The sequence below is a fragment of the Rhinichthys klamathensis genome, unplaced genomic scaffold (genome assembly GCF_029890125.1).
Source record: "Rhinichthys klamathensis goyatoka isolate OS25496 unplaced genomic scaffold, OSU_Roscu_1.1 h1tg000050l_1, whole genome shotgun sequence".
Taxonomy (NCBI): Eukaryota; Metazoa; Chordata; class Actinopteri; order Cypriniformes; family Leuciscidae; genus Rhinichthys; species Rhinichthys klamathensis.
This window is the reverse complement of record NW_026606596.1, coordinates 2,048,884-2,104,976: the sequence shown is the minus strand read 5'-3', so window position 1 is coordinate 2,104,976 and position 56,093 is coordinate 2,048,884. Positions and strand designations below refer to the sequence as shown.

Genomic DNA, 56,093 nt, shown 5'->3' with positions numbered 1-56,093 from the left:
CCTTTGAAGTTTAAAATAAGGATTAGAGATTGGGACCCATTGGGACCAATCAGGTAGCAGCCTCCACTGAATTAACCAATCACAAGCAGGGGAGTCAAATTTTCACAGCGAAGTAAGATTTCAGCACAACACCAAACCTGAAGCCTTTTCATTTGTCGTTATAATCTGCTAAACATCTCAAGTGTTTTTTCTTCTTTTTTTCCATTTTCTTTTATTTAACAAGACAAGCCACTGTGTTTAAAAACCACACCAAACTTTATTTAAAACACCGCAAATGGGTGCCGTGTTGACAAAAGAACTGACCACATACAAAGTTATTTGGATAAAACTACAAATATAAATTAGGAAAATTTATTTTAGGATAATTATTTCCACAGTATGAACATACAGTCTCAAAAAGGCAGAGGGTAAAAGCAAGGAGTTTTTACACTTTTGTCTTAAATAGTCAATTTCATTCAAAAGGGATCCATGGAGGTGCAGTGATTGCATTTCACGTGGAAGGGCATCTCATCATGTGTTTAAAACACGTGGGTGTTCATCTGTGTCATTGTACAAAATACCATAAAAGACTCAAACTCTTTCAAATCTCATTCTCACCAAGTATGAACAGGACAAATCTGCTACATTTAACAGTTTTGTAGGGGTGCTTCAAATTATAATGCCATCTAAATGCCTGGCTGTTGAATTTACAAGCACACCAAAGCCCATAGAGGGAGGACTATGGGTAGTTTGATTTCATAACCGAAAAACTAATTATATTATTGCGGTTCTTACTTCAATATTCAAGTAGAAGAACATTTCTCTGCATGTTCGGTGAACAGTGATCTTTAATACTGGGTTGCTGGTGACCTATAAATAAAAGGGAACAAAGACAGCAAGCGAGGAACTGTTGGGTTTGTAACAGGAACGGCATTCAACAGCTAGTCGAAACTGTTGTGACACTTCCAGGGTATATTGCCACGCTCTACAAAATCACCTGCGTATAGCCATACAAAGAACTAGCGAGGTTATACGAACCATTACATCACAAACCCCTGAATAAAAAATAAAAAAAGAGGATACGAAGCACAACTGAACAGATCGACCACGATCTTGCGTTTAATAAAAAACAACAACAAAAATAAAAGATCAACTAAAAGAACATGTAGCTGCCTGTTGTATGTCAGTATGAAGCCTCTATAAATACATTGGCTGTACAGTTGGCATCTTTGAATGTTACTTGTGATGTCTGGATTCAAATGGCAGGAAGCCTGCGTTAAGGGTGGAGTGGTTTGAAGCATCAAGAAGTTTTTCAGTTCTGGCTATTCAGTAGGATTGTCAGTGCATCGTGTCTATAAGGCTTGGACTCAGCAGGTATCTGCCTTATTCTTGCACAAGTTCACAGTTTGCATACTCTCTCTCCGCTCAGAAGATGTCACTGTTGCAGCTGTTTTTAAAATCGTCCCTGCGAACCCAAATAACCTCACAGTCCCTCTCGGAAGCGACGCCCTCCACTGCGCACTGCTTTCTCAGGAGGGTCAACTTTGGGGGGGCTTGGGATTTTGGAGATTTGTCCTCAGAGAGTCCGTTAGGATCCTTGACTTCATCTCCTTCCACCGAAAGGGCCTCGAAGGATTCCTCCAGGCTCGGATCAGAGGAAGGGGCCCGGACGGACTGGCAGTACTCGTCGTCATCGCTGAGGATGTCCGTCTCCTTTACGTCATTCTGGTTTTCGTAGTGCTGCAGGTCAAACTGGTCCTCCACCCAGCGGTCTGTGTCCTGGATGGGCTGCTGGAGTTTCTGGAGTGAAGACGACAGCGGGAACTCTGTCGGGGTGATGGGTGACAGGTCCTGGGACGAGCCGTCGTCAAAAATCACACCTGTGTCTATGGTGAAACGATTACGGATCAGCTTCCGGCGGCCGAGGGTTCGAGATGGGTCTGAAACTGCAGATAAACAGTAAAGAGAGAGTGAATGCCAACTAGGTTTTTTATTCAGTAGACCTTTTTTTTTTTTCAAATAAAGAAAGAAAAACGGCAATATCATCTGGTGGTCACTAGGATTTAAATTTGTTATGTAATAATCTCACCCTAAAGCCTGAGACAAAAACTGCGGCTTTAATCATGTTAGCGAGAGAAAGACAGAGCGATATTGTGGGAGAGTTAGCAGGATATAGGAAGAAGAGCAGAGAGAAGGAAAGTGTTGCAGAGAAAAGTAATCAATGTTCAGTTTGCGTCAGACATCCCAAACCTACCCGCTCTGTTTATGGCGGGTCGTGAACCCTTTAGTGCACAAAGCCGTTTCCCTCCAAAGGGAATATACTGCTGATTTGGAGGTAAACTCTCTGTCTTCATTAACTGACGTCGTTGTTTTTCCCTCAGGATGGAATGAACTGTCTTTAGGAAGTCTTTTTTACTCTCTGGAGAGCTAAACAAACAACAACAAATTCAGATATTTTACTGAGGAATGGAAATATACAGTTTTAAACAATTTACAGTGGCCCCAAAAGTATGAAAATAAAGTATAATTAATAGTTCACCCGAACAGTTGATGGACCCCACTGACTTACATAGTATGGAGAAAAAAAATATTCCATACTATGGAAGTCAATTGAGTCCATCAACTGTTTGTTACCAACATTCTTCTAAATATCATCTTTTGTATTCAGCAGAAGACAAACTCGTACAGGTTTGGAACAACATGAGGGTGAGAAAAGGATGACAATTTTCAATTTTGGGTGAACTATCCCTCTAAGCTACACTTAAATTTATGAATGCTATTTTGCAAACAGCGATTATTTTTATTTAAAGACAGATAGTACACACATTTTTCAAATCAAAAATTTCTCAAAAACAAGTTTGAGACACTTTTCAAAATGAAATGTCTCAAAAAAGCTCCAGCAACCTTTATCATCAGATGCCACTTGTTTGGATATTTTTTGTTGTCTAATCAATGCAATGATATTCAAACATTTTTAAGAGTGTCCAAATGCTTTTTGGGGCCATTATAGTTCTTTTTTTTTATTGGCCTGTAGGTCCTATTTTTACACAAAGATTACACATCATCTCTCTTAGAAATACCTTTTAGTTGAAGGACTAGAGCCATGAGATCATTATTAAGGGGATAGTACCAAAAGAAATCTCATCATTTACTCACCCTTATGTCATTCCAAACCTGTAAGACTTCAGATCATCTTTAAAACACAAATTAATATATTTTTAATGAATGTTTCTCCTTTGAAAATCCACTAACCCAAAACTTTGCTTCAAAAAGAACAAATGAAGTTTATTCTTGTGTTACACAAGCATGTTTGAGCTTCTATGTACCATATCTGCCTTCGTGTCATTGCCTATTCGTGAATAAAACCCTAAATTAAAATGTTCATCATACAAAGCAATCTTACTTTTTCAATTTCAATCTTCTATATGAACTTTTCTCAAAGTATTGCGTGCGTGGACTTTCAATAGATAGATTTCTGTTCCTCTCTTAGATTTCAATAAAAATATCTTCATTTGTGTTTCAAAGATGAATGAAAGTCTTCAGGTTTGGAACAACATGAGTAATTGATGACAGAATTTTCATTTTTGGGTGAACTAAGTTCCTTGTGCGTTAGTTTTTCTTTGCTTTAGTTTGAAGTCTATCTGTCAGTTTTCAGGGCTTAGGTGTGCATGGCGTTCTGGACTTCATCTCACCTGCAGCAGATGTGGAAGGTCCTCTCAGGTCTACCTTCAGATTCTGACCTCATGTGAACAACCTCACACAATGCAGATCCCTCGGAATCTGAGATGAAAGAAACATCAGGTTAACTGTATGCTGGTAAAAGGACTGTGGGAAAGCCCATAAAAACCTCTTCAATGGTAGTACAATGAAAAACATTCAAAAACCCATGAGATCAGGACAGGGTTAATGAACCTCATGGAAGACACAGACCCTGGGACAATGAACAAGAGTGCAGACCCCAAGTTCCTGTAGGATGACCTTTGACCATCCACCATCAATAGGGAATAGCAACATTCTGGCCTGAGCCCATAAAAGTTCCACTGAGCCAAAAGCAGACTTTACTAAGCTAATCAGGGTTCATGGGATGAAAAATGCATTGCTCGCACTGTACAAGTGAATCTACAGCTTGAAGCTAATAAACCACACAATTCTCAATAGGTCCGTGGGAAAAGAATAAGACTAGTAGACCAAAACTTACTTGGGAGGTTGCGAACTTGGAGAGCATCTGTAGAGATCATGTGTCTAAAACGAAACGGGTCTCGTTCATCAAGGACTGACGCTCTGTGAGATCCACCCTGAGACAAAACAACACCAAAAATATGTGAGCACACTTAAAATACATCATTATGCCGTCAACCACCTGACACACTGAAAACAAGTTAGGGAAGTGATATATTCTCCAAACCACATTATAGTTTTATAATATTACAAACAAGTGAAAGGTTGATGATAGTCCATGATCCGAGTCCATGGTCACAGAGTGAGCCATGTGAAATAAGCCGAAGAGACAGCAGAAATTAATCAATTACAAGATAAGGGCATCCCTGTTTCACACTCAACAATGTGCCCTTCAATAAAACAAAAACTACACCTCTTAAAAGCGCTAGTCCGGGAGCACTTAAACTTAGCTCTGCAAGCCTATGTCACATCTCCATTAATGAATAATGAAGAAATGGAAAAAGCACTTACAATTTTTTTCTTGTGCTTGGAGCAGTCTTTATACACAAAAACAACTGCCGTTTTGAAAACTGAAGGAGAAAAAAAAAATGAAATAAAACATTAATACAAGACACACAAAACCATACAAACATTCACAATAGAGAAGCTTGGGGCTCTTTTCAGAATAGTCACAGTAAAAACGTGACCGGGTGAAACTGCTAACTTCAATGGCAAAATGACCCATTTTTAAAGAATCTGAAGGGTTTCTTCTTCTAAAATGTCTCAGCCAGAGGAAAAAAAAAGACTGAATGTGTATAAATGCAACTTTAATGCCTTAAGAGTCGCAGGACAAGGTGGTTCCTCTAATGCCATTGTGCCCAAAGACACAGCTGGCCTTTACTGATGTAGGAAACCATTACTGTAGAGAACAGACTAATGAATAAGAGAACAGTATTCTATTTCAGGAAAAAGCGCTTCACGAGCACTCACCGAACGCAGCCAGCTCTGTGTCTCTCTTCCCCTTCATGAGAGAAGAGGGTGGGTTGATCCAGACCACAGTGTCGTGCAGCAAGAGGTCACCCATTGACAGATCAGCAACCTAGGATGCAAGTAAACAGCTGTAAAGCCAAATCTACTCACTTTTAGCGAGTTAGGTGACGTCAGTGTGCATATCATGACATTTGGTGGTGGCATTAAACTAATTGTTGATGCTTCCTAAGGGAGACTCTATTGTACCTCTTTCTTCTCAGAGCTCTGCTCACTGATGAGTTGGTCAAACACCGCTCCATACTCCTCGTGAATCTTCTGCATCTCATTTATGTGACTGGCCACTTTGTTCATGGCTTTCATAGCAACTACGAAAAGAAAAGAGACTCAGTAAACTGCAACTAAAGTCAATTATACAGAGAGTTACAAGCTACAACCCCTAGTTGGGACTGGATTCAATCTGAATCTGTAGCCACATTTAAAACTTTGCTTTACAGTTGGTAAAGGTTCAGGACCATTTTCAATTTAGAATTACACTGGCTTTTTTGTTTCTGTAGCTTTAAGAATATATACAAATTACCTCTATTCTGATTGGCAGGGCTGCAAGATTTTGGGGGGATAAATCTTGTGATTTTTCTGATAAAAATTGCAATTTAAAATGTGATTTAAAAAAGGTATAAGAATTAAAATGTGATTTAAAAAAGGTATAAGAATGCAAAATTGATATGTCAGAACGACTATGAATAATAATAATTATTATTATTAGTAGTAGTACAAGTAGTAGTAGTAGTAGTAGTACCAGTAGCATAAGAATAAGAAATATTAAAATAGTGAATATTTCACTGTAATAAAGTAAACTGTACAACTGTAAAATTACAATACTAATTTTTATAGGGATCCCTCAAAGCTTCCCTTTTGTTGACAACAGCCGGTTTATAAGTGCTTATCATTACAAGTTTGGGAAGACGGTTGGTGCATGTTGCTTTCCCAAATGCAAGATATGGTTTTATTATTTCAATTAAATCACGCAGCTCTACTGATTGGCTAATATTTTACACATAGAAGCTAGTATAGTTTGCACTTGCTATGCATTGTTACTGGGAAGAGCAAGCACATTTCAAAAGAGCTAGCAAAATCCTGTTTTTTGTGATCTTTTTTAAAAACCTGCTCATCATATTACTCTATAGTTCCATTCGTGGTCTAACATTAGTTAGTATCTGATTCTTCATATTTACCATCCAGGTGGTAGTGTTCCTCGCTGTCTGGGTCGGTGAGAGAGTGAAGCTCCCTCAGGAGTAGTGGGTATTTTAGGACTCTCTGAATGGGTTTGATCAGGTAGGACTCCAGCGTGGAGGAATGCTGCTGCCTGGGGTTCCTCTCAGCCAGGAACGCCTTGAACACCGGGTCTGTTTTAGCTGCAACAAAAGATTGGAGAAATAATAGGATGGCACAAGAACTACATATCAGTGGTATCCTCAAACTAGACTTTAATTTGGACAGGGTCTTATGTCAATATACTCAGCCCATGGTGTTCAAGACAAGAACTACACATTCAAGTAATTCTTAGTTTTCTCAACTGCCAGAATGTTAGCCTCACATTTTATACTCAAACACATTTAACCATACAAATATTAGTCAGTCTCTCATTGTCTTTAAAACTTGAGCCACTTTTCCCACAGGAACCATCTACATTCACATACATCAGTGAAAAAGCTTTGGTGCCTTAGGGAATTGATTTTTTTTTTTACAGTAGACCCTTAAAAGGGGTCATCATTCTTCAGAAAAAAAAAACCTTTGGGGTACATCATTACCATGTGAGAGAGTAAAAAACACCCTCTAGCTTTGAATACATTCTGAAAACTGGCCTTTGGCAGGGGGTTGGGGTTTGGGGTTTGAAAAAAAGAACTAAGAAAAGTGGCAAACGTAGAAAGCGAGCAAGCACTTAAACTATCCAGTCATTGAACATGACACTGAAATGACAAGATACCTCAAAGATCTAAAGGCGTTCTTGTCCTTTAAATCAGTGCTAAATGTGCTAATGCTAGTAAACCAGTCTCTGAGAGTGCAGTGGTGTTACCTTTGGTAAGGACCTTGGGGACCTTTGTGTGGCTGGCACAAAATGCACTGTAGATTTTAAAACGGTCCGCATAGTACAGGAAGGATCCGCCAAGAGAAAACAGAACTTTCTGGAAGTTCGAAGAGAATGAATTAGAAAACAAAGAAAGTTTCATAGAATGTACAATTAGTAGATAGTGAGCTTGTTTTGGTGCGAAATCATATTAAGCATCTACTCAGACTAGTATCTAATCTGACTAATATAACTGCACCTTGAACTGATCCACTCTCTCCAGTTTGTCTAAATCTGGAACTAATCTGGTTCCATCTTCCAGAGTTTTCAGAAACTCCACTTGGAATTCCACCATCTCCGCCAAGTTTCCAAAAAGCACATCCAGCTAGGAATGTAAAGAGAATAAGAGAATCTTAAAGCCAATACCAATAACATTTTCAGAAGATGATAATATTGATCAAGAATTTTTAAAATATTAATAATAATAATAATAATAATAAACACTAATGAAATATCTCACCTCATCCTGAGAAAGGAAGCTCTGCTTCTGCAGGGGGTTCAGGTAGCGCTCTATCAAAATGTTTAGGTCCTGTAGAGAGACAGACTTTTTCATGATTTGGTTCAGTGTAGCTTTTACCAATCAGGAGTGATTTTCATGTTTATTCTGTGTGGACATTCAGGACCGTTTCTATTTTAAAATAGAAACACACCATGCTTTGAAAACACAGCAGAAGATACTGACCTTAACATAGGTCCTCTCAGTGTCCACCAGCTCACTGATGACTTTACGGAGTTTATAAGCATCGGAGAGCTGGCGGGGGGTGAAGAGAACAGGCATGGGTGTGATGGGGCTGGGCACACATGATGAAGAGGAGGAAGATGTGGAGGAAGACGAGGAACAGAAAACGGGACCCTCGGTGGAATTCATGTCATGAAGGTTGCGGCAAAAAGCAGTCACCTGCTCCGTACTCTGTGGAGGGAAACGATTTCAATTTAAACACCAGAAACAGCTAAAATGTCAGTACAAAATAGCATTTAAAAAAAAAAGCCATGCAGGAGTGGAAAATCGACATATCTATTGATAAATCCTGTTCAAATTTCCTTTCATCATCCTCAACTTGTCCATTTAAATTAGGTAAAGCAAATAGCAAAACATTGTTTTAAAAGACTCATTTTAAGAGAATTAAAAAATACTTAAATGTAAGAGAAGCATATGAGGGTTATCCTCAGAGTGAAAAAAATGGAAATAAATAAATACATAAGATTATATACAAATACAATTACTACAAATATTATAATATATTATTTAGCACAAAACGTATATAACCACATAAACACAATGCAAGAAATGCTACAATGACAATTAACAAATTCTTTAAATTGAAAGTCTTGATCATGCAAAAAAAAAAAAAAAAACGCTCTAAAATGTTCACCAGCAACAGGAACACACTCAGTTATTCAGAGCATTTAAGAGTCAGAAAGAAGCATTTCCAGTTCCAAACAAACACATTCAGCGAGTTTCTGGCTTTACTCCAAAGACAAGGCGCATCATGCCTTATGAACGCTAGGGTAAAGTGTAATTAGACCCTTTTAAAGTTATTTACTGCACAGACACTTCTGTGTCAGATCTCTGAAAGGACAGATCTGTAATTTAGTACTGAACAGTTCGTCTCTTTGGGAAATCTGGCAGTGGATAGATTTTCCATCAAAGAACATGTCAACAAAGAGAAGGCTACACGCTGCCCTTAGCCAAGATTATTTCAACTTCCCACCATTCAACTCACTCCCTCACTCAACTCTTTCACTCTCTCATTCAACTCACTCACTCCTTCCCCTTGTACTACAGAGCTATCACAGAGAAACATTACACAATAGATATTAATACACATCATCAAGCTTCCAAATACCTGAAATAAAACTATTAACATCCACCTAAACGACACAAACCTGTCCAAAAAGACAGATTTCGTTCCAAAAGATCTTCAACCAGTGTCACATCTCGTATGTCACAGGATGAAGTTTAAAGCCAGCACAACTGCAAGAGCTCATGCTCAGGGTGATGTTCAGGAAGAGGTGGAACAGATTCACGAAGACAGGAGGAACGGAGGACAGATGGGGCTTCCAGCTGAATGAATTCCTCTCTGATAAACACACAGTGACGGACTGACAAAAAGCCTGCACACCCCAGCATGCCTTAACCAGCCTGGACAGCCAGGAGAGAGGTGGAGCGATGTAGGGAGATATGAGTAAGGAGCTCTGTCGTTTTTCCGGGTTAAATAAAACTTAAGCTTTATTTACAAGATCTGTGGTATGCTGTCGGTTAACAGAAAATGGACTCTATCCTTGTTCTGTGAATACAACATCAAAAAACATGTACAGTAGTGCACCTACAATTAAAGTCTTTAGGGCAAGCATTCAGGTGTACAATAAGTGTGAATCCAATTTTTCCTAAGCATGAATTAAGTAAAAAACAAACAGCTACGTGAGCTGAAAGGTCCGATCATACTAGTGACATTTCTGTGAAATTCTACAAGCACAAAAAGATCCATTGTCATTAGTGTAGTAATGAAGTACCGCTCGCATACAATTATATTTTAAACCAAGCAGATTTCTGTTGGTCAATGCTGCAAACCCGTTGGGAAATCTGCGCGAGGAACTTTTCGCCCCATTGCAAAATTAGTAAAAACAGAAATTTGCCAAACAACAGTAAATGTGACCGCACCTTAATGCACTTGCAATAGAAGTCTATGGGTCGTTCCAGCAGGTTTAAAGGAGAAATTTTAGGCCTGGTTTCACAGGCAGGGTTAAGATTAAGCCAGAATTAAGACTATTTATTTAAGATAAATAGAAAATTTAAGTAGCTTTTATGAACATGCCTTAAAAAAAACATTAATGGTGTGTATCTTGAGACAAAACAATGGCACTGACATATTTAATATATGTCAGTGCAAGTTAAAACTGCTGAAATTTATATATTTCTCTAAAGCACTCATGATTTTTTTTGTACAAAAGCATGCTATATGAGCTGTAAATTTTTTTTTTTTAAATTACTCTTTTAAAGAGGGACTCGTTTTCTAGGTGGATGAACTTGTTTATGCTCTACAGTTACAACTCCTATGGTTAGAATATGTTCCATGTAAACAGTGCTTTATAGGTAGTTAGTTACCTCATGTCTTTTCACACAAAAACCAAGTGAGAGCAATTGGAAATTCCTTTTCAGCTAGTCATGACATGATTTGAAAGATTAGATATAACTTTGCAAAGACTGGCTTGGTAAAAATCACACCCGCCCCTGCGCCCAATGCTAAAACATGTAAATGCTACAATTATACTATCAAAACACTGTGACAGTTGTTAGTGCTGCTACAGTACAAATCTATTATTTTATAAGGTAATTGGCTGTATTATAGAACTTAAGTTGTATTTAGCCCAGAACATCCCAGTTTAAATGCTCAAATTGTCCTATATGCAACACTAAGCCGCTAAATCTAACATAATACACAGGGTGTTCGAAAATGGAGCCCATGAACTGTTATGTAATGCTGAGTAAGTATCACACACACAAAATCAAACACACTCAGGCTCACCAATTGCAGCATGTCATAGATGGACTCTGAAGAACGTTTGGAGTTCTTGTATCTCCACAGCACAGACATTCTGCCCCTCAAAGTTCACAGAAGTCACAGCAGGGCGACCCATAATAAACACACAGGAAGCGCCTCAACCTCCAGCTTATCTTTGCGTGCAAAACGTGTCACTACCAGACCATGAGAGCGAGGACGGAGCTTCTCCGACCAGAAACAGATAAAGCAAATGAGTCTTTTCCACTACCAACTCTACAAGCCACGATAGCTTCCCTGTCCAACACAGCCTCCTCCCTCCTTTCCTAGAATTTCTCCCTACGTCTCTGCTTGTCTGAGCTGGTTTCTAGCCGGATGGATGGAATGGGGATCTGACAGCTGTGGTGGTACAGTAAACACACAGAGAGAGGGAGAGAACGAGAGAGAGAGAGAGAAAATAATAATAATCTTGTCGGCAACAGGATGAAGATGACAGAAGGGGAGGGGGACACAACAAGCATCACATCATAACACAGCTGGGAAAAACACAGCTTTCTCAGGTGAAAATGTCAACATGCCGAGAATAAAGAGGACAGGTGTGGCACAATGTTTGTCTTTATGGTGAAAGTATAGAAAAGAACAACCATAGGCAGAGATGGGTTTGCCAGAACTGTGGCGCAGTAGTTAGTGAACAGGTTCTTGATATGTTGATCTCAGATGTTCAGGCAAGTGATACAGGTTCAAACTGGCTTGAAACATGTTCTACTCTAAACTCCTCCCCTTTTTCCTTAAACGTTTCCTGTCATTCTCTACTGTGTGTGTGTATATAATATATATATATATATATATATATATATATATATATATATATATATATATATATATATATATATATATATACATACATACACACACACACACACACTACAGGGCTGTTGAATGCTTTAATCTGATTGGGTAACGAACGTACTAAGGTGTGAAAATTCTTTTGGGAAACGCACGGCAGTAGTTCCAGGCAGGTCTAGACCGCATTACAGTTCCATATCACCTCGCCAAATGATTTTAATTAATTTATCTTACAGCCTACAACAGAAAAAGTGACGAAACCCACAACGACACTGACCAAGCAAATACATATAGTTTCCATGTTTTTTGCCACTAAATTATGTTTTATTATGTACGGAAAGCATTCTGTCTTTCTCCCGCTCTCTCTCCCACTCAAACACACATACATACAGTACGAACACACACTGTTGTCAGTGCTGCTCTAATGATTTTATGAGTAAAATAGTTAAACAACTTAAAAGCTACATGAATTTCTCACAAGTGAGGTAATAATGGCCCTGATCTTGGAGCAGATAAACTTAGTTTTGCTATTAGTAGAGACGCTGCTGCCGAACACTGCTGAGAGACGCACTCCGATAATTCACATACGCTTAATCTCCCTCTTTTTCTCTCTCTAATAACTGCATAAATCTACTTTCAATGGCTTAAGTCTCCGTTACTAGCTCTAAATTTACGTTTTGGAATTGGCAACGGAGGCTTGGGGTTAGATGCGTAAGAAGTTTAGTCCTACACCACGAGTGTTTTAAGGACAAAAACCTGAAAAACGTTTTGAAATACTTAATCTGAACAATCTTTTAAGGTATAGGAACCGTAGTACTAGCAGAATAATTGACTTTGGGCCATTGAATTATACCATATATAATACACAAATTAAAAAAAAAAAAAAAAATCTAAATCATAACCGGAGCTAAAACAAAAGTGTCATATATAAGGCTCGAAAAATGTTACAACAAAGACAACAAAACCCATATTGGAAAACGTGGGTATTGTTAAATGCTAATCAAACCTCCACCCATTCAGCCAGTGCTCCATCACGAGTTCCAACCTGCTTGCTTTATTAGAAGAGCTAATGACTAACTCTCAGGGAAAGTTAGCAGACCCACAGTCACACACACTTGTCAGGAGTGTTTATTTGCTTGTTAACTCATCTTATCAATGCATAGACTCATAGAAGTCAGGAAGAGGAATGTTTCCTTCTCTGGAAAGCAGAGACATGCCCTTATCAGGCTCTGAAAGAGACTTCTCAACTGCACAAATTAAATGTTCTATGTCTTGAAGGAGCTTTCACATTCAAAACTGTGTGTGGAATTATATCCATGGTTATCTAAACATCACTGCATTTTAATTGTAACCTTTAAATGTAAAAGCAAACATTTCAGACTTGTTTAGCATGCATGCTACCAAAGCTCAAATATGAAATATGAAAGTACAGCTCTGCTTTAATGGCAGAACAGCATTGGTTTGCATGCCCAAGTCTAGAAACACCTCTGCTTATCCAATTTCTCTCTCTTTCTCTCATAACTCACCTTACACACAAGCTTAACGGCTTTGCAGCACCTCAGAGCATTTATGACTGGCAAAACATGCAAATCCATAAATTTCTCAGGAGATTTCATGGGATGCAGGTTGTAACAAGCATAAAGCTCCACATCATGTACATCCTCAAACCAATCACGATTAAAAGAATCCTTCAGTACAAACCTCCTCTCCTTCTCTCACACACATACACACACACACGCTGATGTGAAAAGTCAATATTTAGACAGTTAACAGCCCAAATCCATGAACTTGCATTCGTATTTCTCTCCAGAGTGATAACTCGAGGGCAAAGCTGCTCGGCTGGCTGAACCTGCATTGTAGATAAGTCTAGAGACTGGCAGGGGAAGAACTTCTTTGGGTTTAGCAGGATGTTGAACCACCCTCTGTGAGATACATGCAGTCATTATCGAGCTTGGAAAAATAATGAAGTCCTCCTGTCCTTTGTCTTCTAGGTTGTCTGTTTCCTCCGGCGGGTTTCTCCATAATTTATCAGCGTTAAGCGATTCGAATCGATGTGCATAATCAAGCAATTAGAATGCAGAGCTAATTAAAGGAGATGTCCCCCTCTCTTTCACCCTCGTCTCAAAGCGAGAAAAGAAAACATAAGTGACGTGAGATAATAACGATAACCGGCCGTGTGATTAATATGGGAAGAGAGAGAATGAGAGAAAATGAAGCTCATAAATTATGCCCAGCTGAATCAGCTTCTCTCTGCCTGTCTTTCTGTCAAAACCACATACAAATACAAAACAATAGAGAGTACAGTGTAAGAGAAAGCTTTCAGTTGTGCTTTTAAGAACTAAAAAACTGAATAGACCAGAGAAAATGTGTAAACTTGGTAAAATGAATGTCTGAATAGAGATCTAATTCTGTTTTCTTTTGATCCTTTTTGTTGGTTTAAGGAACACACACACACACACACCCCTATCATCATTATCAGGATATTCCAAAGGGGTAGCCTAAATTACATTTTCTTGCCCCCTAAATTTACTCATCATAGACAACTTTCTGCATTTTTTAATTTTTAATAAATCGTTTAGTAGGTTTATTTGGCATTTGAATTAAAATGACATCGGTATGTCCTCATTATGTAACGGGCATGGAATTTTGTTCAGGAATCTGACTATACTAGTTGCACGGTATCTGTTTAAAGAAGTGAATCAAGAGCTTGTTTGGGAATCAGGCTACACTGTTTGCACTGTGTTTTTTGATTCACTTTAAAGAAAGGGGTCATAAGAGCCATTCATCCAGGAATCGGACAACACTGATCATCAGTGCTGTGCATTTCATTTTGTACATTCAGTAGAGTTATTGCTGAATAAGTATTGCAGGAAACTGTCAGTATTTTAGTACAGCGTTCCTTTTGCATTACATGTGCGTGTGAGAACCATTAACACAACTGAGCGAGAAGCAGTAAACCAGAATTAGACTCTCCCTTCCCCGGTTTGACAGTAGCTGCGTTTACATGGACACTTATAATCGGATTGACGGCTCAATCGGACTAAAAAACCTTCATGTAAACACCTTAATCGATCCGATTGAGCTCAATCCGATTGAAATTTCGAATGGATTGAAAGGGGTGGTTTACTCCTTTTGTAATCCAATCGAGAGAACATGTAAACACTTGATCGGATTGAAAACCGAAACTAAAAGGACTGCGCATGTGCAATGACGTTGAAATAGCGTAATGAGTATGACGCACGGAACGAGCTGTTCTTCCTGTTGAATAAAGTGAATATAAATGAGTGTTCCGTTATTAAAAAATTCTCATTTCACTCAGCGTCTGTGAAGTGAAGCAGGACAACGTCCCACCAGTGCTTCTTTCAGATTATCATCCATGGACGACTGGTTTTGGGCGCGGGGTTTTACTGCGTGACATAAGCAGCACGGCAAAACGGTTCAAGCTCATCGTCTATAAAATCATGACCATAGACGGATAAATATTAAGTCTACTGTTTAAAAAAAAAAAAAAGAACCAATAGACGAGAATAGTTATGCGCGAACAGCGGCATATTCGTGCAGTGTGCGCGCATGTCAAAAAATCAATTCCGATTTGAATCTTGTGACATATAAACGAGCACATCAACCCGATTACTTTATTTATCGTTCATGTAAACACCGTGTTCGGATTCATCAATCGGATTGATTTCATTCCGATTGAACCATGTAAACGCAGCTAGTGTCTTAAAAGAGCATTCATGAAAGTCTATGTGGTGTGGTCATGTGACTTCATGTGTCAAAACGTCAGTTGCCAGCACAAAACTCATATCCTACTAACTTATTCAACAACATGACACTTGGGTGGGACAGAGGGGAACGGGACAAGACAAACACACGGTCTGACAGAATGCGGTGTTGCCGTGGGTGAATTATTAGGGCTAAATGTGTTCCTGCAACAGATGGTGTGCTGGAGAACAGGCCAGAGAGACTGTGGCCGGCTGGCAGTGTCGGTGTGACAGACAAGGACATAGAGAGCAGGAGAGAGAGAGAGGAAAAAAGAGGCCAGATATCAGGTCAGTTAACAGAAAAATAATCACACTAATCTACAGAGGGAACATGGAAGGGAAAAGAAGAAAGTTTGCACCGTCATGAGAGAGACGAATCAACCCTGAGGTAGACTTTATAACATTTACACTGAGAAAAACATTGCAGTGTGAAGTGGAAGTTGCAAAGTGTGTGTTTTTGTATACAGTGGAGTCCAAACCTCTGAGACCACATTGACAATCTGGGACTCAAAATTAAATTTAACCCTGGAAATAAAAGCAAAAGAAAGGTGATGTACAACGATTTAGAAATATTTAAGATTCTGGACTATTTCTAGATCACTAATTAAGCAAAATTGTGACTTTGATCATGTGACTCTTCGTACAAACGGTCAGTTATTCATCCATTGAAGAACAAGATGCTCTGTGGGTCATTTTCAGATCACATGATCATCAGGTTTTACACGAACTTGAGTTCATGCAGCTCGAGTGCTAATGTTATTAAATAAAAAGATGGACAAAGCAAATCATGTTCATTTTTCAGTTCACTCAAATTGTTCTGCTGATAAAATTATTTGTGATTATGTAATAATATAAAACTACAAAAAAGATCAATGGACCCTTTTCACATTTCCGAGGTTCACAGAAGCAGAAATCGTCATAGTAGAGTAAACTTTTATAGTGGTGAACAGAAACTGCAACAAACATATACATATACACACACACACATATATATATATATATATATATATATATATATTGTATTCCCATATAGCAAAAGAAAAAAACAAAATGAAATAGTGTTTCCATGACTTTCCAATATATGAACAAAATATTGAGAGATTGATTACACCGGTCAGAAGAGAGAATGATGTCAAATTTGCCATCACTCCCTCAGCCCCTGTATTAGAAACACTCATGCAGCAGCGTTAGCCATTCTTCTGGAATTTGAAACACAAAGAATAGTTGTACATGTAAAAACCCTCAAACCATCCTAGGTCTATACGACTTTCTTCTTTCGGCCAAACACAGAGTAATATTAAAAAAAATATCCTGGCTCTTCCCAGCTTTATAATGGGAGTGAATAGTAACAGATTTTGAAGCCCAAAAAAGCGCATCCATCCATCATAAAAGTAATCCATACGGCTCCAGCGAAGTGATGCGTTTTTGTACAAAAACATATTTAACTTTATAAACTATAATGACTGGCTTCCGGTAATGGCCGTACACGAGTTGAGTTCCGGCCGAAGAGTGACCTCTGACCCGACGCATGACGTATTGATGAACGCGGAAGTGCAGAGGATCAAGCAAATCAAAACACCGGTCATGAATAAGAAGTCTAAAATGAGAATATTTAAAGAGAAATGTTTGAGGATTTCGATATAATAGAAGAGGAGCTTGAGTTTGTTGCCCAGCTCTATTCGATGGATGCGCTTTTTTGGGCTTCAAAATCTCAGTTGCTACCATTAAAAAAATTGGAAGAGCCAAGATATTTAATAGAACTCTGCTTGTGTTTGGCTGAAAGAAGAAAGTCATATACACCTAGGATGGCTTGAGGGTGAGTAAATTATGGGATAATTTTCATTTTAGGGTGAACAAACCCTGTAGAAATGCGGCTTTACAGTCTGTGAAAAGGGTCACTCACATTCATTAGTGGTCACAGACTTTTGGATCTTTGAGTACGAGTATGTGTTGACAAGTTTTATCCATCCTTGTGCAAGTGGTTACAGCATCATCTCTGATCTTGACCTCAATCAAGTGGACACTGTCATCACTAACACTCACTGTGAGAGTATGAGTGTGTGTACGTGTGAAGATCCGCAAGGCAAGACAACCTGTCTTCCCATCTGCTGCAGTCTCTGATATCAAAGGTCACTTAGATCACATGACACAAAGCTCTTAACCAGCCATCTGATTTCAGTCAGCCTCTGACTCCAGATGACACCCATAATATCAGAAAATAGAGTCTGTATTTACCCACCCCAAATAACAGCAGAGGCCACAGAACGTAAATACATAATGACCCAGACACAAAAGAAACTGGGATGACATGCTCTCTGAATCAAAACCAAAAGCTCAATCTAGTACAATACAGCCAGCCAGACAGTTGTAGGTTTGAGTAGAGATTTTTTGATGAATCTTCATGGCAGGTGGTCTCTAACCTTGTGTGCTGAGTCTACTTCATCCTCCAGGCTGTCGGCGGGGCTCTCAGCCATTAGGTTTACCCTGTCCTCCACCGTGTCATCAGGGCTGTGCAGAACCAGGCCAAGACCTTCATCTAGGATGTCCTCTAGAGGGAGCAATGAACACAGACAGGGACTGGGTGAGCAACAAGACCTGGGATGAGCAACTCTGGCCCTCGAAATCCACTTTACTGCAGAGTTTCACTTTTCAACCCTGATCAGACTCATCTGCCTGTAGCTTTCCAGCAATCCTGAAGACCTTGATTAGCTCGTACAGGTGTGTTTGATTAGGACTGGGGCTAAACTGCAGGAAAGTGGATCTCGAGGGCTTTCTATTCATCAAAGAAACCCCAAAAAACATATCAAGGTTTCCACAAAACTATTAAGCAGCACAACTGTTTCCAACATTGACAATAAGAAACCTTTCTTGAGCACCAAATCAGCACATTAGAATGATTTCTGGAGGATCATGTGACACTGAAGCAGGGTTACTAATGTTAACTAAAACAACAAAAACATTTTCATTACTTGAAATTAACTGAAACTTATTTTATTCCAGCTACTTGCCGAAGCAACACATCTCATTTTTGTTTAGTTCAGTTGAAGTAAAACAACTAAAGCTTAAAAACTATATAGACATATTTAAAAATATATATATAAAAATGACAAAAACACAACAAAATTACTAAAACATTAAAATAGGAAATGAGAAAAAACCTAATTATTAATATTAACAAACAAAATATTAACAAAAACTGTATATGAATGATACTAAAAGAATACTGAAGACTGAAATACTGAAAATTCAGCTTTGCCATCACAGGAATAAATTACATTTTAAAATGTATTCAAATAGAAAAGTTATTTTAAATTTTAAACAATATTTCACAGTAGTACTGTTTAACTTTTTTTTTTAAATAAATAAATGCTGTCTTTAATCTTACTGACCACAAACTTTTAAATGGTAACGTATCTCTAGTAGTACTGTATGTTGATGTACAGTCAAATTCTAGTGTTGATTTTTATGATTTCAGAATGACTTAAAAGGTGGAGTAATGCCTCATCTGTACCAAATGAAATTGATGGCAAGAAAATATGGAAATCTATGAAAAAAATAAGACAGTGGTGAAGAGGTTTACCCTGACTCTGGGAAAAGATGTCAGTGCAGAGGTCCTGCGCCCCGTCCGATCGGCGGGGAGGCAGCTGGCACAGCTGGTGTGGATCGGTAGCGGGCAGCGTGCTGACAGTCAGGGTGAGAGAGGGCAGAGAAAACGCAGCCTGCATGTCTGCCAGCTCCAAAGCGCTCGCCGGCTTACTGTTCAATTTCAGAATCTCATCACCTGCTCGCAGACCTGAGCACACACAATGTTTTACAAAAATTAAATCAAGTTTGTAACCCCTCAAAGTTTTGTTACATCACTCAAACACAGAAGCAGACAAAAATATTCATGAATTCCTCTTAAAACATTTAAAAAGTCCTTGTTTTCTTACAGAGATGCAAAATTATATGCTGTCAGAGGTTAATTATTAATGCAAAAAGTTAATTATTCATATAACCATGTTAGATGAATGATTACATCCTTATTATTCAAGTAGATTTGCTGTGTATGTTTTACAAAACAGGATGAGAACAAAGGGAGAAAACGTGTCTGCTCCTCCCCCTTCCTTAATTATCAATTACCAATACAGCTGCTCAATTAGCCTCAAATAGCTCAGTTAACACTCTTTAGGCAGGTTTGCCACTTTAATTGATTATCGACGTCCATGCCCAGCCTCCCAACTCTTGCTGGAGCTGAATTTCCCCCTGTTTCTAAGCTTTTATGAATGCTGTATGGGTTTACACACATGCATGCATGCACACACTGCCTGAAGTGTGACCCAGTTTTACATGAAGCAAAATGTCAGCTGTAATAAAGGTTTTTCATTGGATGCTCGGCTCTGCCCCAGGCAATAGAGTGATGATGAATGTTGGGGTGATGTCATCAACAAGCGCCCTCAGTGCTGTGCGTCCAAACTGTCCTGAATTTGAGTATTACCTCCAGCAAGTTTGTCTGTGCGTATTTCACACACATCCATGGACGCACACACACACTTCATTCAGTTTGGACAGCACATGTTCCTGATGAGCCAATTCTTTGTTGGGGCATATTCTTCCCCCCAAAAAAGAGGGAATTGCTTCCCATACTAGACACTGTCCACTTGGATTTGCATCCATCTGCCTTACTATTCATCCAGACAAGCATTTTATTGTACACTGCCACTTTTGCAAGGCCTTCTGGGTAGAATTACTAACGATACTGAAACAAAACCCTGCTGATTTTTTGTTTTTTAAACCAGCCTTATACCTAGCTTGCTAGTCTAAGCTTAGGTTTTGGCAATTTTCAGCTAAACCAGCATGGTTTAAATGGGTTTTTGCAGCAGGGAAAGGCATGCTCGTTGTATACTCTGCATTCAGTCACATAGGTTTAATTCTTGGGGATTTAGCACAAATCCCTGACCCTTAGTATGGGCAATAATAATAGCGATGCTTATCTTAGAAAGGCCACTAATTAAAATATTCTGATGCTCAATAACTGGACTTCCTGGAACAGAGTATTTGAACCCGTTCTGAAGGTTGCTCTTAATGAGCGCACTCACTTGGCACAGATATCACTGGCAGTGTGTAATGATTTTAATTTGCTCCTCTTAGTAATCCTGTGCTCATGTGAAAGCTTTTTAAATGATTTTCCTCCAGTCCAGTGGAGATTTGGGTCAGTCAACTCAGTTCAGACTCATATTCCCCTGCTAATTTCTCAGCAGTTTTACAGACTACTGCAGGTGAGGCATTTACAGTGGGGAGGACGGAATAAGGTTTTGATTTGGACCTGGAACAGCTGCCAAATAGAGGCAGTAAGATAATCTAGGAACTGTTTTCATGATTAAGCATCCCATAAACAAAAGAGAAATGCATTGCCAAACTAGATTCTAATCTCTTTGAAGTAAATTCTTATTTTTAGCAATCGCACAATCCTTTTCATTCTATCGCAGAATGACTGTTGTGTGTCCAGTTTCAAAGTATCTTCTCCAACACTGTATATGGCTTGGCTATAATGAAGAACAGCTATCCGTTGAGTTCCATCACACACCTTTGGCGAATGCCAGACCTCCGGCTTTCACGTCAGTGATATGAAGCTGCTGGCCTCCATCCTCCTCTACTACTGCCACTGAGAAACCTGGAGGAGATAGAACGAGAGATAAATAACTGAAAAAGGAACAAACAACTGGAATAAAAACAGAAATAAACTAAACAGTATTGTTACCGTAGCCTATGGCACAGGACTCATCTCTGTCAAACTGGATGACTTTGTTTGTCTTGGCACAAATTTCAATTTCTTTGAACAGCTGAACAAAGGAAGAGAGAGAGAAAGAGTCACATTGCACTCTTAGGATGTACAGTTCATTTACAGTATGACAGCAGAAAGAGCTCATATACATCATGGAAAATGTCTTAGTCTGCTGAAATTCATGGCATAGATACGCTAAATAAAAATCAGCCCATTCTCAAGAGAGCCTGAGACAAAACTGAGGCTTTGATCATTTCAGGGAGAGTAAAAGTAGGAGAAAGTCAAGTCTCTACAGAGAGAAAGTGAAAAGATGAGAGGAGACATGGAAAACACAAAGATTATCTGTTATCTAAGAAGAGCAACCATGAAAAAAAGAGCTAAGTAAGTTAGCTTTTGAGGTTGCACAGTCGTTGCAGAGGTGGTTTTCCCCAGACTCCACAAACACACACACACACGGGGATAGAAGAACTATTCAGAGTGCATTATGCAGTACATGCATCTTCTACATTCATAACATATGCAGCAGCCTCAAGGCTGTCTGAGAGTTTAGACTCGCTTTAACCTACATCGCAGTCAGAACTTTAAAACTTTATACTATCTGCGGCACATTGCAGAGCCCGTCACAGTCTAATAAATTCAACCCACGCTGAGTCTGTGACCGCTAAGCGTTCTTAACTGTCCAGGAAACGCTGTGGCCACTGACAGGCTCTCTTCGTTGGACTCACCAGGTCACAGAGGTCCTCCTCAGGCTTGGGGACATACAATTGCAATTGATTGTCGACAAGGAACTTCAACCGTATATAGTGCTTGGAAAGATCCAGTCTGTGAGCCTGTGAAGTGAAAAAACAAGTTTGTATGGTTGTAATCACTTTCTTATTAGCATTTGTGTCTTTATACACTAAAAATTAAAATTGTGTAAAAAACGAAACTTGTTAGACTAGTTGGCAAATTATGCATTGTGTTTATAGAGCACTGGCTGCAAGGATTGCACACTAATGATCCCTTAAATGGCAGCTCACTGTGGTCTGTATGATCACTCAGCAGGAAAGATGGGGGATGGATAACATGGCTCAAGCCCTCAAGAGACATCTGAGGTTATGAGCCTCGTTCAGACCCCTGTGCCTTTCATATAAAAGTACTGAACTCAATAACCTCATCAAAAAAACGTTTTCTTTGTCCCAATGGACCAGATAGGACATGAACTTGCAGCTGTGTATCGGTTCATAACATGCTATCATAGTCAAAGTCTTAAGTTTGAGGAGAACCAGGAAATATTATATATAGTAAATTATAATATACTATATTATATTAACACTAAATATAAATATATAATAAAAACATAAACTGTAGAGGACTGTACATTATCCCACTTACTACATGGTTACTAAACAAGTGAAAAAGGTCATGAAATATTGTTTTATTGAAACATATATTAAGAAAGAAGAAGAAAGTGGAGACTGTGAGATGACATGACATATATTTGACTACAGAATGCTGCAACTGACCAATTAGAATAAGGTATTCCAGCGAGCTGTATAAAAAGAAAGATTAACAAATGAGGTCGTCTAAATAAATATCGAGAAACTATTTACATTCAGCAATAAAAGTCAGCATTTAATCTGTGCTGTTACTTACGACCATCTTAAAATGCTTAAAAAATTGTCCATGACAGAGGATGTTAACTTTATGTTCTCCAGTGTGAATTGGTTTATATTTTATGTCAGGGCTTGACAGAAAACCATTTCTGGGATTTAGTGCGGCCACTTAATTGCAGGATAATTTATTTATATTTCTTTATGTTTCATGCTACTCTGCTTCAGACTATCTAAAGAGATGCATGTAGATGACCAAAAAATTGAAATACTGGAATGAGTAACTGTAGTGTGATTGCTTTACTGGCATTCAAGTTTGAATAAGACGTGGTGTGTTACCTACATAAATGCTTAAAGACATATTTACGAGAAGTGTGGATAAGAGCATTCTAGAACACTCTACAACAGCAGAATGATAACAGGAAGATAACCGCAAGGAGAAATAATTCACTGACACTTTAGCAGTTTGCCTTGGGAAATGGAAAGTTCTAGCACTTTCTCAACAACTCCAGCATCAAAGGAGGGGTGGGCAAGTTTCGTGTTTTCAGGAAATGTGTTACATGAGATGTTAGCCATGGATGAATCATAAGATTACTCTGCTTTGATAATATTGAAGTGTGTTTTAGGTATTAAATTTCCTATTCATTGTTGCAGATGGGCTGCAAGATGACTGTATGGCGAAACTGTGATCTTGTTTGCGAAAGAACCAAATGGCACAGCTGACATATCTGTAGCCAACGTGTGCTAACACCTCATCACAAAAGATGACAAGCAGGACAACAAAATCAATTACGTGTGATTTACTTTTTCAATAATCATATATAATATTTCTGAGGCAACGTTCAAGTGGGTGTGGCTATATATGCTAATCTTGTCACAATAACGTAGGCTGATGCGACATTGAAACATGTCGCTGCTGAGACATTGCTGTTCAACATGAAACTACGAGAGGAATTATGTTAGAAGAAAGCATGGTTAAAATAGGAAAGATAAGGATGCAGCATCCAGTTACCAGCCTCTGGGAACTTCAGTTTGACAGGATTCAAGGTAATCTATTTGATTTGAAAAGTTTTGTTTGCGAGTACACATGACATTTACCCTGCACAGTGTCTCCAGGGCCTCCATGGCCGTCTCCCCCGGTTGTATGATAGCCAACACAGGTCGATCGTCAGGTAAAGAGACCCAGGACGGCGTGAGGTAGTCGGGCACCCAAACTTCATTGTCCGTCTTGTGTTGGGGGAGGCTTTTCACCGAACCCTCTCGGTCCTTCTGCTAAAACAATTTAAAAAAAGAAGTAAACTGTTTTTGAATGTGCTTAATGTCAACTTGAAATGGTTTTCACAACCCATATAACCAGTGGCGCAAAAAGTGGGTATACGCTATATGCCGCGCATAGGGGCGCAGCACCATGGGGGCGCCAAAGCGATGGTAAAAAATTTAAATTGGTATTTAGGCACGCTCATAAGATTCCATCATAGAATTTTGACATAGAGGGGGGGGGGGGGGGGGGGGGGGCCCTTGCATTTAACATATATAATGTGATATATTTCATAGCGAAGAAATTTAGGGACATACTGCTATGCAAACTACCAATACCATCGATTAATTTTATTTTTAAATAATAGCCGAGCTAACAGTAGATATCTACATATATTTTATATTACATTATACTATATTTTATGGCCTATTTTACTTTACTGATACCGATATGACTGCAAAAATCTTGTGCAATCCTGAAAAAAGTAGGACAGAACTTGATTTCAACCACCTGGAATTATATTTTATTTTATACTATTTCATGGCCTGTTTTACTTATCGGAGCGATACCGATATGACTGCCGATATATTGCCCAATCCTAAAATGAAGGATGTAACTTGATTTCATCCATCGGGAATTGCTTGGATTGATTGGTTAACATTAACCAATAGCCTACACATCTTAAATGATGTCACTCAAAAGGAAAAATCGGCAATGATGAAGATTTTTTTCTTTTATTTTTACTGATAATTTGTGTACAACACCACCAAAAACGTGTATTAAGAAGGTAAACAGCGTCAATTTCATGTTGATGAATACTAAAATGCATTAGAACAGTGATTACCACAAGACAATATCACAAAACCTCTGAATGCAGATTTACTGAGGTGTCAGTTTCCAGGTTATATTTGCACAAATCGGGCTTATCACATTTAAGCAGGGCTGTCTGGATCGATGCAGCAGACAATGTGATGATATCTAATCTGATACTAATTAACCTGGCATCCAAGCACAGCAATGTGCAAGGTAAGCCCAGTGCAATACTCAGCGCCTCTGTCTGACAACGCTGCTGTTAGACGTCTGGCGGGTGATCGATGGGTTGACGTGTGCCGGCTGGGAAGTGCATTGTGGGCCTTTCGGGGGCTCTTGGGTCTGTCAGCGGGTCTGGCCTGCTGTCAGTGACGGCATGCTGCCCGGCTCAGATAGCTTATCCCACACTATCGGGTGACAGCCTAGCACCCTCCCCTTCCCCTCAACAATCTGCCCACAGAGTAGCTGCGATGGTGGTCCCCCATCATGGAGAGACAGCAAGCCCACACATGGTGAAGGAGAGCGGGAAATGGGTCAAAGGGACTTAAACACACTCACAAACTGGCAGACACATGCAGACAATACATTAAACACTCCAACATTCTGTCAATCATTCAACTCACACACACGCACTCCCCTCCCAAAACACCCGCCATCTGCCTCTTCTCCTGGCTGTTAATGGACGTGCCGGGTGGGAGAGGAGCCTGGGCCTCCCGCCGCTTCTCTCAGAGGGCCTGCAGCCCAGCTTGGGTGACTCAACTCTCTCTCTAGCTCTTTCCAGTTCCCATTGGGAGATCCACACAGCATTAACATCTCGGTGCTCATGCGTTCTGCCTTTGACAGTATTCTCTTTGAGAGTTTTAATTATGTAAAGCATGCTGTGAACTATTAGCGTCGTCCTCACCAGTGTCTCCTTTCCAGTGTCCTCAAACATGTGCTCGAGATTCCTCTTTACCGGCTCTTCCCCGTCTACGAACACCTTAGGTTGAGACAAAACAACTAGTTGAGACGAATTTGGAGTATTATCTGCGAAATAGCATGTTATGGATGTTTCAAGGGAGGATAACATCATGAACCTTCAGTTGGGTCCCACCATAAATGTGTGAGATTATTTGAAGTTATTTGAATGTACTTATACCACATACAAACTTACAATCGCAAATTGTATGCTAAATAAACAGTGATTCGTTCTATTGAGCACATGTAAAATGTGCCATAAACAGACTGTAGCAGATGACTAGCAGATGTGAACCTGGTTAATGCTGGGTCTGCCTTTGGTTTTCTTTTTTGAGGTAGTGTCCAGACCCCATAGAGAGGAGAAACGGCTCTTCCGTTTACTGGAGGAACGAGACAGGGCTTGGGTACGTTTCCGAATTCCCCCATCCGTCCTCGCTGCCACCTGTGCAACACAAACATGAATACAGAAAGGCAATAAACATCTAAGAGAGTATCAAGCACATGTGATGGTAGTTTTAAAACATTTAGCATTTGTTACTATGGAGTCAATCTTTAAAGAGGTAGATCACCCAAAAAATAATGGGAAAATGCAGCATAAACATTGTTCAAAATGTCTCCTTGTGTGTAAAGGAGTAAAACAAAATTTGTGGACTAGTCCTTTAAATGTTTCACCAATTACATGAATAGTGAGATCTACAATTAGTATCAAACATTTATGCAAGACACAAAACAGTATTATTTATGGGAAATAACTCTTGATGGTTGTTCACACCAAAAACAATAACTATAAAGGTTTAATAATCAGTCTAATTCTAATAGAATAGCAACGTCCACCACACTTATGATGATAACGACACAAAGGACAATATTGGTGTAATCACTTTCAGAAATGTTTTAAAACATTAACAAGCCAGTCAGAATCCACCCAACTTTACAGAGCTCGAGCGGCAGACAACATAACTGCAGTTTCATGTTTGTATTAAACAGAATGTTAATGTCTGTTGGTGTGGATGCTAATATAGTTATTTTTATAATTATAATTATCATTTTTGGTGTGAACAGGCCTTTACTCTGCCTAGATGTTTTAGCCTTCATTGATTTTAAACAGCCTCAGTGACACTGTGAGAAAATATAAGGAAAGAGAGGGGAAAAAAACCTCCCTTTGCCTTTAGGCTTCAAATAAAGATCAGTGATGGGAAAAAATCGGACACCATGACTCATTTCAGAAGCAGTACACACATAAACTGCCATGGTGTGGAAATGTCCTGTTCACACACCCCGACACGAAACCACACTGACATTTCTGGGATAATAAACGTTAGTGCCAGAGAAGCCATAAAGGATTTCCTCAGTAATCAGTCTGTATGGAGGATTTCCTTTTATAAGCATAAAACCTTGGTAGTTTAGGTGACATCTTCAGTACAGTGTCTAAAGACAAATCCTGTGGCTTGCTTTATAAGAGAGAAGAAACAAGAAAGGAAATTGTATAAAGACATTTAAGGTTTAAGGCAGTGATTAGAGATGATGCTTTTAAAAAACATGCTTTTAAGGGGAAAATACAATAACAAAACCTTGTCCCTTTTTCATTATTTAAAAAGTCAATGATTTTCTGTCAGATTTGGTTTCATTTACAAGGAACTCAATGAGTTATACAATAAAATGGGAGTTGCTTTTCTACACCACACTGTGACGCCTGAGGTGAGGCGGTCATAATGCTGAATGTTACGCCATTCTGTACGTTCTCTGCTGAACCACAGGAATGACAAAAACACGATGATGACAGCATGTTTTGTTATGCAGTTTTTGTTAGGACTTAGGCCAAGAACAGGCTGGCAGGCAGCTCAGAGCTCACTGGGCTCTTGTGGAGTGGATTAAAATGAAGAGGATGTTAACTAAACGTGTGAATGAGAAAAGATGTGTGCGAAACAGAGAGAAAGAGAGAATTATGCACTGATACTGAGTGTGTTTCTTTTGAGCATGGAGGTTTGTATATATGTGTGTATTTCATACCAAGGCATGAAACGATGATACTGAAAAAATGCCAAGACGACCCATGGACAGTTTGGTGGGGCGGGAAGCAACAGCAAGTAGGCGTTTTGGATTTGGAAGCTCGCCGCCCTGCAGGCTGGACAGGTAACAGCGATACCGGAACATGTCCATATGAAACTGCTCCAAATTCTGCTCCCAGAGGAATATCTGAACAAACGAAAATCTGTTGTTTTTACTTTGTTAGTACTTAAAAATGCTCTGCATTTGCACACTGATGAGGGCCCTTAAGCTGCTGACTATTAGAGTGTGGGCAGTGTTATTAATAGGGTTTTGTTTACTGGAGGAGGATGCTGGTATAAATCATTAGTCAGCAGGCCTCCTCCAAGCCAGCATGACCTACGTCTATTCAGAGACCATGGAGGAGTATGCCCACCTCCACACCAACAGACAAGTACATCACACACACAAATAAGTGAATAGACACGCATTTACACACTCATCTTTTATGTAAGTAGAATCAAATTACATGTCAGTCAGAGACTAGTTTAGAAGCCACATAAAAAAAAACACATACTCGCACAAATATACAGTAGCATCACAAAAACACCAAATCTTTGTGTGCTAGTTAATAAAGTAAACCAGCATTAAAGCATAATTTCAGCAGAGTGTGTGAATAGGTAAAGGTTAATAGGTTATTGCCCGGTTTCACAGACAAGGCTTAAAGGTGCAGTAAGCGATTTCTGAGAAACACTGTTGATACTTGAAATCACCAAAGCAAACACGCCCCTACCCAAAAGGATCAAAGCCCTATATTTTGATAGCTCCACCCCCAAATTCACAAACACGCTATGCAGCACAGGCACCGCCCTCCTCATGAGTGGACACGCCCCTTACTGCTGATTGGCTACAAGTGTGCTTTGGTGCTCAGTCCGATCTACTTTCAACAGCGTTTCTCAGAAATCGCTTACTGTACCTTTAAGCCTAGTCCCAGACTAAAATGCATGTTTGAGCTGTTTTAACTGAAAGCAACGTGCACTGACATATCTTAAAAAATGTCAGTGCCATTGTTTTGTCTCAAGATGCACACCAGTAATCTATTTAGGCATGGTTATAAAAGCTACTTAAATGTCCTATTTTAACCAAGGCCTACTCCTGGCTTAATGTAAGCCCTGTGAAACCAAGGGTAAACTTGAGGTGAAGCTTTAATTTAATTTAATGTTTAAACATTTTTATTAACTGGCTCAACCAATGGCATGAGTTTGAAAATATATCTTTGTCCAACCATTGGCAAATACCAAAACCTAATGCTAGAAATTTGCATATGTGGTCTGTGCATACCTGCTCCAGGATAGTCTTCCTCTTCTTCCCATCAGTGACGGCAGAGAGCTGCATTTCACCCATCTTCTTCATTTTCTCATCCATGTCGATCTTCTGTTCAAGCTTCTTGATCTCAGAACGCAGCAATCGTACTGTGTCCTCGCGGTGGTGCTGCCGGGCGACGACCGCAGCGCAGGCTGAGTGGATGGCGGTTATCCAGTTTTCCAGCTCTGTTTGACCTGATGTCTAAAATGAAGTAGATCAGACCATTACATCCTCACTATAGGATGCCCACTGGCATTTTGGCTGCAATGGGAAAAATAGTATCTAAAAATTGGCACTCCAGATATATAAGGTTATACATCACTATTGACATCATCATTTTATCGCCATAGCAACAACGAGATACTTTCAGCACTAAACTTTTTTTATTTTTATACCAAATGACAGTCACATAGATTTGATTGTCAAGCCTGACTACTTAACCTTTAAGAATGTCACATGGTAAGTAGGATGCTGTCACCTGTCACAGAATAAAATGCCACTGAGACCCATTTAAATTTAGAAATATCATTCAGCATTTTTGAATGAAACAGTGGACCATGTGTATTGAGGTCGGAAAATTCTATATCAACTGGATACATGTCGTCATAAATGTATGGACCGAAACCTCGCCAAGGGTTTCAAATAATACCCTGAAAAATTCAAGATTTTAAAAGTAACTGGAATCACATTAATATTAGTCTTTTGAGATTTGTCAAGAGTTACCTGGAAGAGAAAGGCGTCTCCCAGTGCATTGCTCAGACAAAACACGAAGTCTTTCTTGGGATGTTCTGGTACAGCCTGGACAATGCTGTTCTCCACCCAGACTGCATGTTTGTGAATGCTGTTGTGATCAATCCCTGAACGCCCATCCGTTTCGTAGAAAAACAGAGTGCATCCTTGGAAAATAAGTTGAGAAGGAAGATCAGAAAATATGTAACTGGAAATGTAATACAAGTTTCAGGATCTTGATTCATCTACATGAAGCAGAACTGGGGTGATTATTTGCAATATGAGATATATATATAAGAGCAATATGCTATTCTAAACATAGCTTGTATCTCACCTTTGAGTGACACCCAATACTGCTTCCACTTCCTTTTTGCTGCTGACTCCACCCTCTTATTCTTTTTGTGTACTAAGAAGTTCTTCACAGCAAGTATGCCGGCCTTCCGCACAGTGCCCTGCACCGTGCTAAGTAGAATGTCTGAGGGGTAAACGGAGCTTAGCGTTCCACTGCTCCTTTCATCGCTGGCAGCCGAACTGGCTTCCTCGAGGCATTCCCGCGTCTGTCTGGAGTTCAAGTCCAGCTCGTGACGGAAGTTCTCGTACACGCCTTGATCTCCACCAGCTTGACGTTCACGGTCTCCTCCACCTCCGCTGCTGCTGCCACTGTCACTTCCCGCGAAGATGCTTCCGCTAGCAGTGGAGTAGACGGAGAAGGACGCAGACATGGCCTTGCAACGGCGCGAGGAGTGCTCGACCTCAGCTGCACCACCGTCAATACCACTGTCTCCATACTCGCTGCCCTCACAAGCTGTGATATCCTACACACACAGACCAGGTTAATGCAGATAAAAGATGACACTCCCTCTACAGTGACAGCACTTCATATGGGATATCCTCCAAACAAGAATTCCTTCTCAGAATTTCACCCCAAATAGTTTGACAATTCATAAAAATTGTAATGGAAACTAACTTCAATTGAGCTGCTAAACGGCTCTTCTTTCTTTTCTCTTTTGACAAACACAAAGGAAGAGACTATGTACTTGTTCTCAACTTGTTTACCAGTGCATGAAAGAGGAACAGAAAGAGGAAGACATTCTAAGGAGAAGGGGCCGATTCCCTTTGCCAACACAGAAACACGGCAGTTCCTCGCAGGTAGATTATGGGAAATATCATGTTTCAAAAACACTGTTGTCCAAAGTAGCTGCCAAAGGCTTGAACATGAAAGTTGTGTTTGAACTGTCCCCTGAGACCTTTCAAAATTGGAAGCTCTTTGACAAGCAAAGACAGTTCAGATCACATAAAATATGCACAAACATGAAAGTCAAAATCAGAATTTGATTTTAAAGATCCTGGAGTGTTTTTATCTTTCACATTTTGCTAGACCTAAAAGTTCAACTTTGACTTTCAAATTTCCAAAGAGAATCCAATAAGCTCTTTATCCAGTTCTTGGTTGTTGCACTTTAGTAACTAGGTTCTAAATAAATGGACGACACTATCTGGCAGGTTTGGAAGTTTGCAAAGTGCACATGATTCATAACAGTCTTTATTTTGAGAGGATGTGAAAAACCATTTGCCAGAGGCATAACTTACATGTGTTGTTTGCGCACGCCGTCCCTGCATACGTGAGCAGATGGTAGTCTTATGATTGGACAGTCCTTCAGACAGGCAGTGAGAACGACGACAAGGAAGAGTGTACGCTCCATATCCGTTCCCTTCCTCCTCTGCAGGAGACAAGATCTCGTCGTTTATTCCGCCTCCTTCCGTCCTCTCGGGATTGTGACCATTATAGAGATGGTGGGAGCCACGAAGAGGAAGCCTCTGTGTGCAAAGTTCATCTAAAGAGTTGGCTCTCTCTCCTGAGTGAGACTCGAGAGTCCGCGGGCTTGAGGTGCGATGCCGTCCTCCACAGTTGGCAAAGCTTTTGTCCTCATCCTCATTTGTCCCTATAATCTCCTCTGTGCTTGTCAGATGCTCTTGGCTTAGATCCGACAGGGAGAACTCCATGGAATCCTCTCTCCACATGTCTGCAGATTTGGAGCGCTTCTTCTTGAAGCTGCCACCTTCCCGAGGACCGTCTCTGGTCCTCTGCAGGTATGTGTCCTCACCTGTGAAAAGTCCATCATCATCACAACCATCTGCCACCACTGTGTCCATCTCAACTCCATCTTCGGAGCCAGGCGTGGTGGTGGGATCCGCCAAGTTGTCGTGGAAGGACACCGGCCGCAAGTTCATGGCCATCCGGTCCACCCAAATAGTGCCCCCATAGCCCTCCAAAGCATCTGTCACATTGAAGGGTTCCAGGCCATTTTCACTTAAGGACTGTGGAATGGAAGGGGTGCTGCTAGATTTTGTGCTGGTCTCAGAGTTGCGGTGTTCAGCCTTGCTGGTTGAGGCATGACGCGATCGTCGAGACTGCTTGTTAGAGATGCGAAGTGATCGGGTCATGTGCTTTCGTGAGAGGTGGCCCTGCCCCTCACTGTAGTAGGCGTGGCCTCCATTTTGGCTCTCCACATTTCCCATGGTTTAACGTCTGTGAAAGACACAACATGGGTTAGGTATAGGACATGTCGCTACCTACGGATGAAGTTAAGACCCACCAAACACTAAGCCAAACACAAACACAGATAGAACCTGGCTAAAACCTGGCTGACCAGCAAACATTACATTCTTCTTAAGATCCTATCTAAAAGAGTCACTGCAGCTCTAAAGCAGCATACATGCTAGATCCAACTCCTATGTAAGGCGGTACGTTTTAAGAATTATTACAGTGCAGAAAGAGAAAGCAACAAAATCAAAGAGGATGTACCTACAGAACAGAAATTCAGTCTCTAAATACCATCTCTTAAAGTGAGAGCAGAATTGCATGTGATCAGAGTCTAACACCAGAAATATCTCTGACGCACACAAAGACACAAGAGAGTGAGCGAAGGAGTGGGATGTGAAACCTCTCAACCCCCTGTGTAGAGAACATCAGTGGATTTTTAAAATGACCTCTATTAGAGAGTTCACACAATGTGTTTCTCAGTTATAACCTCTTGAAAATGTTGGAACGGTTCAATTAAGGTATAATTCAGATAAATTAGTTCTGAGAAAGAAAAAAGGGATTAGTTTTAAGAATCCATTTTGTACAGTTTAAGGATTTTTTTATGGAATCACTTAGGTAAGTAAAAAATAATTGTGGGAGAATAATCATGAGATATATTTATTCTGTTCAAAAACATATAGAAGCAGCATTTTAAGGCATCATAGACACGCTCCCAACATGAAGGCTATCCCAGAAGGTAAGTTAATGATGCTGCCTCATAATTGCTTGTGATACCTAGTTTGCACAAGCAATTACAGCCAGTCCCATAATGTTCCCATTCCAATTCCCATTGTGACAAGCTTTGGGGAAAACTAAATTCAAGACGCTGGGTAGGCGGAAGAAATGTTAATTATAAACCTAAATGTTTCATTATTTTATTCAATTTATACTTCGGAAAGTAAATAAAATGGAACATTTTACCCAATATTTGTGTGTGTTTTTATGCAATTTACATGCTATTAGCAAACTTTGTTGAACTTAGTTGCTGCAATTGGCAGCAAGGCAGCTTGTTTAGAGCTGCCTAAAAAACACAATTAAATAAATAAATATATATATATATATATATAAGATCAGCAACAGTACCTGAGGCAGAAACAGTGGTGGATCAGATGCATTTCCAGACGGCAATGCTCTTATTTATTGACCTCATGGTCCTGATCAGCCGTACAGCAGTTTTCCCTGAAAAAGAAATATAACACATTTTAAACAAAGGAACAGAGGAAGATTAAGTTCAGACACAAGGATAGTTTGGATTGCTGTTCATAAATAAGACGTTCAGGAGTTTTTGGGTTTGGGTGGATTTCAAGACACATACGGTATGAGAACATGACAGCACACCTGTTCAAAGATGCGGTCACAAAAGCACACACAACACTAAGCCTATACAACAATATTCACACATCTTCCCTGCTGCACAAGAGGAAGAATTTTCTGATTCGTCTCAGTTCCTTAAGAAGCCAACAATACAGTAATTATGTGAGAAGATCAAGGCTACCCAGCAGTAGTCGTAAAGCTGAACCCAGTAAATGTTCTTCAATGCCAATCTGACCTAATTTCTACTAATCCAGAAGGAAGAGCAGAGGGAAAGCCTCATCTCCATACTGCAGCAGGTATAAATATTAGAAGATTCAATATGAGAAGGTTCAGACTACACGCTGCATTTTATGAATTAGCTTCAGAATGACACGGTCACTGCTCCAGTAACCAGGGGATAGAAATAGAGGAAGAGGATAAAGAAAAGATAAAGAGTAAAATTTGCGTATTGAATCCATTTAAACTTATATAGAAGGTACTCAAGCCATATCTAGAAACCAGAATATCATTGAGAATTGGGATGGGCTCTTTTGACTTGGTCCAGAAAATAGCAACCCCCTTTAGATCACCTTAGCAGCCAACCAAAACACCCTAGTATTGTGCTGGCGAGTTTACATTGGTAAGGACCACACAAATCTAGTTTTTACTGTAAAAATGTATAGTGTCTTCTTGTGTGCCTGTGTTGTTTCTCGCTGCCAGATGGTTTGTGATACAAACAGTGTGCGTAACAGAAGCGTGTGTGTGAATGTGTTTGTTGAGGTCAGTGCGTATTTCTCTGGATCATGTCCAGCTTCGACAGTAAGGGTCAACAAGACCTTAAGGCCAATAAAGTGAGAGATAGAGATCCTCAGGACGACAGTCTGGTGCATGTGTTTGTTCGTGTACATCAGAGAAGTGATAGAAAAACTCTGCACTGCAGTAAGTCTACTCAACCTTGCTGTGGACTTACATAAACTAGAGTTGACCCCATTTTTCACTGCATTTCACTTTTTTTGCAGCTCTGCCCTCCCCCTCTATATCTCTGCTCCTCCTTCCAGTCCATGTCCCCTCCTTCATATTACTACCATTAGATTCATCCTCCACAAGATATTTAGGCTTTTAAATCAGCAATTCAAATGTGAAGTTTACTGGGGGGTGGAAAAGAGGACAAAACTCGGATGTGAAAAAAGCATCTCCAGTAGTATTCTGATTACCCACCACTATAGATATTTTGCTAAATATATTTTGAGTTCCCATTTCATGCTATTGGGAATACGTAATTACTAGGTCAGGTGCGTTCAAGTCCCTTTGGTCAGAGCAAGATGGCGATGCACTTTTTTCTAATAAATATATATATACTACTTCTATTAAACGTTGAATAAAGAATGTGCATCAGGCGTGTTTTTCCTTTTTATGTTTTTATTATTTATGAAGGTGCTGTAAATAGAATAGTTATATATTCTATTGTAATTGTACAATACTAACAACAATATACTTTTCAACATATTTACCATCAACTATAGATGCATCCATTGTGTTCGCCATATTTTTTTCACTGACATGCCTCCAACTCAGAAACTCTTGTAATTAGGACATTGTGGTGGTATTCATGTGTGATCAACTCAATACAATCTCTCTTACATGAATGCACTATTAGCTAACTTTTTTTGTAGACTGCAGTCTTTCGAGAAAATAAGCTGTATGTAAATGACTGGAAATAGCTGCTCAAGATGGCCGCCAACTTGCCTTAAAGGGACTTTCCACTGCGTTTCCCTTCTTAATGCGAGCTGTGACGGTATATAAGCATATGTGTGCTAATCAAACACAGATCTGTTACCATCTGATCCGATCGCATTAAATATCAAATCTTCTACTTCGAAAACATTCTCCAGATGGAATATCTCAGCGGGGATCTACAGTTAAAATGTCATTGCAGTCATAACCAAAAGGTTAGCGAAAATCGATGAGAGAAACTGTGATCCCGCTGAGCAGAGCGGCAAACGTGAGTCAGCGAATGAACCGAGTGACCTTCTGCCCACTCTCTCCTTCCCTCCTACTTCTCACCTACATGATACTCGGATTGAGCAATAATAATGTGTGATAAATCTCAGCATGACGACAACAGACCCCAAGCTAACACAAACGCAAAATGTTGATCGCTATATGTAAAGCTCTGAGTTATGACACTCATATATATTCTTGTTGTTTGTGAATGTGTTTTTGTTATCTTGGAGCAGGACGTCTCCTGCAGGGTAGAAGCAGGTGGAGAGGATGGAGGAAGGGTGTGTGGTGGTGGAATAGCCTGCTGAGCCTTGTATAGTCTCACTGTGAATGTTTAATCACAGGCACTTAGGAGGACACCTCCTCCACTTCACTTCCCTCACTGTGAAGGATGTGCTAGCCTGAGCTCCGTTATTAAACCACACACACATCCAGCACACACACATACACACACACTCTGATCTTACCTCAGCTTCCACACTGCTTATTCTCTTTTTTGTCTATCTGTCTATCTATCTATCAACCTGTTAGTATTTTTTCTTTCCTACTTTGTCTTTAACATCACATTTTGTCTTTCCTCTTTTCATGTCACATTTCTTTATGTCATCCTTTCTTTCTTTCCCGTCCCCCCTCTCTGATGAATGTTTTCTCCCCCCCCCCCAGTCCCATCTGCAGAATAAAGCCAATGTTTGGCCGTGAGGAGGGTGTGCATTGTAATGGAATAATGAAACGGACTGACTCTGAACATCCCGTTCCCTCTCTCAGATAATCTTTTGTTTGAGCAAAAAGAGCGGCTGTGGAATAGATCACCAGCACGAGTCGAGTGTTAAAAAGCAAGATATCACAGCTTTGCTTTCTTTAGATTTCTCCAGCTAGTTCACATTAACACATCCCTACAGGTAGCACAAAACACTCTCAATCTTTTACAAATTCTTCATAAGAAATATAGAGATTAGAGTGGCTAGTAAAACTCTTTATAGTTCTGTAGCGCTCAGTAACTTCACTTTACTTAGCTCTCTCAAAACTGAGCAACCGGATATAGGGGGTGTGAAACGAATAATGCTCTTTGATACTAAATTAAAAAGTAGAGCGAACATATCATTACTGAAGTATAATCATCTGAAATGTCTCCATTTATCACATTATAAAGCACAGACAGGCCTGCTTGAGAAGAACTGCAAAATTGCACCCGCAAATAGACTCTGATAAGTCTGCAAACTTAACTCAATCAGATATTATAATATAAATATCAAAAAGCACTGGGATGCTCATATTATTTATGATGGAAGAGAAGATAGATGTTCACTAGACAAAGAAAAGCGATGAGTGATGACTGCTGTAAGTGAGGGGGAAGCAAAACACAAATGCATTATTCTCGTTCCCTAAACCTGCTCCCATTAGTCCAATACATAGTCTTTTTGTTTCTGCTGCTTGTCTTTAAGGCCTGAGGCAAAGAGCAAGGTTTAAAATCTCCCCAAAGCCCAGCACTGCTGCACTGAGTTGAGGAAGACTACGAGGCTTTTAACTGCACACCCAGACAGAGAGAGTAAGCACAGGAGAGACTGGATTAGAAATGCTCCATTGTTCAGTCAGATGGAATCTATAATTTTGCATGTGCACAATCTACTCTTGTTAGTATAATTGAGAGAGCGTAGACAAAGACACAAGAATAATCACTGCCCACACTGTCTTTGTCTGTCTCTGCTGACAGATTACTTCATAGATAGTGCTGAGCCATATAGCATCAAACGTTAACAGTTATATCATTTTCTATTAATGATATAAATAAAACAGTTTTGTGAAAAATGCTGTAACATGTTATTTGGACATTAGTTTCCTAAAGATCATGCAGTTCTGTGCCCAGAAATTCATAGATTTTCTCTGTGCTTTTTTTTTGGAAGTTTGATTCATTTTAACGAATCTGTTCTTTTGAATTATCCGCTTCAAAGAATCAGATCAAAAGTTAGTTTGCTTGAGTTAGCACTCAAAACTGTACACTGAAGTCTCTGTGAGCCATTTAGTATTATGAATATAAATTCAATAATAATAATACTAAAATAAAAAAAGATTGGGGTTTGATTTTGTTTTTAATAAATTAAAACTTTTTTTCATTAAATTGATCAAAACTTTTGATTGCTGTTGATGTTGTTCTTTTGAGAACACATCTTTATTACATTGATAATACAAATAAAAGTTACCTAAGCACCAAATCAACATATTAGAATGAATTCTGAAGGATCATGTGACACTGAAGACTGAAGTAATGTTTTTTTTTTGTTTCACCCAGTCCTAGTTGATACTATCAATAACAACAGTGTGTGATTATCAGAAAATTATGATTAATTATAGGACACTTGAAAATTTGCAGAAATCTGGAAAGGTTTCAGCAGAACTTTGTCACAGATTCTGTGTAAATGTTGTCATGGAATCATGAGTATGTGTCAATAACAAAATAGTATGTCAATTTCATAATAAATTGGTTTCTGTTTATATTTACATTCACTGTCTCTTCAGACTGACTTGCAATAGGAAAGAAAACAACTTGTTTGTTGAACTTCCTGCCACAACGGCCACCAAATATTTTACTCTTTTAACAGTCCCCACCCAGACACACTTCCCTCCAACAGCCAACCAACCCCCCACCACACACACACACACACAAAACTTCTCAGGTATCAGATAATAATGGCTCCCTCCCTCAAGTTCTCTCTCTCTCTCTCTCTCTCTGCCCTGACATCTTTTTTCTTTTCCTTTTGTTTGGTGTGATCTATAGGCTCACTTCTTTTATTCTTTCTCTTTTATTCATCAACCACCTTGTTTGAACAAGGGAAAAACGTTCTCCCCTCTGCTCCTTTTTCCCTTCTTAACAAGTGTAATTCTGCTTAGTCAACACACCTAAGGAATATTTTACTAAAAAAAGTGCTGAACTGAACTCGAGGTGAAAACACAGCAGGTCATTTTCCAAACAGTGCTGATGGTAAAAATCTCATCGAGTGTGTCAGCTCTATAAATCCATTCCCACTGTAACAGTGTTGACCTTTTTCCTGTGCCTGTGAAACTAATTTAAGATCCCTTTAATAGTCCATCTACATTCATTGCTAATTGGTGCATGTCCCTTTTAACAATACCCTAAGCCCTGAACCCACTGAAACCCACCCTGCCCACAGGCGAATCTCCCCATTTCTCACATTCTTCCTTGGATTCCCGACCGGGAATGACCAACTTAGCTTGAGATGAGAGGGACTTGAAAGCTGTAATGAAACGCCCTTGGGAATAATGGAAGATAAGAGGGAGTGACAGAGAAAAAGAGAGAGACCGACAGTGAGAGAGGTTAAGAGTTTAAAGAGGAGACTTTATAAGAAGCTTATCACCACAGGTACTGAAGTATTCACATGTTTTTGTTACTCGTATGACGGATCACTGCATGAAGATTAACATCATCTTTTCCAAGGAAGGAGGTAGAAAAACAAGCAGCTAGAAAGATTCACATCAACGGAACGTGAAAATACTGACCAGGGTATATTACATGGACATGAAAAAATATATATTAACACGTTTTGATAATGTTTATGTAAAGTTTTACTGTATATAATTTTTTTGGTAACACTTTCGGTCCAATTCTCACTATTGCGCATAGGATATTGGCTGTTTATTAGTACTTATAAAGCACATATTAATGCCTTATTCTGCATGACCATATTCTACATCCCTTAAACCTTACTTACTATTAATAAGCAGTAATTATGAGTTTATTGAGGCAAAAGTCATAGTTAATACTTAGTTAATAGTGAGGATTGGACTCTAATCTAAAATTTGACCTTTTCACAAATTTGTAAAAATATGAAATGTGAAGTAATTTTCATCTGTTAGTGCCTCAGTAAAAAAAATCTTTCAAGCAAAATTGTTGAGATATTAAAATCTATTTTAATCGATTCTCATCTTGATTTTTATTTTAGCTTAGTTTAGTTTATTTTGTAAAATTAAAATACTCGCAAGGGTCCATTTCATTAACAGGAAAATAATGTTGGTTAACAAATACTGGTAATATATGTTTACTAATAGATTATATAAATGTATATTTATCAATATTTTACTGTATTTAAAAATATAGTAGAGTAATATAAAATAAACAACAAATCTAAACAAAATCGAAAAGTTTACACTTTAAAAATAGCTAAATTCTGAAAGCATATCTTATGGCCGGCATGAATCCAGCAGGGGTCATTTCCCGATCACATCCCCCCCACCGCTTCTCATTCTTTCCTGTCACCTCTGTCCTATCCATAACAGTGTCACAAAGCCCAGCCAAAATAAACATTTTTTTCCCTTATTTTAAGCACCCATCTCATATTTAAACTACAATAGCTCAATCATTCATGACAAACTACAAAAACTCTGGTAAATGTTTCTCCAGTGAGAGACAAAAGGAAGTCCTATCATATACACAGCCTGACAGCATGGGTGACCATTTCCTTATAAAACTAGTTCTGAAGATCTTCAAAGGACAGGAGATATTAACTGTCCATTAATCCAAATGAAGTGACAGGACTCCTCCCTCATGTCTCCGGGCTCTTGACGTGCTTGTGTTCGGCAGAGCTCAATGAGCCGGTAATGAGTGGATGATGCTTTAAACGCAGACCACCGGTGTGTCTGACCCCCCATCAACCCGAGATAGCCTGTCTTTGTTTTCTAGTGTGGCGTTATCATCATCATTTATGTTCGTTTTCAGTTGCTTTTTTTATTAGCACATGAACAAATATGGCCACACTAAAAGTGTGACTCATTTTTCACACTTAACATCATGTAGTGAGTAATGCTAGTGCTAAAAATACTATAAGGCGGCCAATTTGTTCATAGCTTTTAATCTATAATGCGACTTTATTGGCAGTCTGTTTGCCACCGGTCAAAGTGGAGAAGGTTTGTGGCTACTTCCTCTGGGACCACCAGACCAGTTTCCTCTCTTTTGTTCAATAACGCACCATGACCTGGAATGCCGTGTTATCTAAGCCTTTGCAGACGTGTTAATGATAGAGTGATGACGAAAGAACAAAAAGGAGAAATTGATAATACACCAGGGTGACATCCCATGGTAATCTGTTTGATGAATTAAGAAACCAAAATTAAGGGTGATTTTACACTAGAACTTATGGCAGTCTTTATCACATCAGAGAGGTGTGCAAAGATTTCACAGATTTCATGTGTTTTTTTTTTATGTTTGACATCAAAGTCTGTATGAAAAAATGGTCCAGGGATCGAACAAAGCTTGAAGTTACACTCTAATCCCATCATGCCATGCATACAGTAATATACAACCACAGGTTGACATCAAGTAATAGTAGATTAGTGTTTGATTTTTTTTCCCAAAATCCTTGGGGGGACCATTCAAATCTCTCTCTTTCAGAAGGCTGCTGACCTGAGGATGAAGTTGGATCAGGACTAGTCCTGCCGAAAGCCTAACATGTCTCAAACGAAGCCCTCTAAGCAGTGCAATGGCCATACTGTATGCTCCTCAAAGGCTTTCCCATCTCCAACACAGAGCTTAGCATATCTCGTCTGCTGCTCTCATGCGACCCATTTAAACCTCTCGAAGGGGCAGACGAAATCTGCTGTTCCATAATTACGCCAGTAAAGCCAACTGTGCCTGGCTGTGGGGAGCACATCTAGACTGCAGGGGACCAAAACGCTTTCTCTCAATGTCTGAAGTCAATGTTTTTCCTTTGTAAAAAAAAAAAAAAAGTCACATGCAAAACTTTGAGATATTCCTGACAAACATTTTATTATTCTATTCTCCTCTTTTATAACATTTCATCCACAATTCTAATCTGTAGTTGTGTTGATGGTGCATTAGTAAAGCATTCAAGCAAAAATGCCAAGATTAATGACAACCATTTTACATCTCTTTTATTTTATTTGTATTGTATTCTATTTGGCTACGTCTATTATTTAAGGGAAATATATATGGGAAAATAATGACTTATTTACTAAATTCTGATTGGATGAGCAACATTTAAACGGCATTGTAATATGCAAATAAACACACACCTGTGACAACACATTCTATATATTTTTTTAATTAATTAAGTTGCTATAGTATTGGCAACAGTAAACAGTAATAATAAATACTATGAGGGGAACATGTTTTTTTTTTTTATCATTTTGCTATTGATGCCATTTCATACAAAGCAATAAGCCCTTGAGACCATGTGTTACAGTGATTTTACCTCTATACTTCACATCAAGCTTAAGACCACCTCTTACCAGTGGTGAAATTACTGTAACACAAGGCCTCTCATAGCTTATTGCTTTGTTTTTTTCATGTGTGTGTTCATCAGATTCATCATCATTGCAGAGACCCATGTCTATCCTGATGTTACACACCCACACACAATTCATCGCCATCATCCTAATTCATCTAGATGCACCAGTCATTATCAGGTTAGAAGCAGTGAAGTTGGGGGAAATGGAGTGTGAATGGGGCTAATTTGTGTCCTCTGTCTGGGGAAAATGGAGTGATGACATGCAGGAAGAGAAGAGGAAGAGGAGGAGGACTGCAGATGGGTCCTCTCACTGATCAGAGGGGAAAATGTTTGGCTGAGGGGCTCACGATTTACACACTTCCAATGACACGCTTGAACAAAGAGTGCCAGTCTGGGGGAAAAGAGAGAGAGAGGGAGAATTGGGGAGGGCAAGAGACAAAAGGATGAACGCGGATGAATATGTCTGGATGCTGCTCTTCTCTCATACAAAGCTAAAATAACAAAAAAGAAAGAGACAACTTAAACAACTTGTGTTGAGGTCATCCCTGAAACACCAGCCAATTTCAAATTTGTTTGCCTAATCTGATCTTTACACTGCTAATATTCATGAGGCAACATAAACATCGAAGGCATTTCCATGTGCTGTGCAAGTCAATCAGTATTTGAGGAAAGAGGGAGGGAAAATAGTGGATTCAGAAACAGCTGTAGACACTTATGTGTGATGTTACATACACGTCATGCCCTGATTGACCAAAAAACAACTACTTGAGATCTGATCGTTAAAACTGAAGCGCATTTCTCAAACAAATGCTATTCTCGTTGCAACATGATAAAAAAATAAGGTTAATAAGTTAAAAAAAATCATATGAAATTAAAACATTTAAATAACACAATTATAAAATAATAAAGGTTCAACATAATAAAAAATTAGGTTAATTTTGAAAAAAAAATATTTTATAAATTAAAAAAATATATAAAATAATACAATAAAATAAAAGTTATTGTTATATTGATTCATTGCCATATATGAAATTTGCCGTTTTAATCATCAGATTTCAAACCACATCCAAATGGATCTTTTGGTTTGGTTTTTTTTTTTTTTGGACAACAACCAACTAAATGGATCTGAGATGGAGACTGAGTGACAAAAAAAGTGCTTGTCTTTGATGCGTTTTATTATAGAGACAATAGAGAGGGATGTTGTGGGCCAGATTCAAACCTACGTTTTCCATATGAGCACCACAGTACAACACGCCAAGCCATTCATTGACCGCAAGTCCAAGACACCAAAGTCATATTTCAGAGTGAAAAGACTTGTAAAGTTCACAGTTTTTCTTATGTCTGGTCCACAGCAGCACTGTGGCAAGCTCAAGCTGAACAAACTCTCAATGCACACATGGGCACCTTGTGTTGAGTGTTGCAGAGAGAATGGCCACTAATGCTGACAGTTCACACATCCAGAACGAGCACACGCACTTATAGCTCTGGGATTCCTGCTGCTGACAGTGAATGAGAGGTAGGATTAGGCTTTGGCTCGGAGCCCACGGCTCTTCTCATCTGGCAGGAAGCCCCAATGGAAAGGAAAAGAGGGGTGGAGGAGCCACACCGGTGCTACAGCCCTTCCTCAGCACACCTGAGACCAACGGACAGAAACTTCTACAGCTGATGAGAACAACCTACAAGCCCTGACAGGTCTAGAGAGAGAGGAAATGAGTGTGTTCATAAGGCCTCAAGCCATCTTTTAAGGCCTAAGAGACTTCATTTGAGAAGGAGGGGTCGTGAGTGCCGGGATTCCGCATTCTCTTATTCTTTGACTCTCTTGCTTCTTTTTTGCACCTGCGTCAACAAGCAGAACCTCACAAACAATGTGCTCCTTTAAGAAACGAAAGAAGAGAAGAAAAAAAAAGGGTTGGGAGTTGAAAGACTTGGGCCCTGAAAGGGCAGGAATGTCACACGCAAACAACAGAGAGACAGAAAAGGTACAAAAGCAAAAAAAGCTCTTGAGAAGAATAGCTTTCAGAATATTCATTGATTTCTTTTTTTAATTTATGAAGGTTTCATCTATCTCTTTAATTTTAAGGCTAATTTCAGGCTAATGCTGGATACAGTCAAGCGAGATCTGACAAAACAAAACAAAATAAAAACAACGAGGGATAAAATAAAAAGATAATAAAATAAAATAAAATATTGGTTCACTGCAACACAATAAAAATAAGAAATATTTAGTAATGAGATCAAATAAAATAGTTCATTGAAACAAATATAAGGTTACATTTGTAAAGAGAGATAAAAATATATATAAAATCAAGTACAAATTAAAATAATTGTTCATTGTGACGATAGAAATAAAAATAATTTTGAGACAAAATAATGAAAATAAAATAAATTACTGCAATATATGAAAAAATTTATGGTTTATTTTTCAACATTGTGCCATTCTCTTATTTGACCTTTACAAGAAGTGGAACTTCAAGAAGTGTCCATACCCTCCATGAACCTGGTGTGTGGCTATGGGTGAAGCAACACTAGATTTACCTCAGTGCTGGATGATTTCTTTACGGTGGGAAGGCAATGAATCTTATCTCTTCATCATGGTATTTTGTGTCCGTGTGTGTGCTAGTGACACTCAGCCTTTTACCAGAGAGACACAATAGAGCTGTTTCTAAAGCACACATATGCCATCGGCCAATCCACTACAAATCAATACCCCATTACCACATCAGTGCCAGACACTATTTAGTGAGTGAGAGTTACTGCTGACCAACATGTCTTTTAAAAACCACCTCCATCTCACACACATACCGCCAATGCATGGCCCAAAAACACTCACACTCACATACCCAACCATATACACTGTAGACAGAGCCGGATTATCCATAAGGGCACTTGGGCCAGTGCCCAGGGGCACCAACCATTCACAACCACTAGGGGGGCACCACATGACACAAGCTTTAAAAATATTTTTCGTAAATTGTCCTATTAATTCTCGAAAGACCATACATAACTCGTTTATGAACACTTATTTAACAGTAATAATAATAATAAATTATAAATAAATAAAGATTACATGACCATTATCACTCCCCCTCCCCAATCTGTCAGAATTGAGTTGGTCCACAACAAGTATGCGCAAATGTGTCATTTTTTTAACGGCTACAGAAAATGAATCTAAATTAAAAATGGACTGACGTCAATTGAGTGGTTTTGCAAAAAGAAAGTTAAAGAAAGACAAGGACGCTAGACGTTTAGCAACAATTCAAAATGTTCCAGGGATCGAACGTTTTTTTTTTGTGAGAACATCACAGGAATTGCGATCACTAGCAGCGCTGAGTCTGACGAAGCCGGAGCGAACTGTGGAGACTGGAACAAAGAAATGGACTTCGGGGATGTAGTTGACACCTTTGCTTGCGCAAAAATCAAGGAAGAAGCAGTTCTGCTAAACTTAATACATGAAAACGTTTTACCAGATTTAGTGCTACACTTATTGTCTCTTATTTGTTCCCCACTAAATAATCTTGTTGTTTTTTTCACTAAATGTTCAGATTTTATACAATTATTGTGCACTTGTGATTTTTCTAGACTAAATATTACTGCTGAGTTACCCACTAATCTAGTTTATAATAGAATTTAATTTTTGTCATAGGTTATATGATCATTTTTTTGATTTGTTGTTTTTCTTTATAATGTAGATTGTGTTTAACACAAAATAGTGATTATCAGTTCAACACACATAGTTATAGAAAATCTACTTGATTAAAAAAAAAACTGCGCTGGTATCGGATAGTATCGGTCAATACTCAGAATTTTTGGTATCGGATCGGTTCAGAAAAAATGGTATCGGGACATCCCTAATATTTTCTGGTAGGCTATATCTAAGTTACCCAGGAGCTCTGTTGACATAGGCTTAGCTAACGTTAGCTACAGCTTGATGAATTGAGTTGAACACAGCAGGAGAGAACGCAACATTAGCCAGCCAGCTAAAGCTCTGGTGGAAAATGATTAGCTAACGCTACGGAGGCCATAATATTTTTGACTCATGGCTGAAGTTAAGTTTCTCCAACTCTCCCCAGGTTGGCAAAAAATGCATCTCAAAATGCATCAGATTGATGCTTTAAAATATGGAATATTTAAAAATTTCTTACGGGGGGGGGGGCATGCCCCCGGACCCCCCTAGAGGGGTAATAACCTTCTCACCTTTTTCACCCCTGACCCGTATTCATGCCTGTAAAGGTAAGAAACCTGATAGATTTATCATTATTTTTTGGGCAAACGTGAATTGACGCTGTCAATTAATTGATGTACATTTTAAATTGAGATATTTGAATATAGGGGGACTTTTGAGGAATAGTGCCCAGGGGCACCACACTGTCTTAATACGGCCCTGACTGTAGACTACTCTTTCGCCCCCTCAGCAGGCTGTCATGTCCCACAGAAGGTGTCTCATCAAAGTGCGTCAGCAGTGAACACACTTTACCAGACTGCTAATGAGAAGACTGCTCATTCTGCCAAAACCATGCAATTAATGATTAGCATTAGCAGTTAAGCATTTCATTTACATCAGAAGGATATCTGTATGTAACGTTTAAAAACTAAAACTTCCCTTCCCAGTCAACAAAACCATTTGTGGAAACTAATCTACAAAATGTAGATATTGCCATAGTTTTGATGTCACGCCTATATATGAGCACATTAACAAATGACTGCCCACATTTACGAACAATAACATCCATTCAGTATAAAGTCAAGATGGCATAAACTGAAACATCTTTTCATCCACCGAACTTTTAATGATTTTAAGGCAGTCTTGTTTTTTTGCAGGAGCTAGATTGTTTAGATTGTTTAGGAGCGAGGTATTGTCAACAATAGTATGCAATGTTATGTTTCTAAACAACAGATGCTCTCGAAGGAACACATATAAAGAAAACAAATTAACAACTCCCATCTGATAAATCTAAGGCTGTCAAAAAACTATAAAAGTATCATAAAAGTGGTCTTTTGAAGCCATACAAAAGCATAGGGTGAGAAAATACATAATAAAAAAAAAAAACGTTAATACATCAGCTAAGTATTGTTTACATAACAATAGTATGCACTGTTAGGTTTCTAAACAACAGATGCTCTCATAGCAATAAAGAGAACAAAAAAGGCCCAGAAAAGAGCCTTGAGGTACCCCGCAGGTGACGAACAACAAATGTTTGCGAAAGTGCTGTACAAAATAAAAATATGTACAGCACTTTAGCAAACATTTGTTGTTTTTAAATGTGCTATAGAAAAAACTCCAACTTGCCTGTTGGTCAACAACCTTGACTAACATTATAAGTGAACCGCAAGGGGAAAAACAAATTCAATTCTACAGTAGAATATGGCTACACTAAATGCCACAGATTATACACACTATTACTAGTTCTAGTGTAGTTAAATATAAATAAAAGCCAGGATTCCGACATTACATCTGTGATATTTTTAATGTTACCTTGCCTGGAGGTCTTGCATTCACTATTAAGAGTCTAATGTTTTTCAAATAGGACTATGGTGCCCCCAGGCATTACGTTTGTGTGACTTTATATTACTGCAATCCTCTGACCCTGCTGTATGTAAAAACCATGTTGAAGCTTCACAGCCTGTGCATTTTTGCTGCATGATGCTGGAACCACAGAAAAAGCTTTTGTTGAAAGCAAGAGGCTGCTTTCATCCACACAACCTCTCCTCTGTGCCAAAGAAGCGGAAGGAGCTCAACAAAACCTGCACCCGCACGCCACAAGGCAAGAATGAAGACACTCAAGTCTCTACTTAAAAAAAGCTAATTTAGAGAGAAAAATAGACCAGCATGCAACAGCAGTCGCTCCTTTCAGCCTGAGATCAGATCTTTTCCAGGTCAGTAGAGGATATTGAGAGAGCCAATCTATTCTCCCCCGATGACCCATGCCGAAGAGGAGTCTCTTTTGTGCTTCAACTGAAAGGATGTTAGTAACAGATAGAGGAACAAGTTGGATCAAGTAGCATTATAGGGATAGTTCACCTAAAAAGTTTGTTATCATTTACATGGAACACAAATGTGACTTTTTGAAAATAATCCCAGATATTCTTTTTAATAAAGTGAAAGTTAAGACAGATTGAGGCTGTCAAGCTCAAAAATGACAATAAAAAAAACTATAAAGGTATCATAAAAATGGTCTTCTGAAGCCATTCAAAAGCGAGAAAATAAAAATGTTTGAAAAAAAAACAAAAAAAAAACATTATCGATAATGCTTCAATGATTTGAGACAACAATTTAAGACAGTACAAATAAGTACAAATCTTTTAAAAAAAAAATAGCATTAGAAATTATCGAAAATTAAACTCACTCAGTTAAATATACAAGATATTATTAAAAAAACGTGTTTTTTATTTGTCCATACAATAAAGTTCATTAAAGTTTGAGTTGTTTTGGACCCCATTAACTTTCATTATTTGTCCAAAAACATTTTTCAAAATATCTTCTTTTGTGCTCTGCAGAAGAAAGAAAGTCATACAGGTTTGGAACAACATCAGGGTAAGTGATCAATGCCTTTAAGGACCGAGTGTCTCTTTTCTTTGAGACTCAGACTCACACAAATTTAGCAGAATGGAAAGGTCCACGTGGTTAATCCTCAACAACCCCCTCTCTCTCTTTGCTATCACTCTTTCTTCAACATTATTCTTGTCAATCGCCTCATTAAAGTCGTTAAGTGAATGCGCAAGTAATCTGTGGTTTGCCTGCAGTTGTGTGGCCTGTCTCAACAGGCTTGTGGTCTAAAGATCTCCAAAGATTAAAGTGATCCGAAATGTGTCAGATCAAGGCTTTTGTAGTGACAGGTATATTGAAATGGTAAAACGGTTGTGGATTTTACTTGATTAATGGTGAGGCTAAAATTGTTTAACGATTGATCGATGTAGATGTTAACAGTCTATTGTTAACTTTCTGCACCCCCTCTCACACAGATCACCTAACTAGTGTTTAAATACACACGTGCATACTTCATATCCACATGTGCACCACCACTTTGTTTGAGTTTTGGCTTTGCAGTAATCACTTCCTCATGGAAAGGGACTTCAGAAACAGTGCAGTGTGCGAGTGTCTTCCTGCCTTCAGGTTAGAACTTAGAAATGTAATTTTTCTGGTTCTACAGGATTTAAAGAAGAAAAGACGCATGTTGCATTACATCCATTACGAATGGACATGACATTTGAATGTCAGAAAGACATTCTCACACACACCCTTACTGTAGGCATGTTCTTATAAACAAAAGTACAGTGGAAAAACTCTCCTGCCTTTAATAGAGGTTAAAGAGGAAAGGTCTGACACTGTGGCCTTAGAGGAAAGATGGTAATACCATAAATGTTTTAATATAAAATTTCATCACCACACGAATAGCAAAAGCTCGACACACACACACACCAACATTTTTAAAAAGCCACAAATGTATGTTTTTAATTCATTTTTTCCCCCACTACCCCCTCCTCATCTCCTCCTGGGGGTCTACGCTTAAACAACCACTGTCAAGTGCTAATATTGAAAGAGGAGGACATGCTGAATGAATGGAGGACACGCTGCATTAAGAAACACACATTAGCAGGAGACAATGGGGTATATCTGTCAGGTCTCGCACACATCTAACATGAGGATTATAATACCTCATACAACACAGAATGTTCCTAGTGGGTTTACAGAGGCCACAACGTCACAGATAATCCATAAGGTTTTTATGCATTTTATTTTGTTTCATCCATTCTGTCAGTAGGTTTCTAGGTTCTAAGTATTCATAAGCTGTCAGTGAAATCAATGACTGTGCGTGTGTTTTATCACTGCTTGAAAAAACATCATGAAACTATTTAGGATCTGAGTTTAGAAATACATAAGGTATAAATACCTTGGAAAAACTCTCCAAACAACTTTCTAACCTGTAACATTCAAATGCAGGTGCTATATAAACCAGTCACTGCTCTGATCTCCATACTCACAAGTTCATTTATTGTCTGTACAAGAATATATTGCAATTCATATTTATTTAACTTTTCTGACCTGTCACTATTTTGTTTATCTAAAACTATCATACCAATAAAAGACCATAATACAGAAACAGTAACAGAATAAAACTTAGTCAGTTGATCAAAAATACAATAAAAACAGTAATATTGTGAAATATTATTACAGTCAAAATAACTGGTTTCTATTTTAATATATTTTAAAATGTAATTAATTCCTGTGATGGCAATACACTTTTCCTGATCCCAAACCTTTAAGGGGTAGCTTATATCTCTCGTTCAAACAAATTTAATAAACATAAAACCTTGCCTTTCACTCTTCATCTCCTCATCTCTTTCATTAGCTTCGTTAATGTATACTTTAAACATGCTGTGGTGGTGCTGTGACCCATTTAAGCCAAATTGTCTCCCCCCCACACACACATAAAGCTTCTCTACCCCCCACATTTCACCCTGATGCCCTCTGCTCCAGTGGGGTAGAAAAAGGAAGAAATGCCCTGAGGGTCAGAGAAGCCATTCTGTTACTTATAGTTCCACTTAACACACTTACAGAGCAAAGCAAAACAACATGATTGCCTTATTTAGCCTTCATATATACACAAACACACTTCTATACAAATATAGTATATTATCAGACTATTGAAGTGTTATATAAAAATACAAACACATGCATACTGACACACACTCATGCTTGAACACACATGCCCCATTTCACTTGAATAACCAGCAACTACTGCAAGGTCTGCAATTCCCAAAGAATCTCCTGTATTTTACATGTTAATGTACTGTTTTTACATTTCAGAGTCTTGATTTATATGCTCAGTATTTGAAGAACAAGCTTGTCTGCTACTTATTCACCTAAACCACAAAGCTACTGCGCTTGGAAATCAATCGGACTGTGTGATAGCATAGCAGCCCGTTTTAAAGTGAGTTTATTGAGTCTAATAATCCATAGGTTAAACAGCATATGACAGGAGCGAGACAGATGCACATGATAAAGTCCAGATATGAGCTCTGAAAGGAGACAGGTAGTCTCTGTCCAGCCTGTTTCTGAGGGGGAGGCCAGTTATATGGTGGCGTAGGAAGAGTGTGGTTCATTGTTTGCACCTACAGTGAAGTATGCAGGAGTCTTTGTTTGGCCCGTCTGAGTTCCTCCACAGCGCACTCTAAGTTAATTCATTCATAAAGACACTAGACCACTAGGAGACCTCAGGCGACCGAGGAATCTGGCACCCCGTGTGCCATCTCTGTCTGACTGCAAACAGCTGAGACCCGCAACAGTGACCCCATGAGCCCAGACAACCTAGTGTAAATGTTAGTGGTCCAATGCTTCTAGGTCTTTCTTTCAGGTCTGATGGTTCTCAAACACATTTAAGGTGTCTGTATTATCTTTTCTCTTGTTTTCATTTGACTTTGCTGTCTTTCTTTTAAGTGTTTTCTCTTGTTATCTTTCCTCCGAATCTCAGCTCAGCTGCTTTTTCAGTCATCTCATCACAATGAATCAAATTCCACATAACTGTAGACCACACACAAACACATTCCTACACAGAAACACACACTGAACTATCCTGGAACTGCTCTTGTGTTTTAGTGTAAAACTTTTAAATGAGGCATATTATCCATAAGGTACCACAGCAGAACTTGACAAGGCTGCAAAACATTTCAGAGTGACTCTTACACACAAAATATCGGAGTATATTAACAGATCTGTACAATACATTCAGAACTAAAGCATACTGTCACTCAAGCTTTCTGCTTACAAAAAAAATGTTAATACTAAAGTCAATTTGTGACAGAACAGCAAAAATAGAGAGCAAACTAGGGAGATTTACTCCGTCCAGTGAGAAAATTCACACGCACACACAAAGGCAGCATGTGAGAGAGAGAATATACACTGATGGATCCTCCTCCTTGGCTTCCAAACATTTCTGTCTGGATGAAGGGTTTTACAACCACAGAACCATTTGTTTTAGAGACCTCTCAAAGCAAACCCCACATACACTTAAACACACAGCATATTGATTGTCCAACAAAGGCACATAAGACAGAATTTCAAAGCCTCTATGGCGAGTAAACCTTATTAACCTAGCAGTGTGGCATTTATCACTGTCAGCCGTCCACTCGAGCACATGGGACCCAGAGACTGTCCAACAGACAGACACTAATGTCTAATTGCAAAGACATCTCTGAAAGACAGTAAACAGCATGGAAATACAGTTGTTAGTGTGGCATACCTCACAGGTAAATCCTAGGTCCGTTTTTGTTACTCAGTAAAGTATCCTTACATCAGCAATTTGAATGTCTCCTAGCTCAGTTCATACAGGTAATGCCTCCTCCAAGTACTGGACGTAATCCTGCGTGTCTCTGTGTTTCTCATCTATTAGAACTCCACAACACACTCACTCCAACCATGTGAGGATGAGTCTGTCCACTGAGAGCGCAGAAAGGGGTGTGTGTGCACTCTCTCTCTCTCGCTTTCTTTCTCACCCATTTGCTTAACCCTCCCCGTTTCTCCATTTGCTTCTCCTCCCCCTTTCCTTCTCACCTCCCCCTCTTTCTCTCTTTCTCATTTCACCTCCTCTGGATCAACAGTATCTGCCAGCATGCATCCTGGGTCTTTGCCCCTAAGCTTTGAGACACCCCGTTTCCTTTTAAATTGCTTGCCTGTGAGACCCTAAGATAACACACTTGTGTACACAAGTCCCACACAAGCACAAACACGCATAATATGTGTGACACATTTTAATTATTTTACTATAAAGTAAAAAACATTTTTTTTTTTTACTATTTATTTTATTGGAATGCAATTAATATAAAGAGTTTAGTATAGTATAGTAATAAAAATGCATTAAAATGTACTATATACATGCATCATGTTGTGGTATTATGTAAGTAAAATATAAAACAAAATACAATTTAAAAAAAAACACTGAAAACAAAAAACAAACATTATGTTGTGGTATTATGTAGGAAAAATAATAATAAAATAAAAAAATTTCATTGCAACACATAATTAAGTAAGGTTATAGTTAAAACGAATTATAGTTTAAAAAGTTTTAATAAAAAAGTTTCACTGCTAAAGTTTTATGTACTCATGCTTTGGGAAAATTGTATGTAACAAAAAGAAAAAAACATTATGCCAATAAAGTATTTCCATGTCATGTCTAATTTACAACCCATGCTTTTTGTCAGATTTTAGAAAGTAAGTATTTTCAATGTTGCATTGATTGAACTATCAACACCAAGATATACAACAATGCAATCTATTGAACAAACTGTACTTCTCCCTCACAACCCCATTTGTGTAAAATTGAATATGGCCTGACCAAAGTCCATAACACATTACTTATCAGACCTACAGGCCTATAGAGAGAACTTTGCTTGTTTTCCCTTTGGATTTATGGCAGAAAACAGAGATATTGTGCAATGCTGCGGGTCATATTCGCCTCTGGCTAGTATATCAGTGGGAGAGGGGGGCGTGGGAAACTCCACACTGATCCTAGTTGTGGAGATCAGGGATTTAACCCACGGCAAGCTGCTGAGAGCCGCCACTGCACAAAGGACTAGTATTATTATTTCCGAGATCCCACTGTAAATGGTGGTCAATGAGTAACTAGTGCTTACAAAACCTACTGAATAGAACCCATAGGAGTATGTATGCATGTGCATTCCACAGAACTAACCCCTTCATGCTGTTGTGCCACAATACAGAGAGAGTTGGAGATCAGGACACTAATGATCAGATTATACTCAGCCTGGACAAGGGGAAAAAAAAAGTTTTACAGCCTCTGTCTGGGTTTCAAACAAGTTTAGATAGGCTAGATTTAAACAAATGCTACATATTTATAGACATGCACAATCACAAGCAGATATGCATACACCGTCACAGGCTTAGAGATGAGCAATCAGTGACAAACAGAAACATTAGGCTGGTTGTCACTCTGATAAAGTGTCTCTGGGTAAGGCTTAGGATGAGAGTGACCTGGAGTTAGACCAAAAATTGCTATTCACAATCATTTCTGATTAGTGAACTAATCATTCTTTAGGAACGGATCTTTTCTTTGTCATTTTGAATCAGTTCACTAAACCAGACTGAATGATCCCTTTATGAAATGTACTGATTTACAGGCATTATTCACACACCTCCCTACCCCCCCTCGACTGGATAATTGAGTCAATGGCTTGAGAACCAAATTGAAGAACAGACTCAGTTTGTTCCTTACACAAAGCTATCGTATGGCTTCGTATCGTATCGTAAGCTCGAACCCTTCAGTCTCCATTTTTTGAAAATAGGATGGGCATTACAATATATTTAAATTCGAAGAGATTTTAAAGGGACATGCATCATCGCACAGCACCTGGTGGTTTTAAGGTGCATTCTCCTGAAATGCATCTTAGAACTGGTTCAATACTTCACCGACCGTGAGAGCCGAACATGTCTGTGCACGAAGAAGGGCGTGGAGAAATGGATGATGTCTTGACTGCTTTTCATTACCAACTAAACAACTTCTCAGAAATAAGCCGACACACCTTCACTCCTCGGGGTGTTGGTGACATTCACACAACAAACAGGCTCCATGGAATCACAATGACGTTTGTATCTAGGATTTACGTTTGGTGATGATTTACCCACAAACACAAGTTCTTCCCTACCGACCACCGTATCTATATGTGTAGAGTTCTGCTAACCCATTGGCTAAACATCAGTCACTGCTGACTGGCAGACTGCCATTCTAGAATGATTTGAATAAAGCCGCCATGAACGTGTTTAGACAAGTACACAGAATAACGAATCGAGGTGTGAGATGCTCCACCTATATTCTGTTCTCAAGTGTCTAGCACATTGTCAGTCAGATTTTTAAATACACATACCTAAAATAAACCTTCTCAAACACACATTCGTAAGTGTTATCATAACTTCCTGCAAGTACAAAGTTATTCTTGATCAAGAAAAAACATGCTCAATATAAAATATATATATTTTTAAATTAATACTTTTAAATGACGGTAAAGACATTTATACAGTTGTTTCTATTTCAAATAAATGCTATTCTTTTTTATCGACATTATAATGTTTTCGACATAATAAGAAATGTTTATTGAGCACCAAATCCAGCATGTTAGAATGATTTCTGAAGGATCATGTGACACTGAAGACTGGAGTAATGATGCTGAAAATTCAGCTTTGCCATCACAGGAATAAATTACACTTTAAAATACATTTCAGTTGAAACCAGTTGTTTTAAATTATAATATTACACAATATTACTTTTTTTTATAAAATAAATTTAGCCTTGGTGAGCATAAGAGACTCCTTTTAAAATGAAATGTAAAAAATACATAAAAAAAACAAATAAACAAAAAACATTAAATATGTTGTTCAGTCAATAAATTCATTACAATAATCGTCCACTAATTTTCAGTGGGCAAAAAACAACAACATATAGAACAACCTTTACAACATAGTGCAGATACCCAAAGTCTTGTTGTTTTTTCCATATGACATTAAATATGGAATGTACTACTAAAGTGTGCTGGATGTTCTCTAAAATTCCAAAGCAAGACTTGTACCTGATAACAAATCTCATTGTGTTCTCACAGACAGGTAGGCTGAGGCTTCCCGTCAGATGGTTTTAATCAGAATTCACCACCAGAAAGAAAAGAAGCTTCTATAAGAAGAACGTCACACACAATAGAGCAGGTAAGACTGCCATTCTCTCATCTTCACTGACTCAAACTCTGATAAAAGAGATTGAAATGGGGAGCAGGTGGCTGAGGGGGATAGAGAAACAACAATAAGAATCGGTTAAAGATGACAGGGAGAGATTGAGAGAGTTAAAGAGAAAAACGGTGAAGGGAAAGATGGAATGAGGGAAGAGCATCCCACCTCTTTGTCCCCTTTTCTCTTTCACTGACGTAACGCTTCTGATTGGCATAGATTATTCATTTGAGCTGCAACTCTATGGTGATGTACAGCTGTACAGTTGTGCCGCAAATAAGCAACTTTTATAGCATTATTTATGTAGGGATTATCCACAGCAAGGTGTGCAATACATCATTTGAATGCATGACATGGAGGCAAAGAACCGCCCGATGCGAATAACAAATCTCTTTGTGTTTCACAGACAGGTAAG

At 38.9% G+C, this 56,093-nt stretch overlaps 1 protein-coding gene across 2 annotated transcripts; it reads right to left on the bottom strand.

Annotated features, from left to right (window-relative positions):
- Positions 1 to 1,290: 1,290 nt before the first annotated feature.
- On the bottom strand, positions 1,291 to 32,340 carry tiam1a (TIAM Rac1 associated GEF 1a). 2 transcript variants are annotated; one of them, XM_056247706.1, is made up of 25 exons: positions 31,411 to 32,340; positions 30,158 to 30,638; positions 29,818 to 29,990; positions 29,071 to 29,295; positions 27,754 to 27,939; positions 26,039 to 26,185; positions 25,691 to 25,765; positions 23,817 to 23,990; positions 21,852 to 21,956; positions 21,103 to 21,184; positions 20,929 to 21,015; positions 18,943 to 19,155; positions 17,783 to 17,910; positions 7,935 to 8,162; positions 7,713 to 7,781; positions 7,452 to 7,577; positions 7,202 to 7,310; positions 6,360 to 6,539; positions 5,374 to 5,492; positions 5,128 to 5,236; positions 4,669 to 4,727; positions 4,178 to 4,274; positions 3,672 to 3,759; positions 2,234 to 2,406; positions 1,291 to 1,925 (listed from the first exon to the last, which is right to left on the bottom strand). In XM_056247706.1, exons 1-25 carry the CDS (start codon positions 32,338 to 32,340, stop codon positions 1,405 to 1,407), a joined length of 4,884 nt encoding a protein of 1,627 aa, XP_056103681.1. In that variant the 3' UTR covers positions 1,291 to 1,404. The 2 variants fall into 2 exon arrangements, with proteins under 2 accessions (XP_056103681.1, XP_056103682.1); XM_056247707.1 differs by having other exon boundaries at positions 23,817 to 23,987.
- Positions 32,341 to 56,093: the final 23,753 nt, after the last annotated feature.

Excerpts from the sequence above, each read along its gene's own strand:
- tiam1a (XM_056247706.1), bottom strand. The coding sequence starts at position 32,340 with ATGGGAAATGTGGAGAGCCAAAATGGAGGCCACGCCTACTACAGTGAG. Across the intron at positions 7,782-7,934 it reads CTGAGAGGACCTATGTTAAG|GACCTAAACATTTTGATAGA; the intron begins GTCAGTATCTTC and ends GTCTCTCTACAG. Across the intron at positions 7,311-7,451 it reads AGAGAGTGGATCAGTTCAAG|AAAGTTCTGTTTTCTCTTGG; the intron begins GTGCAGTTATAT and ends TCGAACTTCCAG.